The sequence below is a fragment of the Cryptomeria japonica genome, chromosome 5, assembly GCF_030272615.1.
Source record: "Cryptomeria japonica chromosome 5, Sugi_1.0, whole genome shotgun sequence".
Lineage (NCBI taxonomy): Eukaryota > Viridiplantae > Streptophyta > Pinopsida > Cupressales > Cupressaceae > Cryptomeria > Cryptomeria japonica.
Window position 1 is genome coordinate 656377062 of NC_081409.1, and position 72089 is coordinate 656449150.

At 35.9% G+C, this 72089-nt stretch overlaps 1 protein-coding gene across 1 annotated transcript; it reads right to left on the reverse strand.

Annotated features, from left to right (window-relative positions):
- Window positions 1-27748: 27748 nt before the first annotated feature.
- Window positions 27749-55050, reverse strand: LOC131037242 (enhancer of mRNA-decapping protein 4). Its single transcript, XM_057969313.2, has 12 exons — window positions 53795-55050; window positions 47782-47831; window positions 47543-47699; window positions 47138-47365; window positions 45392-45520; window positions 43574-45208; window positions 35976-36323; window positions 35189-35308; window positions 34906-35076; window positions 28987-29151; window positions 28739-28882; window positions 27749-28566 (listed from the first exon to the last, which is right to left on the reverse strand). The coding sequence occupies exons 1-12, from the start codon at window positions 54518-54520 to the stop codon at window positions 28264-28266; spliced, it is 4176 nt and encodes a 1391-aa protein (XP_057825296.2). The 5' UTR covers window positions 54521-55050; the 3' UTR covers window positions 27749-28263.
- Window positions 55051-72089: the final 17039 nt, after the last annotated feature.

Genomic DNA, 72089 nt, shown 5'->3' on the forward strand with positions numbered 1-72089 from the left:
TACACATGTTAGCACATCATATCATATGCATCCATACATGCATCATGATCCATGCATAAAAAACCATAAAATAAGTGTCATTCACATTGTGGGTCGAATCAGTCTCCATCATATCATAATCACATCATATAGCATAAGCATCATACATGCATGCATAAAAAAGCATAAAATAAGTGTCATGCACATTGTGGGTCGAATTAGTCTCCATTATATATATATATATATATATATATATATATATATATATATATATATATATATATATATATATATATATATATATATATATATATATATATATATATATACTCAAAGTTTTCATTTCAATGGTCTTGTTGGTTAGATTAGGAAGGTTTTAGCATGCAATTCTATTCTTCATGATTAGCTTAGATCAGTTGCATGTGTGTTTTAGTTTTCAAACTCACTAACCCACTTTCATGTGTCTACATCAAAATGAGATCATCAAAATGTGTCGAAAATAAATGAACAAGTGTGTTTGTGTATACATCATATGGTATAACAAATATAAAATAATAAAGTACATCACTTCATCATTGTGAATAAATGAATGGAGTGCATCACCCATGCTAAAAAAAATGCATGGTGCGTAAAAAATCAATAAAATCAATCTCATGTCCCATGTATGGTACATCAAAACCAGTCATCTACATCACCTATACAAACTTCTCTAGGGAGACTAGGCTAGTCCCTATTCCTGGTCCTGCCCCTAGGATTCCTCTATGGATCCTACTAGAGACCTTGTACTGTGACCACTCTGTTGTGACTAGGTCCTCCTATTAGATCCACCGATGCTCTAGGATATCCTCAAGTTTTCTCTTGATGACAATGGCCAGAGCTCCCTCTCCTCCTCCTCCTTCACCAGCTGACCGTTGTGCATCATCCCTCTCCCACTAGTATTGGGAGACCCTAGTCTCCTCTTTCCACTGTTGTGCTTGTTGCATGGTATCCCTCATAGCTAAGGTTGTGCCCCTCTCCTACTGCAACTTGTCCTTGTCAGCTTGTAGTCTATCCCGATCTCCTGCTAGTCCATCCCTCTCTTGTCTTAGGTTGTCCCTATAGATGCCTAAAATCAATTAAACCAATATTTAATTATTTTGGCCTTTTCACATAATTAATTACATTAATTGTGTCAATCCCTATTCTTAAAATTAATTAAATTATAATTAATTTTATCACCATAGCCTTAAAATTAATTTATTACAATTAATTATATTCCTTATTCTTCTAAAATCATTTCAATCTCCAATATTTCTTATAAATCCTAATTATCTAATTAATTCCAATTAATTAACTAATCCCTTGATTCCTACAAATCACCCTCTTAATTTTCATCATCTAGCCTAATTAATTCTAGTATAATTATTGTGATGCTAAAAATGTGGTATATAAAAAGGCATACACATATAATGAGACAATAAAACATAATGGAAAGCTTAATTGAAAACTAGATTAAAAATGCAAACCATAAGCCTTCTTGGAAATGTCCCGTTTTCCTCTATTCTTGAGGACTTTGAAGGTATTGGATCGATTGGCTCTCAGCGGAGCAATGACCTCCAAAGTGGCAACTCAAGAGTTGAGTAGCTACTTGATCATGATTGATTATGCAAATGATATAAAATGCAATGCTATGATTAATCCAAAATGTTAATTACTGGATGATTGAAATCAAAATCGCTTATAGTAATGATGCTATGAATATGAATGCAAGGGATCCTTATTGCTCCAAAATGGGGGATATTTATAGGAATTCCAAGGCCAAAGTTGAGGTGGCAAGAATCAACGGTCCAGATCTAATCTGAAGATATCAAGGGCCAAGATTGAGGAAGTTGGAGAAGAGGTTGCAGGAAGTGACATTTATCGTCTCTGTGGTGACAAGTGTTAAGGAGCCTTTCTCATGAGAGGGAAAGTGTCCAAGGGAGGAGACATGTGGCAGAAGTGCCATGTGTCTCATGGGGAAAATATCCACACCATGGGAGGTTAGGATGTGCAAGATAGGATAGGGTTAGGTTAGGTGGTTAAAAGTTAGGAGTCATGTGCTCATTTGAAATTAGAAATTCAAATAATTGGAAAATGATAATTAATCTCCACAAACTTGAGTTTGTTAATCTTAATTAGGGATTAGAAGAATTCATTTATATGGGGGGACATTAATTAATTTAAAATTAATTAATCGAAGGGGGATATAAAATGAACTATATAAATAAATCATGTAGATTTATTTACTAGTAGATGAATAGAGAAATTAATCAAATTGCTTGTGAATTTAATTAATTGGGAAGGGGAATTAATCAAAAAACTGTGTATTTAATTAACTATCTTCAGACCATTTTTAGGTGTGTACATTTTGCCCCTCTTTGAAGCGATGTGTGATGACACGTTGGTTCAAAGAAAACTTGATTGATGATGTTGTTGATATTGATTTCGATAGGATGCAGATTTGATCTTGATTTGATGCGGATCTGGTTTCGATATGATATTGATTCGATTTTGAGATGATAAATCTTGATATGATGCGGATTTGATGCAGTTTCAATCTTTGAGATGATAAATCTTGATATGATGCCCCAGACGTTGACTGATAGATATTGATGTGAGGATGCCCCCTCGGGAGATGAATCGGATAATTTTTTAATGTTTTTGAATTTTTCGCAATTTTTTTTTTTTTTGAAATTTTTCAAATTTTTACGATTTTTAGATTTTCAATGATTTTTCGATTTTTAGAGATATTCAAAGTCGATCCGATTCATTTCCCGATACGAAATTTGAAAACGTTGCCCTGCCAGGTTGATTAGTTGATTAGATGATTAAAAATTAGTGGAATAAAAATCCCACTTAAATGCCCCATTGTGAGTTTAAAAAGGTGAATTCTTTTTACCACTCTTCATTTGTGCACTCCAGTTTGTTTGAGAAAGTTGCTCTGGAGGAAGGAATGGCGATCTCGTACCACCAACATAGGCTCGAGTGATTTCGGCAACACGAGCGTCCTCCGGCCTACGGTCCACCAATACATACCTAGAGAAAACCCAACTTTGTGAATTTTTTAGTTGATTTTTGAAAAAATTAGCTATTTGTAGAAAAAATCATTTTTTAGGATTTTCGCCATGTGGGTTTGGAAAAAAATTACATTTTCGAGATGGTTTTTTTGAATTACAAAATGGGTTTATAGGATTTTCAAAAAAAAATCATCTGTCATCCCAGAAAAAAAAATTATTATACGTTTAATCATGTTTTTTGAAAAAAAAATTATTTCCATTTTTCAACCAAAAAAAAAGCCTTTTTGGAGGGCAGTGGCACCATGGCAGGGCCACCACAAGGGTGGCGACCGCCACCGTGGGCACTGCAGGCACCATCGGCGCCACCGCGGGCGCCACCGGCGCGAGGGAGTCCTGGCCCGAGAAAAAAATAATAATAATAATAATTATTAGTTTTTTATTTTTGGTTTTTGGTTTTTGGTTTTTTTTTACGATTTGTTGCGTTTATTGATGTTTTCGCGAATTTTTTATGTGTTTTTGATTTGTTGATGATTTGATCTGATTTTTGCGATTTTTTTATTATTTGATGATTTTTTTATTATTGAGAATTTTTGTGTTTTTTCGATTTGGGTGATTTTCCGATTATTGAGAATTTTTGCATTTTTTCAATTTGGGTGATTTTTCGATTATTGAGAATTTTTGCGTTTTTTCGATTTGAGTGATTTTCCGATTATTGAGAATTTTTGCATTTTTTTGATTTAGGTGATGTTTAGAAAATGATTTGATTTGTCGATTTTTGTCATTTATTGAATTTTGTGTTTATTGATATGTGATAAAGAGGTTGGATTTGTTGTCAATTCGATTTGATTTTTGATTTTGATAGGGTAAGATTTGATTAGCTATCTAATTGATAAAATTAGACACTCCTGATTGATGAAATTTGATGATCAGTTCTGATTATCTCGATGTACATGCGATATGAGATAAGATTGATAATGACCTCATGATAGATGAGCGTCATTGATAGGGGCCCAACGAGATTTGATAAAAATCTCAATTGAGCAAGATAGACTGATAGATAGATTGATTTGATAGATAGATAAATCAAGAGACTGATATGATGTGATGATTTGATTGCAGGAGCACTTTAGTGTCCTCCAGTCTCAGGAGCGCTTCCCAAAGACATGGATGTTGATACCCCACCTTAGCCAGGTGGAGTGAGACCACATTGATAGGTTTGGTTTATCTTCCCTTCTCGACATGCCCCGACCCTTGATAAACTGGGGATTACTGACAGCCTTAGTAGAGCGTTGGCATAGTGAGCACAACAATTTTTACTTACCTATGGGCGAGATGACGATGACACCCAAGGATGTATACCGGATACTGTGCATCCCTGTGATGGGCGAGCTAGTGTACTATGATCTCAGTGAGTGGGGTGGGATAGATGCACTTAGCCGAATGTTCGAGGATGATGAGATAGGCGGATATGACATTATGTGGCAGGAGATCCTAGAGCTAAGTTATGCCACATTACCCATTGTTCTCGTCGAATTCATTGGAGGTTTCCTTTGTCCTGATCATAGATCAAAGGGATTATCTGTTGGATGGGGTTGTCTTCTTGAGCAGATGGTGACACAGGGGACCCGATTTGCATGGGGGTCATGCATACTGGTGCACTTGTATCATGACCTGCACCGAGTTGTGTACTAGAGATCGGTTTCGTTATCAATAGGGGTGACCGTTCTTCAGATATGGGCCTGGGAGCACCTGCCTATCACATGACCATTGGCTGATAGAGATAGACCTATAGGCAGGCCTTATGTTGACGGGTATCTAGGCATCATTGTCCAACAAAAGTTGGGCAAATTGGAGTATTGGTGACGAACATTGGATGATCTGGATACTATGATATGGAGACCATACAGGGATTGTGAGATTCAGCTTGAGGATGCAGTGGAGATGTCGTATGTATTTGTGTCACAATACTTGATTGGATCGACACCCTATGTCATCGAGCTATTCCTTTGTATGAGGGTATTGAGACAGTATGGCAGGATACAGGGGATAACATAGGGTAAAGCGCATTATGCTCGCAGGAAACTAGATGTGGCTACTTGGAGGGCCTCTATTTCATACGATCAGGTGTGTGCAGATTATCGATCATTGGGGCCACTGGATTGGGATTATCTTTTAGGTGTGATGGATAGCGGGATGAAAAATGAGTATGTCGTGCATTGAACTATACACGGGTTTCCAAGGCTGACATGTCCGGATAAGCCCGAGCCATTTTTAGATGAGAATGATGAGACGCTACGACACAGATTTCCTAGATGACCAAGGGATTGTGGGGAGAGAGGAGGTAGGGGTGGAGATGATGGTAGAGATGGAGGGGATGATAGAGATTGATATGGAGGAGATGCAGGAGATCATGGTGTTGGAGATGATGATGGAGGAGATGATGACAGGGGAGATGGTCGAGTAGTGGCAAATAGGCACTATCTATCAAACCTGGCAAACAGGTGCTATCTATCAAGCAGTGGCAAACAGGCGCTATCTGTCAAACCTGGCAAACAGGCGCTATATGTCAGCTAGCTCTTCCATCTATTGGTTCATGAATCCTTCTGCTTGCATTCCTTTCCATCAGCATTGTTCATATCCATAATAAAGCCTTTGTACATACGCAAGCATCATAGGTGATTTCTTTTCATGGTTTGGATCATTGTATATATCATAATAAAGTTTGTTTCTAGACTAGGGGCAAAATCCTAAACCTAGCCGGGGGCAAAAAATTTCATCATTTTGAGCTTAATCGAACAAGTCAAACAACAGTTAGACAACACTTGTCAAGCGAAAAACCAAGACACATCTAATGTTGAACATAAGATCGCATTGGCAGCCATTAACTATCAAATATCAGTCTAAACATGACAAACACATATCAATGGATGATATATCTTGACTCATGATTTTAACACTTTGACAATAATGGTTCAACTATTTTATTTTTATTTTCGCTATCATGATTTTTGAGTGACTCTAGGATGTCTCTGACTAGAGTAACAAGGAAGGAACATGATATTTTTCTTGTCTACTGTCTGTAAATTAATCGTTAACATGTGCAAATTTGTCTCAGAACATGATCATCGAAGTATCATGGAAGACATTTCGGACTTGCATATGGAAATGGTTAATACTGCCTGTTTTACGCAAGCAACACTCAGGTCATCTTGGTTCAATTATACCTTGATGCTTGTGCTAACTTGCAATATCAAATCCCAGGAAAGTAGTGCTCAGGTCATCATGGTTCAATTATACTATTAATGTTTGCACTCACTTCCCACATTTTTAAAGGCTCAATGATGAAACAAAGCAATGACTCCATGACCGGTCTGATCACCTCATTGCATTTGCATTTTTAAGGTAGATTTGCATTTCATTTTGCATTTGTATTTTAAAAGTAGACTGGCATTTCATTTTGCATAGGATCACATCACTCATCTTTTCCATGGCCAAAGACTTCAACATGGTGTTATCTCTCTTATTATGTGATTGAGTACATTGGACAATAACAAAAATAATCAATTCATTCATCCTGTATGATAAGTAAGTTCATCTCATGTAACCAATGCATACTAAGACATCATTCATATAAAGCATCCAAACATTCATTCATTTAGTTAGATTATTGCATTACATCAATTTTATCTCAAATCAAATAAAGTAGCATCATTGCATTCCATTTATATAGTTCTTCAAACCATTTTTAGGTGTATACAATTATGATTATCATTTCCTTAAATTTTATATTCCTCCACTCATTCTCTCTCCTTGTGTCTCATCCTCCTAACTTTTCCACTTGCACTTTAATACCTCATTGACAAACCTAAGTTGTCCTCCTAATCATTTGCACATATATAATCACCTTAATCAGGGATGGGTCAACTCTTTGCCATAAATGGCCTTCCCATCTCACTTTCCAAACCTTAAATGTAGCAGCTTTGGTCCATTCAAGGAATGTCACATTCCTTGAATCTCCCCATGCCTCCTCTTCCCAAGGAATTTTAAATACCTTTCTCCATTTATTTTCCCCACACAACCTTTTATCTTGAAATTTGTAATTCATCTTGTCCTTCCCCAATGAATTTTATGTTCCTTCTTCTCTTCCCAATGTACTTGGATAACTCTTCCCCAAGTACTTGAGAAGTGTGGAGACAAGAAAGCCTTTATGGAAAATCTCTTGGATCTCCCACTTTGTTCTTGTCGGAATCAAGGAACACTGAGGGGGGGGTGAATCAGTGTTCTGCAACATTTGATATTATTAACTTGTTCCTTTAACCATTTAATGCATTTAATCAAAAAAAAGATGCAAGAACATAAAATGAACAACCACAGCACCATAACACAATCATTTTATATGTGGAAACCTTGTTAGGGGAAAAACCATAGTGGGGATGAACCCATGAAATGAGTATACTCAAATATAAGTTCTGCAATGGGAATGCACATGCATTCAGACACACTTCCTAGAGTTCACTGCTCAAACAAAGAAGGCTCACTACCTATGAAATAGTTACAATAGATTACTGAAGGTTTTGAACTAAGGAGTAGCATCTACAAATGCCCGATAATAGTTTCGGTTAAGCACAATAAGCACACGTTTCACACTTATCTCATTTTGCTTTGTTTTATTGTTTTATCACAAATTTGAACCATAGATCTTTGTCTTGTGCATGTGAAACTGAGCACAATCTAACACACAACCTAATCCATACATAAAATGATCAATTACATTGATCTTTTATATCCGCAAAATGAAATCATATTCATCGCTAGATGGCTCATCAAAACTTAACACGTTATTGAAACGTGTACACTTTGTAAGTTGAATTCGAACTCCAATGCTTATGCGGCCCAAAAACAATTATCCATGCACTTCCCTAAATGTAAAACAAACTTCCTAGAACATAAAATCAATCACCAAAACCACTCCATCAATTCCGCACAATGATCAACTACTCAAGTCAGCTTGATATTCATAGGTAGACCAAAAATCAATACTCAGAGGCTTCTAACTTACATACCAATTATCACCGGAGACCAAAACTCTGGAATAAGATGTTGCAGACATCCATCTACCTTCCTCTAGATCTACAACATAAAATGGTAACCAGAAAATAAATACCAACCAAAATAACAAACTCTGTTAGATTCTCTATTCTAGATTGTAACCAAATCACCAATCTGACTTCTGGTATATGCAATGTGGATGGGATTACTGACTTGGGTTGCCATTAATGACAACACCTGAATAGTTGTGTAGTGTCTCTTTCCAATATTCCTCTCAATCCTCTCCCACCTTTCAATCCTATCCTTTCATTCATCCTCAATCTTGACCCTCCATTTTGAGCCTCTCCAATCTATAAATTGGAGTCTCCATTCCTCACAAATAATCCACTTTCATTGCATGCTTATGTTCTCCATTTGAAATCAAAAATCACTCATCATATCCTCATAATGTCCAAATTTCATCACACTTAATCATCCAATCCAAACCCTTTTTGTTGTGTAGTGGAGAGCAATCCACAATACATCATCATAGGAGAAAATCAAGTGGAGCATTGGGCGCATTTCCACTTTTAGCTCAATTGGAGGAAGAAGAGAAGACAAGGTATAAAAGGTTATTTTCTTTATTTTGAATGCTTATTTGTGTTTCATGTTTTTATTTATGAAACTAACCTCTAACATGGTTTTTCCCCTCTTCAGTCCCTCTCTGCAGTGACCAGTCATATCCTCTCCTCCACTCTAGCTAATGCCTCATGTAGTGATTGTATCCAAGCTATTGGATCTGGCAGTGCTCCTGATCCCTCCCCCCTCTCCTCCCATCTCTATTGATGGGGATTCCCTTGTATCTAAGTCCCCTATCATTGCCTCTATGCATGTGCATGTGCCCTTGTAGCATGTGTAGGTGTTTGTGCACCCTCATCAATATCCATGGATTAGGCTCCCTCTCCATCCCCCTATCCCTACTCTTGTCCATGTCCTTGCCCTTCTCTGCTCTCTCCTGATGGGTGTTTATGGTACTATAGGAATCCCCCTCACTCTCCTAACCACTCATGTGCCTCTTGTCATTACACCTCTAATGGTGCCAATGTTGCCTTGTCAACTAATGCGAGCCTCATCTTGGCCCACCATGATATGTATGCATCCATGACACCTGGATATATCACTCTTGCTCATGGATCCCATGTCATGGGTGCTAATTGGGTCCACTCATCTGTGAGCCCTATCTTATCTAGCCTAGGATCAAACTCTACAGCCCTCTCTTTGGTGACCTGTCTAAATCGGTAAGTTGCCTCTGGTATTCCTAAACAAAACCAAACTAACATCTGACCCTATCAAGCTATATCTCTCTATAATTTACTCCCACATGTCAATAATATACATAGGGGCGATCACATATGGTATTTGTCGAGGATCCTTGAGCCAACCTATCATGCCCCATATATGGTCGCCATGTAATCTTCCCTACATCTAATCTATCAAAAATGACCCTCTGATGGTCTACATCCTTGGTCTCCTCACAATAGAGCCCATCACAATAGCTATATACAATAAGGAGATTTGTTGTCTTGTTTGTCCTCCTTGTTGGTCGTGTCATCGCTATATGCTCCCACGCCCAAACCTATAAACAATGTGACATATCCAAAATTGTGGCCCCAGTGATAGCATATGTTGTGCAGCTCTCTATACAACTTAGTCAAAAACAAGGTCTCCCAGGCCATGGGTCGACCTCCATCAACTACATCTATCACAACTTGTATCATGCCTAGCACAACTAATTGGCCACCTCTATTCGATAAAATAAAAAAATTGACCAATATGCATATTAAAACAAAATTGCCTATCGGTAGGTGCCTGCTCCAATGATAACTTCCCATGTTGAAACTCCACGCTAGCTCTAACCAACCTCTATATTGTTCCATCTGGAGGTGCCCTCTCCTCGATGACTTGCATCCTTCTAATAAGTAGTTTGAGGATCCAGTATACATCCTCGCCTATCTATGTGATCTTCCATGTAGGTAGATGGAAGGTGGTAGTGGCACTCTTCCACCTCTCTATTAGCACTATCAACATCACCATGAGGGATCTGATATGGGGCATCTGTGCTAGTTGTCCCAGTCTAATGGTGTCTATCTTACCCACTCTACAAGTTTGAGCTGATCTAACACTCACAAAATCGTTGATCACCTTTCCCAGCTCACTAGGATGTTCACACTCCACTGCACCCAAGCAAATCAACATGTTAGATCTTCTAACCTATCTTTTTTTTCTTCTTAGCCTTGTTCCCCCTTCCTTTTCCTCTATTTTTGGCATTCCCGCCATTTCTCTCTTTCATGGATCGTGAGAATTTGATTCCACCAATCTAAAAAATCACAGGTATGTGTTCCTACCATCATCAACCATGTTTTCATGAAGGTGAGAACGTGATCTCAATCCATTCCCCTTTTTGGCTCTACACTGACCGTAGGAATGCGATCTCATTAATCTCTAGACTATGGGAGCTCACTCTCTCTATTATCCTACATACCCCCACTATTGTGAGAATGTGCTCCCTATTCCCCTTATCCTAACCTAATCTACCCATCCTCATTCCTTGGCATGAGAAATGGCAACACATTCTCGCCACTTAGACAGGCATTATCGCAGGACACAAACCCATGAGAATGTTGTTTTCCCTACTTCTAAGACTCGTATATGCAAATAAAATGACATGGGAGGTCCCAATTTTTCGGACTCACCTAGCGATTCGATCATTAATGACACCTGACACTCATTGCCATATTTGCGCAGTGTCTTGGATCCTGCCTCGTCGTCATCTCATCTGCTACTCTCAAAGCCCTAGAATGCTCAAAGGAAATCTAAAGGCTCTCAATTCTCTCCTATTTCTCTCTCGCGTGTAGTCAAAGTGAATAGTAAATTTTCAAATTTGCTAATATAGGGTCCTTTAAAGCCTTATTTTTCATTGGCCTAGTCCCTTCAGGACCATTTGTCTCCCCAATTCTTCCTACGCTCTTCATTTTGAGTGTTATTTTCACCTATTCATTTTGTTTCTTGTCACCTTTCTTCTGGTCTACTGGGACAACCTTTCTTTCAAGATGCCTCTCAAGCCTATGTTTCTTGTGCACCCTCTCAAGGCGGCATGACTAAATCGTCCTCCAATTTTCATCAGTTCAGTCTAGGGCATCTTTTCACTTCCTTTCATGCCTATTTTCTTCCAATTGTGAGTGTCTTGTTTTCTTTGCATCAATGTTATTCTAGTGTCACCGCAAAGAGAGGCAAAATGTAGACACCTATATTTGATTCATCTAATTAATTGAATTTAGCTATCTTTATTGTTGTTAAATTAAATAATCATGCATTATTTAATTAATTAGTGTCCCCCCTCCCTTCTAGCTAACTAATTCCATTAATTTTCATATGGCCCCCTTTTAATTAATTACTTGAAAACCATAAATCATTTAACTGATTAAAATTGACCCCTTCTATTAAATAAATCAAATTCATAATTTGGTTATTTAATTCACCTTTTGTCCTTTTCCTTCTTTTTCCATTATGGGATTAATTAAATAGTTAATTTCATTTGCCCATGTGACTCCTAACTTTAACCCCTATCTAACCCTTCCTCCTAACCTAAGCCACCAACTAACCTTGGTTTTTCAACCAACCTTGTCCCTTTTAACTTCCCCTCTCACATGTGTGCACATTCATATTTTTCTTAATCATGGGAAAAGAATCTTCACATTTGGGTGTTTCCCCATCCACATGTCCTCTTTGGCTTAGCCACTTGTCCCATTTTGAGGATGAGTGTGGAATATTATTCTACTTGGCATGTTAGGGATTACCACTTATCCTCTTTAAGAACAAATGTCCCTTTCTAAGCTTCTTCTCCTCTCCATCCTTGCCTATTTAATCCTCCCACTTTTCTTCACAAATCATCCACTTTTCCGCAATCATATCATTGTAATGCCATTTTAGTTACTTGTATTACATCCATATGCATCCACCATTAGCTTAGCATCTTTCATTTTGAATAATCATGGAGCCTCTTCAAGCACCCTTAGAAGTGTAGATCGAACACACATCACATTGAAGGACAACCAAATCAAGGAAGATGGGAGAGTTTGCTATTTTATTGCTCATTAACTAGCTTTCTTGATTTCCCTTTCTAGCGTCCTAATCTTGAGTGTGGTTGAATTTTGTTCTTGCTTAGGTTGTTTATTGTCATTTCAATCATTTTATTTAGCACGCAATTTTCTACATACAGTACATATACGTGTGTGTGTGTGTGTGTGTGTGTGTGTGTGTGTGTGTGTGTGTGTGTGTGTGTGTGTGTGTGTGTGTGTGTGTGTGTGTGTGTGTGTGTGTGTTGTGTGTGTGTGTGTGTGTGTGTGTGTGTGTGTGTGTGTGTGTGTGTGTGTGTGTGTGTGTGTGTACTCATAGTATATATCTAAGATATGTATAAACAGTTGGTTGAAAGATAGCTCCATGAAACCCTTTACAACCAACTATATGTTACATTGAAATGCAACATAAATACTGTGTGTGTGTGTGTGTGTGTGTGTGTGTGTGTGTGTGTGTGTGTGTGTGTGTGTGTGTGTGTGTGTGTGTGTGTGTGTGTGTGTGTGTGTGTGTGTGTGTGTGTGTGTGTGTGTGTGTGTGTGTGTGTGTGTTCGCCAAATCAGTTGAAACCTAGGTGAATAAAACCCTCAACATTTGACTATGTGATATTATGAAATGTAATATGTATACCCACAAAACATTGAAATAAACAAGATTTACAAAAATCCCAATGTATATCTACAATATGTAAACATACTATATATAGTTGTATTAAATCCTAGACAAACATTTAAAAAATCGCTAATTCACATGTATCTGCAATACATATATGTAAAGTATATAGCTACATGAAATACTTAAAAGACTGCCACGAAACAAAATTTACAAAGTCATAGAAAATATTGTAAAACCAACTGAAATACACATACAATGGAGGATCATTAAAACCTTAAACAATCGAATTTATGATACCTTTGTGTATATATATATATATATATACAAAATTTATATAACCACAAAACATTTTGAAACTAATTGAAATACACATACAATAGAGGATCATTGTCATCATGAGGTTGAAAGACAACCTCACATGGGGTTTTGAAGTGTTTGGTTTTCCTTACAAGTTGAAAGTGTTGATAAACACTGGAATATATGAAAAATATATCACCAATAGTGGTTTTGAACCTCTTAACTATCGATCCTAAAGTACACCACCACTAGTCCGTCAGCGGACACTATCATGTTCCTCTACAAAGAGTAAATGTTCTTGCAAAAAATATTCAAGAAACCTTGGTTCCTAAAAATTGTGCCAATGGCTATAAAAAGGTCAACGATGTACAATAATGAGGAAGTAAATGTGCATTAATTGTGCTTTAATTTTTGACAAGATCATCCCAGAAGACCTTGGACTAGACCTATTGTCATAAGCATGTGGACTCTTTGTGAGCCTTGTGAAGCTTATGGAGTTGGTTATGTGATGAATCTGAGACCAAACAACACTCTGATAAGCTTGCACCTATTTGCACCATAATTTAGGCCCTCTTCAAGTACCCAAAGCTTGTGCACAAACTGGGAAGCTGATGCAAATCACTTTTAATATTAAGTAATATTTAAAAACTTCAAGAGACATAAGAGATCATCAATAGTACCTAGGGAGTAGTAGTAAGGAGAAGGTAGATCTGAAAGACTTCTATTTAATATTTCATTGTAATAAGCCCATGGCGGCCTGTGCACTTGCATATGGAGCCAATGGGTCAAATGTAATAAGCATGTAAAAGCCTACAAGCATGTACTCATTCTATTTTCATCAATAAAAGTTATAAGTTATTTTTCACATTCAAATCCTTTTGTTTTTCTATGTGTTTGGTTGCAAGGCTAGATAGCCCATTCTGGACTCTCCAACCTTGACTACGTCAAGTTTGCAGTGTATCATATGTCTAGTTTTGGTCAATGATATACGTTTTGCCTCCAAAAAGGATGTTTTTGGAAACCGTCTGATTTAACTTAAAAAAACATGTGTGAATTTGGCAAGGTTTCATTTTTTTGAGTTGCCAATTGGACCTTCTAGGATGTGGCATTTTTAGTTTTGGTTGATGTTTCCATACTCGCATGGACCCCTCACACAACATAACCGACTTGTCCTCTACTGATATGGACCCTTGCATAACATAGCCCTCGCCATCATCAAGCCCTCTCCCTTAACAAACAACATAAAATAAATGTTCTACTATAACCCAACCCATGAGCATCTCATTTCTTGGAAGCACCATTGATGTCTATACTTTGGTGGAAATCTATTTTAAGTAATGTTCCTTCATTCTTTGTATATAAAAAAGCTTTTGTAATGTAGTTTCTTCAAACATTTTGTGTTTTTTTGGTGGTGTAGTTAGTTGTAACCGTGCTTAGTTCTCTTTATATAGTGTCGTATGCCAATACCCATATACCATAACCGACTTGTCCTCTGCTGATATGCACAACATAGCCCTCACCACCATTGAACCCTCTCCCTTAAGAAACAACATCAAATCAATGTCCTCCTATAACCCAACCCATGAGCATCTTATTTTTTGGAAGCATCATTGGTGTCTGTACTTTGGAGAAAGATTTTTTAACCAATGTTCCTACTGTGTGCTAGAATTTGTAGTGATCAGAATATTAACATTGAGATCAAAGGACCAACATACCAATGAGACTTTTGAGTATAAAGATTTACTAACTTGAACTAGTTAACTTCCCAAGATGTGTCTCATTTTTCTCTATCTCATAGGATCCCTAAAGCCAATATTTTTCTCTCAGATCATTGAGCAAATGATTTAGGAATGACAACTCCAAGAACGAGTAATATTGTGATCTATATGATATGTTCAAGCTATGATACTAAGCTAGAATGAAGATAGTGATATAATAAAGATATTGACAAACTATCCTAACACGATATACTAACATGGATATGCTATTATATGAAATGCTCCTAAATGCTACAATGTTATTCTAACAAAGAGAGGCTAAAATGCTTGATATAATTAGGCTATAATGTAGATGCATAAAACTTGGATATGGAGAATGAAGAAAGTGAGCTCTATTTATAGAGGAAATAGGGCAATGGATGGTTAAGATTCAATAATCTCAACAATGGCTAGGATTGAAAGTTACTCAATCCATTTTTACAATTTATTTAATTAAAGGTTAGAAAGGGGAAGGATGAATTTAATGCCTCTTGCATCTCCAAAGTATAGGCATTGAGAGGAGATGAATTTGATATCTATATTCCATTGAGAGGAGATGCAAGAGGCATTAAATGTTTGAGAAGACATGAAGGTCACCTTAGGAGGTTGGGTTATGGTTAGGTTAGGGTCATCCATTGGATAAATCTTTTACCCAAGGGGTAAACTCTTATGCAAGGATTAGATGGGATAACTAGGGTCAAAGCCATGAATGCTTCATGACAATCCTAAGTTAGATGAGGGTTAAGTTAGAGAGAAAGTATCTAACCATGAGGGGAGGTTGGATTAACCATTAATGGTTAACAGGACTTTAGGGACAAATTTGTAAGAGTCCTTACAAATTTGGAGAACTCAACAAGTTAACTTGTTGAAAAAATAGTCTTTATTGCATTTAGAAGACTTTCTTTCAAACTTGAGAAGTGACCTCTCCAAATTTAGGGATGTAATATGATTGGAAGAGTTAAGACTAAATAATTGGGATTAGGTAGGTTCTAGAAGAATGATTAGAAGGCAAGTGGGAAATGTAGGAAGGAGCAAGTGGGAGAAATGGGATTTTAATTAAAATAAAAAATGTTTTATTTCAACCAAAATAGATGTAACTTACATTTTGTAGAAAAATGAAGTGGGAGGGTTTATAAATAAATTTGACTTATTTATATGCAAAGATGAATTTAATTAAATGTAAATTTAATTAACATGGTGAAAGGAGATTTAATTAAATAAAAAGATTAATTTAATTAAAGGTTAAAAAGGGCAAGGATGAATTTAATTAAATAAATTGAATAATTCATTTAATCAAATAGATGAAAAATGAAGAAACTAATTAAATAAGATTTGATTAATAGAGGAATGTGGCTTAAATAAATATTAAGTGGCCAGATTTATATGTCTACATCAACCCTTCTTTGTACATAAGAAACCCTTTGTAATGTAGGTTCGACATTTTATATTTTCTTTGTGGGTGTAGTTGGTTTTAGCAGTGCTTAGTATACTCTTTATACAGTGTCATGTGCCAATACCCATTAGAATGAGCCACTTCACTAGCATTTGAACTAAACAAACTCTGCCCCTCAACCTAACAAATAAGTAGTTGCTTGCCTTGGTGTTAATACACCCAAAAAAAGTATAAATACAAATCTAACACAATGGAGAAAGAAGCAGAAGGAACTGAGAAAGGCATGCACAATAAAGAGAAGACTTAAGGGTTTGGTAGCAAAAGTGAAGTATGGACGGGTCGCATCCTTTGCAACTGGGAGCTCATTTAGGTCAGATTTGGAAGATGCTAAGGAAGGACAGGGGGATTATGTTACCCTAGACTTTGATGTTTTTGAGTGGGCAGTGCAGGATAAAGACTCTTGTTGCTCACCTTAAATTTTTCTATGGAGAATTAGATGGAAGAGCGCAAGCTCCTCTTGGATATCCTCCCAAAAGATCGTCTGAAGCAGAAAGGGCAACCTGAGGAGACATTTGCTTAAGTGGATGTTCCATTCTATAGTCTGTGGGAAGGGTTTTCCTCTTTCTTTAAGGTCGTCGCCCCCTATTATAATTCATAATATTGTGGATCACTTATTGCCATTATCTTCTGACCTGTGTAAGTTGGATTCTACAAGTGATGTTGTTTTTTACAACTTGAGCTTGATCATAAGCGTTTTCGTTCGATAGATAGTGTTTTGAAGGATGTTCTTATTCTAAACCCTAGGGTTTCAGAGGAACCTTGCGTTGTTGGAAGCTCTAGTATTGGAATTCTTTTGAGATTATTAAGGGGGGACAGATTGAAACTGATATTCATGATTCTCTTCTTGTGGGATCATCTACTTGACTTGGGTGTTCACTTGCGAGTAGATTTTGTGGTCATCGTCGCCATATTGATATAGTTAGAAGATAGATTCTTCGGATTTGGAATCTTCAAGGATAGGTTAAAGTAATTGCTATGGTGAATATTTTTTCTCTTTCCTTTTAAAATAAGGACTACTCTGGGATTCTTCATGAGAGCCCCTAGTTTTTGGGGAGGAATGATTGGTTACTTTAAGTTTAACCCTATGAATGATTCAATCTTTAAATTCCATGTTTAGATTAGTCTGCCTAGGTTGCCATTTGCAGTTTTGGGATGAAGAGATTTTTAAGATCATTGTCAATTCTTTTGGGCAATTTAGTGTCTCTAATTTGATAATAAAATTTAAAAAACGTTTTGTTGTTTGTTTGATTTTGTGTGATTGTGGAAAAGGACAAAGTGCTCCCTGCTTGGATTACTTTATCTTCTAAATTTTGTATTTAGGAGCAACGAATTGAATTTGAAGATTGATCCATTATTTTTTGTGCTTGTAGTAAAGTGGGACATGCTTCTGCTACTTGCTTAAGAAAACTGAACAACCAACTTTTTTGGAGGAAGAAGGAAAATATGCTTATTACTGTAGATGAGTCTCACTCTTCTCTTGTTTCTTTTCAGAGGGTTGATAATAGGGGAAATCTATTGTTGCTTGTTTGTATTTTGACACCCCTATAATATTTTGGGCTTAGATGTGGTGTAGACACCTAAAAATGTCTTGTTAATTCTACACTAATTATTCATCTATTTAATTAAGTAATTCTTTAATTATTTGATTAAACTAACTATTTCTTATAGTCATCGCCCTTCAACACTTCTAATTATTATATTTCTATTCGCAAATCATTTTAATCAGTTAACCATATCTCGATTATTTAATTAATTACAACATTTTCCTTAATTAAATAATATTTATTAGTTAATTAATTCAATCTCCTAAGTTTAAATAATTTCATTTAAATTATTTAAATTAATTAATTAAATTCCTCCAATTTCCCAAATTATAATTCCAATTAATTCCATCTAATTTCATTTCATTTCTCCCAAATTTGAATTTCATATCATTTCATCTAATTTCATATTTTCAAATTCACATTTCACCAAATCTGAATTTCAGTTAATTTTATGTGCATTTCAGCATTTGAATGACCAAATTCAAATCCAAATTGAAAATGAAAATCAAATTCAATTTCGAATTCCTACAACACATGCTAAATCAGTTGTCAAATCAGTTAACTCATCAATCATCTTTTTTAACTCAAAAACAGTTTTTTATGACTAATCCATCAATTCAGTCATCTCTCTAGTCTATTAAGTTTACTGATCAATCAAATGAGTTCACTCTCCAATCAATCCTGTTAACAAATCAATCAAATGAGTTAACAAATCAATCATGACTAGTTCACTGATCAATCAATTTCAATTATATATCAATCAATGCTTGAGTTCTGTTTCTCACCCCCTTTGTGTTGAAAATCTATAAATTCAACATCATTTTCTCAATTCAATATAGCATTCTAGAATCATAGAATCAGAATCTTCAAAGTATTTGTATGCAAGAAATTGGTGCAATACCTGAGAGCCACCAACCACTCAAATTGGAGAAGAACAATGGAAGCAAAGATGCGGAATGAGGGAGTCTTTATTTGAATTTATTTCTCATATGTTGTATTGATTTTCATTAATTATGTTTGATGTTTGTTAATTAGTTAAGAATTGGTGATTTGTTCTTACTTCTGAATTAGCTTAATAACAAATGACATTCAGGCGTAGAAATAATGGTGAACCCGACGTGAATTAACAACATTTTGAAATTTTGTGTATGCCTGCAGGTTTCCATTTTTGGCAGGTTTCCATTTCTGGAAAGTTTCCATTTTTGTAGGTTTCCATTTCTAGAAATTTTTCGTTTTTGGAAAGTTTATGTTTTTTGGCAGGTTTCCATTTCTTGAAATTTTTCATTTTTGGCATGTTTCCGTTTTAGGAAAGTTTCCATTTTTGCAGGTTTCCATTTCTGGAAAGTTTCTATTTTGGCAGGTTTCCATTTTTGGAAATTTTCCATTTCTGGAAAGTTTCCATTTTTACAGGGTTCCACTTATGGAAACTTTCCATTTTTGGCAAGTTTCCATTTCTGGAAAGTTTCCATTTTTAGCATGTTTCCATTTTTGGAAAGTTTTCCTTTTGGCAGGTTTCCATTTCTAGAAAGTTTCCATTTTGGCAAGTTTCCATTTCTGGAAAGTTTCCATTTTTGGCAGGTTTCCATTTTTTCAAAGTTTCAATTTTTGGCAGGTTTCAGTTTTTGAAAAGTTTCTATTTTGGTAGTTTCCATTTTTAGAAAGTTCCTCATGTAAAATTAAAACAAAAAAAAAACCTCTCTATTCTTTTATTTTTCTTAAATTCTAATCTTTTAGTGTTCTGTTTTATAACAGATCATTGATAAACACTAAAGCAGATTTTTGTAACCAAACGAAGGAAATTAGGTTGGATAGCCCACCATGTGTCTACTAACGTTATTTTCTCTGCAGAGTTAGAGTGGAGAACTTCTTTTGGTGCTTTTAAAAAGAACAAAATCAAATTATTTCTTGTTCTTTCACAAATTGCTATGAAGGTTAAAAATGAACACCATGTCTGTGTGGAGCAACATCTCCACTTCTCCACTTAGAATAGAAAATCATTGCAATGGAAAGATAAATATAAATTTTGTTTTTCATATCTTCGAAGGGATAGGTATTATGCTCTCCCCTTCAATGGATGATTAGAAAACCAAACTCTCTTCTTTCATGCTTTCATTTATTTATTGCAATTAAATCCTTTAGAAGGCCTGCCCTCCCGAGTTGCCCTCTGCCCTCCCAAGTTTCCCTTAGGGCACCATTAAGGTCAGTGAGAGGGGAACGACCTAAGTGGCAACAGCTAAAGCCAAGTAATCCAAGCCACTATAAATAAATGTGTATGTGATGAAAATCATATGCGATGAGTGTTACATGTTGTCACAACGGCGTTATGTCTCCCTCAGTGCCTATACAGTACATTAAATTCTATAGAGCGTAACATTTACAGACTAGGAGACCTCCCTCAACACAGTGTAAAACATTGTTGATTGTGACCACTCGAATGGAACCCTTTCTAAACACCTTAGAAATCACAGTGCAAGGGTGGGGAAGAATCTGCCCCCAAGACACTCACCATATATCTCCCAGGATAACTGGCCAATTGAGGAGCAATCTTCTTTAGTCTAATTTTTGGAAAAAAGGCAAAAAATGAGTGCACCTTAGGGTGTGACAGGGTTGTTTGAGCTGACGGAGTATCAAGATGTGGGTTGCGATAATACTTGTGACCTTCGGACCTTAGGAGAGTCTGCTTGATGTGATATTGAATTGCCCAAATACAACGAAAACAAAATGGGGTCTTGAAAAAGACTCCAACATTCATGGGAACCTGAAAAAAGTTCCTTAAACAAGTATCATTTTCATGGTTTTATTTTTTTTTGTGTCTGTTGTGTCCTTTGCTACATTTCATCAAGTTCAAACATTTTAGAAAAATCAAAAACAAAGTGGAATCTCAACCAATTTTTTGTCAAAAACATCAACAAGATCAAATCCCTCAACAAAGTCGTTTCAATATCAACAAGATCAAAACCCTACAGCAAACAAGCTTGTCAACATCAACATCAAATCGAACTTTTGCAACACTCTAGAAATGAAGAAAACATCTTACAAATTGTGATCTTAGGTTCAAACCAATCAAGCAAACATCATGGATTGGTGTTATGCATTTCGTAGGGAAGGTGAAGAATTCATCTCTTCCATTCCTATTCCATCGCCATCCATAGAAACATTAGCTCAACAAATCAATACTTTGCAACAACAAATGAGAGACATGACTAGTCCTAGCAACCATAAGGGTTGGTTAGAAAATATGATGAGGGAGGTGATAACCATGAGGGAATCATTATCAGGCCAACCTTCTTCTTCTTGTGAGACCATTCAAACATGTCAACCTTCATTCTTCAACAAAATCATTCCTACCTCAGTTCAACCAACATTAGAGTCATGTCAACCTTCTTTCAACCCAACATATCAAACATACCAATCACATCAACCCAACATTCAACCTTCTTTCAACCTAACATATCAAACATACCAATCACATCAACCCAACATTCAAACTCCTTTCAACCAAAACCAAAACTCTTTCAACCCAGACCAAACCTTTTTCAACCAAAATCAAACCTCTTTCAACCAAAATCATACTCCTTTCAACCAAAACCAAATTCCTTTCAACCAAAGTTCAAATCAACCATATTTATCCACCATTTTGTCATCCCCTAAAGTTACACAAGACCAATCCACGCTATCTTCATCCAATAGCACAATCTCCCAAGGGCTATCCATAGCACAAATCCAATCTAATCCAAGTCATGATTCAGAGAGTCTCGTTCAAGATCCTTTCTCATCAAGTCAAAAGGTTGAAACCTTCCAAGAATCTCCCATGAATATTCAAACTCCTTCCCTATGTCAAGAGGACAATCCAAAATCAAAAGAAATCAGTCATAAAATAAATCAAGATCAAAAACAAACCTTTTCATCCTACCCAGTTTTTTATGAAGACTCCACCTATCAAGAATCTTATGATGATTCCCTCATTCTTTTCTATTCCACTCATAATAACACCCTTGTTTTGCAAGAGCAAGATGTTCTTTCAAGTACCATCCAACATCCACCTCCTAAACAAGATCCCATTATCATTTCTCCTAGTCTCTCTCATGATTTCAATACACAAATTGTTCATGAACCCCTCATCAATGGAATCACCAATCCAGATCATACTACACATGACAACTTATCAACAATGGTATGTGCACCATCATCAAATGCCAATGTCGTGACAGAAACAAGCATAACACCAACTAATGAAATCAACACCCATATTGTTACATCATCTTCTTCAAGCACAAGTATAACACTAGCTAATGAGATCAACACCTAGTTGGTTTCATCATCTTCTTCAAGTGCATCAATAAAAACAAGCATAGCACCCACTCATGTCACAACTTCGAAACCAAAATCTATTTTCCTCATACACCCACACTTGAAAGGTTGGGGGCAAGAAGGTCTATCACAGCTGGATTGGTTTGAAAATAAGGAGGCTATAGCAGACACTATACATGAAAGACTCCCAGCCACATATCCTATTGAAAAAGACAGGTTCATCCAACTCTTCAAACAAAGACCAATGAATTATCTACACAAAGTTCATACCAACTCGATAACAACATGTACCTAAAAAGATATTACGTCTAAGGGTGGGTTCATTTCAATTTTTAAGTAGTGCATTTGCATATTTATTTAGTGCATTGCATATCTCCATTTTAGAGTGCATCATAGTTGTTTGCATATCACCATTGCACAACATATAGTTGCATATCATTATTGTTGTCTCATATAGTTGCACCAATAAAAACATGATGATTGTATGAGTTATTCATCTGTCTGCACTGAAAGGAACGAAGGTTGTCTCATTTCCTAGATACTTGTTCATGAAGTCTTTAGGAGGCCTTTAGTCATTCATCTTCATTGTCACATTGTGATTAAGCTTTATCCTTAGTGATAGTTTCACTATCAAGTCTTGTTACCCAAAATCTATCAATTGTTATATCTCACACATAAATCAAAAGCTCTAAGTCATTACAGATACCTAGTTGGTCATGTGGCTAATGAAAAATCCAATATTTTGCTTCAGCATCACTGTAATTCTCATGCCCAAGTAGGTTTCATTACTTACAAGTCAAGGCAAGAAAATAAAAGAAAAAAGTGTTATGTCAATCTCAAGGCAAAACAAAAAAAAACGATATATTACTGAAATATCACACATACAAGTGCAACAAAGCTTGACTATGGGAATATGCAAGTAACTCCATTAGGGTTATAGACGCTTACTAGCAATGGAGCAATATTCGAGAGATTACAGTGTATAACCTCGTCGGAGCCCTAAAAGCTTGCTGGCAGTGAGGCTCTATCCAGATTGCTTTTGAAGTCAAAATAACTCGTGTAGCTAGCCACATAGGATTCCAAGGGTCTTTGATGGTTATAAGAGTCAAAATAAACTCAATTGCACACACATGGGAAAAATAAGATCAAAGTTTCAAGAATTGATGGAGAAGTTTTTCGCGCCTCCATTCATAAATCTTGGTTACATCATGTGTTAGGTTGGATGGTCTAAGTCTTTTGAGAATGGATTGAACTCCTATCTCTGAAACATTTCGCACCTTTAATCCAATTAGTGCATTTCAGAATGAAAGACACACACACTCATCCTTGTTCGAATAGGAACTCCATTTTTGTCATGCATCCTGCATTAGCATAACTCATATCAAAAATTCATTGCCTCCACCACATTATGCATCGTCATGTTATCATCATAGGTTTGCATACTTGGGGGCATAACTGAAAAAATTCTAAAAATCATATAAAGTCTTGAAAAAATCAATCAAAAAAAAATCAGATAAAGTCGTGAAAAAATCAAAAAATCACAAATGTCTTGAAAAAGGCCATAAAAATTGAAAATTAAACAACAAGTATGAAAATCAAAGCAAGAAAGCATGGGCCATCCATCAAATAAAATCAACAAACAAACTCCCAAAATTTACAATCAAACTGATTACATGTCTTGTTAATCAATCTATCGATCAAACTCTATCAAACATCAACATGTCTTATACAAGGAAGGATATACTCAAAACTAGACAAATCGGTCTTATACGGGGTACTCACTATTTGAAACCAGACATTCCTATCAATGATCACACAAATCAAAACAATGACATAGATTAGTATGATTGTTGGACTTTAGTCTCATCTTTATCAATTAATGGCAGGTCATGTTTCATCAATACCAAAAACATTCGAAAATTTCAAAAATACCAAAATATAAAAAAATAAAAAACATCGAAAAACTCAAAATCAAATACAAAAACATCGACAAATTCAAAAATCAAAAGCATCAAAAAACATCAAAAATACAAAAGCATTGAAAAAATCAATTGAAAACTTGCAATAACACTTCACACAAAGTTAAACAAAGGATACAATTGTCTAATCTATCGAATCACTATCAAACTATCAACGTCATCAACATCTTGTCTTAAACAGAATCGATACACTCAAAACCAGACAAGTCAGTCTTAAACGGGGTCCAAAACTTCTGAAACCAAACATTATCAAAATCACATCAAGCAATCACACGAAGACACAAATTAGTATAGTTGTTGCATTTTGTTCTAGTTGGTTTTATCTTTTATCAAATTGGCGAAGATCATGTTTCTAGCTACTCAAGGATGTCTGAAAAGTGACTAGAGGAGTCATGATGAGCATGATCCTTTTTCTTTGTTTGTTGTTTGTGGTTTGAACCAATGAAGTTCTAGGGCAATAGTTCCAGTTGGTGTCTGTGATTGGTACGTTCATTTGGCAAGTGTCCCATGAAGGATAATTATGCTTATGACTACCGCACATACCTCGACCCCTGTTGTTATTCCCATAATGGAGCGTTCATCCCTTGTTTGCTATGTGTTTGTTTCTTTGCAATGAGATATCTATGCATCTTGGTTCCTTATACCCTGGTGTACAAAGCTTCATTGTTACATAAGAAGGCTCAATGATGAAAAAGTTTTGCACTATGAATAAAGACAAGAAGACTATTCACCATCAATCAAATCATTATCATATCATTTCAATTCATACCAATTATTTCTGATCTCATCATGTTGATTGTCTCTTCAGATCATTCTTTCATCAAGCATTTTTCTTCTTGAATCAACCTTGTCAATTCTTTTCAATCATTCATTTTGTTTAATAACATCTCCCTCATCACTTAATTTCAATCTTTTCATCTATAATTCTGTCATTTTCTCATATCAACTATTCTATCTATCAATCAATTATTTTGCATTATTTATCATATTTTGATCTATCATTTGTCTTATACAGGATTAGTCCTTCCTAAAACCAGACACAATCATCTATCATTTGTCTTATACAGGATGTATCATTCCTGAAACCAGACATTTTGATCATTTTTGTCTTATACATTTGTGTCTTTCCTGAAACCAGACTTTATCTTCATCAAATCAATCCTATCAATCTTATCTACAAATCATTCTAACCATTTCTTTTCTCTAATCAAACTCATTCATTCTTCTTCTTTCGAGAGATCATTCATGCCTTCAATGCACAAACAATCTCTCGAGGGAGCATTATATCCTAGTGTCATCAAGGCATACTGGGGCATAAATTTCCATTTTCTTTCAAAGAGGGGCAAATATAGACACCTAAAAATGTCTCGTTAATTCTACACTAATTATTCGTCTATTTAATTAAGTAATTATTTAATTATTTGATTAAACTAACTATTTCTTCTAATCATCGCCCTTCAACACTTCTAATTATTCTATTTCTATTCTCAAATCATTTTAATCAGTTAACCATATCTCAATTATTAATTAAATATCAATTATTTAATTAATTACAACATTTTCCTTAGTTAAATCATCTTTATTATTTAATTAATTCAATCTCCTAAGTTTAAATAATTTCATTTAAATTATTTAAATTAATTAATTAAATTCCTCCAATTCCCCAAATTATAATTTCATCTAATTTCATTTCATTTCTCCCAAATTCGAATTTCATCTAATTTCATATTTTCAAATTCACATTTCACCAAATCTGAATTTCAGTTAATTTCATGTGCATTTCAACATTCGAATGACCAAATTCAAATCTAAATTGAAAATGAAAATCAAATTCAATTTCAAATTCCTACAACACATGCTAAATCAGAATTGATTGATCAAATCAATTGTCTAATCAGTTAACTCATCAATCATCTTTTTTAACTCAAAATCAATTTTTTATCAACTGATTTGATCAATCAGTTGATAAAAAATTTATTTAAATTATTTAATCAATAAGTTTAAATAATTTCATTTAAATAATGAAATTATTTAAATTAATTAATTAAATTCCTCCAATTCCCCAAATTATAATTTCATCTAATTTCATTTCTCTCAAATTCGAATTTCATATCATTTCATCTAATTTTGTATTTTCAAATTCACATTTCACCAAATTTGAATTTCAATTAATTTCATGTGCATTTCAATATTCGAATGACCAAATTCAAATCCAAATTAAAAATGAAAATCAAATTCAATTTCAAATTCCTACAACACATGTTAAATCAGAACTGATTGATCAAATCAGTTGTCTAATCAATTAACACATCAATCATCTTTTTTAACTCAAAATCATTTGTTTATGGCTAATCCATCAATTCAATCATCTCCCTAGTCTATTCAGTTTACTGATCAATCAAATGAGTTCACTCTCCAATCAATCATGTTAACAGATCAATCAAATGAGTTAGCAAATCAATCATGACTAATTCACTGATCAATCAATTTCAATTATCTATCAATCAACACTTCAATTCTATTTCTCACCCCCTTTGTGTTGAAAATCTATAAATTCAACATCATTTTCTCAATTCAATATAGCATTCTAGAATCACAGAATCAGAATCTTCAAAGTATTTGTATGTAAGAAATTGGTGCAATACTTGAGTCACCAACCACTCAAATTGGAGGACAATGGAAGCAAAGATGCAAAATGAGGGAATCTTTATTTGAATTTATTTCTCATTTATTGTATTCACTTTCATTGATTATGTTTGATGTTTGTTAATTAATTAAAAATTGGTGATTCGTTCTTACTTCTGAATTAGCTTAATAAAAAATGACATTCAAGCGTAAAAACATGTGGATCCTCCTGTTACAATGAAAAGAATTATCAAGGAGAAGGATCCTTGTGTTGAATTAAAACATCCTTGTCTTGGAATACTTCTTCAAACCACCCCAACTCTGGGCAGCCTGCCTCTCTTGTAGTTTTGTAATTGTTTTGTGGTGGTTTTTTGGTGTCATGCTAGGCATTTTTGTTCTCTTTGTAAAAGGGTCAGGGCCTTTTCAAAATCCTTGCTTACCTAATAAAAATAAAAATAGGTTAAGTTAGTGCACAGGATCCATTACAATGATAAACATAAACTAGACCCTTGATTCACAATCTAATAAGGAAACATGCTTGTGAAAAACAGGATGCTATCAAATTCAGCAAAAACAAATGGTAACTATTTAAAAGAAGCAAAGATTCAACTTGAAATTTGTTACTTCCTATCTCTAAAATATAGAACATCAGTGGCAAGAATGTAACGAATCACCAAAACTCAACTTAGAGATCTTCATTAATGCTTATTCAAACATAGAGACATGTCCAGTGTTCTTAAATGTAACAGAAAGGGCACAAACTATCTTCCCAATAAGTGCAAAAACTAATCTGTCATTATAATGAAATGCATAAACATTTCCTATATTAATATTAATGTTAAATAATCATCTTGCTAAAAGTAAGTTTTCAGTACAAATTCTTTGCAACAAATTTTATTTAGTCTATCAAAAACAAATTAAACTGTTACTACCAACAACGGTATAACTAAACGAGAACTAAATATAAAGTTGCTGTTAAAAGCAATAAGGCTAGCTCAAAATTCCACCTTTTAATTGAATTAACAGGTACCATTTACACGATAAGAACCATGCCCCGTAAGAGCAACTGCCAGTTAAACAAAAATGCTTACCACGGCATTATAATCAGAACTGGTAGAGGGGTGACTTATTATTTTGTTTTTTTCCCTTGATATGTTATACAGATAAATATCTATTTGAAGTACTACATATACAAATACTGTTTTTCGCTAGCATCAATATAAACTCTGAGGCCTGACATAAATAGATTAAGAAGATTCTCCATCATGACCTGAAAAAAAGAAGCCTTGAACCTTCATTATATCCTCCATGAAAAATACCTTGGCAATCAACGTGCTTTTAACATATGTTCCCAGAAGTAATTGTTTTGAACCTTTCATATTAAGGGAACTCCATCCATGAAATTGTTTTGCATTTGCCAAGAAGAATTTTCAATTTTTGGCATATGATCACCTAAATTGTGCCTTCCTACCACTAATTCCATTTACATTAAGTACAGCTCTTGCATCACTTGCATGTTGACAACAAAGAGTTAAAAACATGAAGCACTAGGCGCAGAGTGCTTGCTTCTGCTCCTGAACTATTCAGCATCTTCTGATGCAAGTTTGGATAAACTTGTGTAAGAATTGGCCGCATATGTGGAGCTAGTAACGGATCACTTGGGTTCAATACAGTGCATGCCTCCTTTATCCACACAAGTTTGCGCCCAAAATCTTTTTCAAGGTCATAGCCAAGTTGCTGAACAAGTGCCAAGAGCACGCCTTGGCTCAAGGGCAAAGGGACCATTGTGAACAAGGTCTGAGGATCAACCTGCTTGAAGACAATTAAAAGCTGTTCATTACCACCATTTCCAAACAGAACGTAGCACTTGAGAATTACCCAAAAAAGCTTCATTTCTTTGGTCATAAAGGGTCCTAGAGCAGCAAAATTTATCAAAAAGAAACATAAATCACCTAAAACAACCCTGCTTACAGAAGCATACCTGAGAGCATAGCCAAGAAACTAAAGGGACGTCATTCATTTTAAGTGCTTTGTTAAATGCCTCCTCAAACTTGCACTCAGAAACCAATCTTGAAAGTTCCTTAGTTGGGTCAAGTGATTCTTCTAGATGCTCAAGAGAAATTGCCTGCAAATTAGATGAAGTCATAAATAGCCAGAATTCCAGAATCCATGTTATGCCATAGGACCCAATGAACTAAAGACGTAGTTTTTTATCATAATAATTCATACCTTGTCAGGCAACCCAAGACTGCCATTGCTTTTGGCCGTAATTAAAGTGCCCACACGAGAAGAACTTGCTCCTGCACTTTCTGCAAGCGCTAGAAGTTTGCGTTGCCCATCAGCTAACTCTGCTTTAAGAGATTGAGCAAGAGATGATGCAGATGCTACAGTGTCCTGTAATATCAAGCAAAAGGCCAATCAGTAGACTCGATTCCAGAGTACACATATAAAGAACATGTGCCACAAGTCTGTATCAGAAAATGAGTATCCATTTATAAATAAGCATCCAATAAAAAGAATTCCTTCAAATTCAAAAATGGACAGAAATGTGGCCAACTAGTATCCAAGGAAATAAGAGGCTTGATTCAAAATTAAATAACACAAAGTTTGAGCATTTAAGCTTCACGAGTGTTGCTTCTAGATATATATTGCACAAGAATACCTATAAAATCATCCATTGGTCTATTAAAAGCTTGCTATTTTAGTTGCACAAAAGCTTAATCATTCACAGCTGCTGTTTCAAATGAGAAAGCTTGATATGCAACAATAATTATAGAGGTACTTGAATATGGCATGGATATTTTAAAAACTATGTTCTCTATATTTTTGCCAAGATAATAGTGTGAAGTATATTTTAAGACTGCCATCTTATGTTCTAACTTCTAATTAATATGATTTTGAGAACATAAAGTATATTTTAGGACTGCCATCTCATGTTCTAACTTCTTATTAATATGATTTTGAGAACACTTGGATTCGTATATAACGCTCAGTTTCCAAGTTCTCCATATTTTGTCAATAAAAAGAATTATAGTGGATTTTAATGCTGGAAACGATTCATCGGAAACATTGATTTTTTTAAGCAGGTAAAGACATGTTGAATAGACCAAACCACACCATGCCCTGTATTGCTTTCTTCTCTTCCATTCTCACTAAAGTGGACACCTCCTCCATCACATTTTCTCCTTACAACCTCAATTTGAATGCTCTTTGATTTGCATCGTATTGAGCAAAGGTTTCACTGGCTGGTAGAAAGGTGACCCTCATATAGTTAACGAAAGTTTTAACACAAGATCATAATGTTCTTTGTATTTGTAATAACCTTTTTTTTCCTACAAAGCAACATGTGTTCTTCCAAGATGCACTCAATGCCAAACTACTTAAGCCAGAAAAATAATATTTGCAGTGTTTAGGGGGCAAGCTTAACTAATGCCAAACATTAATTAACGACACATAATTTGGGATAAATATGTACATAAATATCTTTTGTCATGTCTAACAGTGTCTATCGACTAAGATTCAAGAAAGGTTTACTGCACATCTCCTAAAGGGTTCACCAAAGATTCATTGGAACTCCAACAGAAATTAATCATGTAAGATTTAAGCAAAGTATAAATGACTAAGAAAGGCTTCTGGAAAAAATTGTGTTTCACATCAATGTTTTTGAATCAGTCTATGATCCATCATCAGGATGAGCAAGAATGCCGTGTCAGATGTGTTCTAACTTCCAGATATTTTTTCAGTTCAGTGGTTAATTTGATGTCAATTTGATGTACTAAAGTGATCCACGATACCTAGTCATCGCCCTTATCAGCCAACTATAAATTTGAGAAATCACTAATGACGGTGGCATTTTTTTGGGAACAGCAATGGAATACTCAAAAAGGGGCAGTACTAGTGATAAATTATAACTTTGAAGCCAGAACCACTTTACAGTTTGCAATCATAATCAAAATCTCAATTAGCAGGCTCTCAGTTATTGGTGATAGGACAACTGGCAGAAATCATCAAGAAAAGGATAGAAAAAACAAGAAGAATATCTAAGTAAGAGTAGTGGTTAGGATTCCATAATGTTATCTCCTGATCTTATTCTCTAGCTTGCCAGATAGAGACTGGATTTTTGAAAATAGCCTGCAGATGATAGAATATTCAAAATTGAGAAGCACTTGTGTTAAACCATGTAGCCCAAACCACTTTACAAACATAGTTAACTCTCAATTAGCTGGCTCTCAGTTAGTGGTAAAAGGACTACTGGCAAAGTCATCAAGAAATATGATGGAAAAACACAGGAAGAATATGGATGGCGCAGTCACAGTTATGCTTCCATAATGGTATCTCATTGGTCATGTTCTCCAGCTTGCTGGATATAGAACGAGTATTTGAAAATAATCACTGGATGATAAGAATGGTTGTTCTACTCATGAACCATGAATTATAAGGAGCAATCCTCTAGAGAAACCCCTCCAGCAACAGCTTAATAATGCTTCCCAGACAATCTGCTAAGCTCTAGTATAAGTAGGTACTAGAAAAAACCATGGAATTCTTAAAAAATTTATCTTTGTCTATCCACACTCTAGAAGGAAGCTTAGTCTCAACTACATAACAATCAGCGTACACAATGATTTGAGGAATCCCTTTCCTGCAAAAATCAAATTGCAGTTGACGGACAGCATCTAGAAGCAATGAGAAGATTACAAGACCTGCCCTTCAAATGCAGATCCTGTTTTGAGAACCAAGGACTGGGGGACATTATCGTTCAAAAAACTCCTAGAAGGTTAGTCCAGAATATAAGGAGGAGAAAATATTTACCCGTTAATAGGCAATAATCAAGACATTTAACAGAGAATGGAACTACAAGAAATACTAAAAATGCCTCTAAAACTGCAAAACAACCAAACACAATGTGAAATTTTACTTCAAATCTCTTTCAAGATCTCAACTCAGAAGATAAGCTAATATATTTTCTCAAAAGAGCAGTCATCACCAAATAAAGGGGTAGCGGAATCTGTTAAAATAATATTAATATCTTCTATAATGGTCATCTTCTATTTTTATCAGTCATCTTAGTTGTCGACTTATTTAGCTTGTTAAGTTAGCTTTTTATTATGTAATTAGCTTTTAAGCTTAATTTAGCTTTTACGCTTAATTTAGCGTTTAGCTCTTTAATCTTTTGCGTTAACATTATGTTCTAATTATAGAACATCATCTTGTAACCTCTTTATATACGTGTATATCATTCAATGTAATCATCCAATTTAGTTGTTCAATCAATTTTTCATGGTATCAGAGCAGGTCGATGGGATATTTTAGAGTTTGGCAAATTTTTTTAAAATTTGCAGAACTCTTTCTGGAACTTTTTTCCAGGACTTCCATTCCTGCATGTTTGAGGGTTTGAGTGAAGAGTCGTGGGTCGTTTTTTTGCTCACGCGGGCTGAGGTTTCTGTATACAGATTCACGGTTTTTTCTTGTAACCTCTAAAAATCAAGGGGATTTTCGTCAGCTTTCTGCAAATCGTAGGCAAGTTCGTATTTTTACTTTGTGCGAAAGTTTGTTTCTTTTTTGCAATTTCTGGGTCGCGATTTCCTGCCCACGATTTCCTCTACTGCATGTCTGTGTTTTCCTGAGCAGTGATTTTCATTTTTTGCCCACATTTTTTCAGGATTTCGCGTAAGGACGACGTGATTTTATTTTTTTCGGTTGCATTGAAGAAGGGTTTTTTGTGCGCTATCAAGAAAAATTCCGGCGAGGCACTTCTGTGTTTTCCTGAGCGACAATTTTCATTTTTTGCCCATATTTTTTCGAGATTTCGCATAAGGATGATGCGATTTTTTTCAGTCGCATTGAAAAAGGGTTTTTTGTGCGCTATCAAGAAAAATTTCGGCGATGTTTTTATCAGATGGCGAGGGTTTCTATCTTTCGCGATTCTCTGCACGTATTTTGCACGATTTATTCTCCATGGCGGCCTTTTCAGCATCGTTCCATACTTTACAATGCGCGAATTAGATTTTTTTGCGGATTTCGTGAGGATTTTCCGGGTTTTCTGTTCTGTGGGCAGTGACGCAATTTTCTGGCAGGGTTTTATTTTTTTCAAAAATCGGGATTCTATGTTTTGGCAGCCAAGAATCATGTTTGTTTTTTCTAATTTTTTTCTCATAAAAAAATTAATTCTGGATTTTTAATTTTTTTTTTCCTTAAAAAAAATATTCCAGGTTTTTAATCTTTTCCCCTTAAAAAAATTATTCTAGATTTTAATATTTTTTGGCCTTAAAAGAAAAATATTATTTTTCTGCAGATTATTATTTTCTGATTTTTTTTTCAGAAAATTTTTAGGGTTCAGATTTGCAGGAAATTTTAATTTCTAGGTTTTTCGACAAACCTTGAAATTCATGCATTGGGATTCGTGCTTCGAATTCCACTCCAGGGTTTCAGATTTTTGTGAAGCTGCTTCTATTCTAATTTTTTAATCAGATTCTTCTGTCTCGTACCTTCACTAGGTTGACCTCATTCAACCTCGGTTTTTGTGATGGCATCTTTGACCAACATCATGTTGGAACACAATCAAAAATTCAACAGTTGCCATATCACCTGGGAACAGCACATGTTCACGATATCTGAATATCGTTGCCTTGATTTGATTGATTTAGGCCAGACCTCGTCCTACAAGTCCCAGGCTTTTCATGATTTTTTCCTGAAAAATTGTTTGCAAGGTTTATAATTTTTTCCTTAAAAATTCTCATCTGTAATCCGCAAAGTTTGCATGGCATTTCTAGGTTTTCATAATTTTTTCTTCAAAAATTGTTTGATGGTTTTTACAATTTTTTCCTCAAAAATCATCTGTAATACATGAAGCTCATGTGGGGTTTGTGATTCCGGAAGTTTTCTGGTTTTGATCGATTTTTCTCCTCAAAAATCGTGCTTTGTTGCAGTCAGTTTGGGTCGCACCTGCCAGGGCGAACAGCTGCAACCGTGGTATCTTGCAGCCAATTTTGGAGTTGATACTTCTTCTACAAAAGGGTTTGCTGATTTTTTCCTCAAAATCATGGTTTTAGGCTTCAGTAATTCGCGTGTACCAGATCTCTAATTCGCATGTGAGGGCTACATTAGCTTGAATGGCTTTTGGTACTCTTGGTCATTTATATTCTGCAGATCCTGGGAGGGTCTTCGTAGTAACAGATGGTCTTTGCATTTGTGATCATAACACCTGCAATGTCTTCTGTAGGGTATCGAGTACGATGACTATTAGGGAGGGTGTTAAAATAATATTAATATCTTCTATAATGGTCATCTTCTATTTTTAGCAGTCATCTTAGTTGTCGATTTATTTAGCTATTTAGCTTTTTAGTTGACTTATTTAACTTGTTAAGTTAGTTTTTTGTTATGTAATTAGCTTTTAAGCTTAATTTAGCTTTTAAGCTTAATTTAGCTTTTACGCTTAATTTAGCTTTTACGCTTAGCTTTTTATTATGTAATTAGCTTTTAAGCTTAATTTAGCTTTTACGCTTAATTTAGCATTTAACTTAGCTTTTTATTATGTAATTAGCTTTTAAGCTTAATTTAGCTTTTAAGCTTAATTTAGCTTTTAAGCTTTAATTTAATCTTTTACTTTAACGTTATGTTCTAATTATAGAACATCGTCTTGTAACCTCTTTATATGCGTGTGTATATCATTCAATGTAATCATCCAATTTAGTTGTTCAATCAATTTTTCAGAATCAAGGAGGTGCGCCTATCGGCAAGACCCACACACAAGAAACATGTATCCAAGATTATACTTAACCTTGTCCAGGACAAACAAGGACCACAGTGAGATGTAACAAGAGAAGCCAGGAATCCTATTAGCAAAAAGAAAATAGAGAACAATCCGTAATAAAAAAGATTCAGTTCAAGAACCACCTACAAAAAAAAGGAGAAAAAAGGTGGATACATTCAATGGACGTGTACTTATGTGTTGGACAATGAAGCCAGCCCTAGATCATAAATAGATTTGGAAAGAGTAGTTTCATATATGACCTTTAGCCTGCCAACCTCTGGATGCTTGTCAAGCTTGCATCTATAATATGAAGCTTAGCTGGTATTTGTTCCTATTATAGTTCAATTTAAATAGAAGACACATGTTTCACCTACCAAGAAAAATCTAGGGAGTCATACCTGGAGAGTAGATGCAAGTGCAGAATGCGAGACAGAAAATTGCTGCTGTGCAGCAGTTGTATGCTCAGACATTCCTTTCCGAAATGCAGTGTCTACTTGCTCAAACATGGCTTTACAAGAATTTTCAAATGCCGGAATTACTGAACCCTCAAAGCAAATCCGCAAGGCATCCTGCACATAAAAATTGGCTCCCAATTCATGCCCATTGTCACAACATATAAAATTACAACTTGTAAGAGTCATACAAGAAACTGAAAGCTCTCAAACCAATCTAATTTATTACCTGCATGATTTGCTTCCCGGAAGATTGGAACTGAGTTTGGATCTGCCGCAATACAGCTGACTCAAGTTTTGCACCAAGTGACTTTTCCAACATTGATAATGCCTTATCATTTACCCCTTTCTGCCAGTTATATATTCTCAAAATATTAGTGTTAAAATAAGAAAAATGTTAATGTGAGTTAATGCTCACAAACCAAAGAAAGAAAGAGCTACCATTCAAAAGAGTAACAATACCACAACTACAAGAGACCTTCCTTAGAAACCAAAGATAAAAAATATATCAAACTTGCTTTTGAGAATTTTAGTTGCTCAAATAGTGATTGCAGTGTTGTCCTACAGAAGGTATGACAGGAACAAAAATATGCTTTGTACAGACAATCACATAAAACAATCCTACCAAGTATCTGAAAGAAAGAAAGACTGACATTATATTAATGTCACCAAAAAGCTGGTACAAAAACCAATAAAGATACCACCTGAAAGAGGGTGGTCTGAGAAAAAGAAACATATCATTTATGAACAGAGAAAATAAGCACACTTTTAAAAATAGAAGTTAACCCAAAAAAACCTAAAGACAAAGCACTTAAAGAAAACAGCATAACATAATTGAAGCTAAAAAAGCCATAAAGCAGGTATAAAATAACCATTCATCTAAAAACTATATAAACAGTAACAATAGATTAAACTTTTGGCATGCTTCAAACAGACATGCTATAAAAACTTTCAAAATGCCACACCTAACAAAATCTAAAAATTCAAAATAGATATATATGTGATATGGAAAAAACCTGAAATGCGTCACTAATTGAAGTTGAAATAGCTTTCTCCAAGTTTGGTGTAATCAGTCGTGCTATAGAGGTACCTAGACTGCTGACCTCCTTCTTTAAAATGCGATCTATTGTAGCAGGCAGTTCTTTATTTAAAATGTTAGTTAACAGAGCTGTCAATTGGCGTTCAGACCTCTCCCGTTTCAAATTTTCCTCTTGAATTCTTGTCCACAGAGAATCCATTTGAGCTTTCAGAAACTTTTCCATGCGTTGGCTAATGGCTGCCTCAACTCTTTTTCCCTCTTTTGTAACAGGAGTTGAAATTGCACTTGCCATCTGTTTTGGCAGCTCTTTCTGCATTGTCACCAACTGTAGCAAAACAGACAAAGAAACACAAATACTAACTGATAAATACAAAGACCAACATGAATCCAGCAAAAACATATTAAAAAAAAATCTGGGCCAGCACTGCAACATAGCCTAACATTGAAATGTTTTTATATGAAGCACAAAAGCAATGAAATCTAAATCGCAAAAATGAACTGTTATTCCCAAAAATACTTATAAAAGCAATGCATGTACAGAAGCCAGAAACATATGAAATTAATAGGATAAGAAACTAACTTTGAGGTTGCTAGTGGTGATTGTTTTCTGTGTGGCTATATTTCTTAAAGCCTTGATTATGGGAGAGAAAAACTTTTGAGGCAATGTATCCACCATAGATGGACTACTCGGCGAGTAGCAAAAACTCGCCGATTTTTTTGGGCCAGGCGAGTAGTTACGACTTCTACTCGCCAAGTTTTTGCCAAAAACTCGGTCGTGCCAGCACATAACTAGAAAGCGTCAAAAGCTCATTGCATTTTATTTTTTGAGCTGGGTTTTTTGGTGAGAAGGGGGAAGAGTGACCAGCAAGGAGATTTCAAACTATTCTTGCTTATTTCAAGAGGATTTAAAGGGGATTTGAAGTGATCTTTCAAGGAAAATCAGATTCCCAGGTTAGTTTTTTTTTTTCTATGCTTTTTTAAAACAACTTGTTTATTTTTTGTTGCATTTAGATGAATTAGAAAAGATTCTTAGGTAGTCTAGATCCTTTCTAAATTATTTGCACAAGATTTAACACTAGATTTGACAAGTTTTGTTGAATTTTTCACAGTTTTTTTGAAGAATCTCTAGTTTTCAAAAAAAAAATTCAAACCCTGATATTTTTTTTTTTAAACTTTGAATGATGTCTAAATTTATTAAAACTAATGTAGATAGTTTGTAAATTGTTTAACTAAAATGTTACCTCTTTTTTTCACTTTGTATGTGTAGGTTAAGTAAGTATTAATCATAGCAAGGGAGGAATGGCCACTAGATCCATACCCATCTGGATATATAAGCACCCGTCCTAAAGGTGCTAGAGATGGGGCATGGAGGTATGCCTATGAGGGACCCGATCCTAGGTCAGTTATATGCATAAAGTGTGAGAAAATACTTTGAGAAAATACTTCATGGAGGCATCAACCACCTCAAATACCACCTTGCAGGAATAGACAGGCATGATGCTAGAGCATGCCCTGGGACCAATGAAGAAATAAAAAGACAAATGAATGCCCTACTTGCAGCTGGGGAAGAGAAGAAATTGCAAAGGGAGAGGGCAAAGCTAGCCATGAGATCAGCCATAGCTGAATCTCAAGGTGTTTCCGTTGACATTGAACAGGAACAAGAAGCACTTGAGGGCATAGTGGGCTCTCGGCGTGGCCGACGTATCCGCAAATCCACCACCACCTCGCCCATCGCTTCGACCATCATCACGATCAGGGTCCATAGGTGATTATTTTGTGCCCAGGAACACACCTGGAGCACAACCATCATTAGAGGCCACTGAATGGAATAGGGAGGTACATGAGAAAACTGACATTGTAGCAACTGATTTTTGGTACTTCAACAACATTCCATTCAATGTGGCGGACAATCCTTATTGGCTGAATTTGGTGACTGCTATGACAGTTTTAGGAAAGGAATACAAGGCCCCTTTTCGCAAGGATTTGAGTGGAAGGTTAGTAAATTACTACATGGTCCACTTGATTTCATTTTTAATTATTTTTTAGATTTCTTGTTTATTAAATCAAAATTGTGTACTAAGACCTAATTTCACTTTGCTCTTACAGATTGCTCACAAATGCAGTTGCTAGGGCAAGAGAAGTGATGGAGGAACAAAAAATTGAATGGGCAAATTATGGCTGCACCATTCTCTCTGATGGGTGGACAAATGGCAAGAACCGCACCATCATCAATTTTTTGGTTGCTTGCAAGGACAATGTAGTGTTCTTGAAATCTATTGATGCCTCCAACAAGGTGAAAAATGCAGAAACATTGGTTGGAATGTTGGAACATGTCGTCATGGAGGTAGGGGTAGAGAATGTGGTGCAAATCATCACAGATAATGCAGCAGCATATGTGTCAGCAGGTAGAATCCTTTTGAATTATCACCTTAAGCATTAGCAATATTTTCATTTGTTGTGGCTTTGTTTTACTTGGTTGCATCTTTCTTAAGAATTAAATCTTCTTTTGCAAGAAGAATCCTCCAAGAGAGGCACCCCACTCTTTTTTGGACACCTTGTGCAGCACATGTCCTTGACCTTCTTTTGGAGGACATGGGAAAACTTGAGTGGGTGACTCCAGTTGTGGAAGATGTAAGGAGGATCACCAAATATATTTACAATCACCCTTGGGTCCTAAATTTGATGAGACAGCACACCCAAGGGAAAGATTTGGTGAGAGCTGGTGTCACAAAGTTTGCAACGATTTTCTTGACGTTGCAAAGCCTTCTTGCTGCATTGACTTCTTTGAAACAAATGTTTGTGAGTGGAGAATGGCTTAACTCACCTTATTCAAAGAAGCCTGAAGGAGAGGTTGTCGCATGCATAGTCTTCGACAGCCAATTTGCACAAAGGGCTGCAGAGATTGTGAAGGTAACTTCAAAACTTTAATTTTTAAATTTTAATTATTCTTGATTCAAGTCTCTCATTACTAATTTGTAACTTCATTATTTAATCTTTTTGTAATTTTTATTTTTCAATTGTAGGTGTCAGAGCCCTTGGTTAGAGTTCTTCACTTGGTGGATGGGGATAAAACGCCAATGGGATATCTTTATGAGGCCATGGATAGGGCCAAGGAGTCTATCAAAAATTACTACAAGGGGAATAGACTCAAATTTGATCCCATTTGGGAAATTGTTGATAGGAGGTGGAACAATCAGCTCCACCAACCCATTCATGCAACAGGGTACTTCCTCAACCTCATTTTATGTTCGGGGGTTCTTACTCAGATCCGAATGGAGAGGTCATGGAGGGCCTCAGTACATGCATTGAGAGGATGGTACCCGATGTTGAGGAGAGAGACCTCATTGTGAGTGAGCTCCAAAATTATGAGGGAGTAAGGGGTAAGCTATTCTCTTCAGAGCTGGCTAGGAGAGGAAGAACCACTCAATCCCCAGGTATAACATTTGCCATTTGGATTTTGGGATCTAAAATGATTGATAAATTATGTTCTCTTTTCTCTTTGTTTTCTAACTTTTCCATTTTATTTATTTTGCAGATGCTTGGTGGCAAAATCGGAGTGGAAACACCCCACATCTCAAAAAATTTGCCCTCAGAGTCTTATGTCAGTCTTGCAGTTCATCCAATTGTGAGCGCAATTGAAGCTTGTTTGAAGCAATCCACACGAAGAAGAGGAGCAAGTTAGCGCAGAAACGCCTCAATGACCTTGTCTTCGTGCAATATAATCTTCGATTGCGCATAAGGAAGGTAGAGGAACTAGAAGGTGGTCCAATTGACTTAGATGATATAGATCCTTACAGTGATTGGACATCACAAGAGCAGCCTCCATTGTTTTCCGACATTGCCATCACTAATTTGGAGAGGCAAGCTATGGAGGAGGAGGGGGGTGGATTTAGACTAGATGGCATTGATGAGGAAGTGGAAGAGGATGAGGATGAGAATTCATTGCCAGTGCCAGAAGCAGGTGGAGACATAGCTTCATCCAGGATGGAGGATGAGCCAGCTATACCGAGCGAGGAGGCACAACCAGCCCACTGCAGACTTATAGGACTAGACCCTCTAGTTCTACCTCTCCCCAAGTTTTTGCTAGAGCTGGGAAGAGGAAGTTGTAATTGTAATTTGTAATGATGTATTTACTTTTGGTTTTACAAAAACTATTTACTATATTGCTTGCAGGCTTCCAGCCATCAACATTTCTCATGAGGATGCGATTTTGTAGACACTTTGCATTTAAATATATCTAGAATCAACTTGTTTCTTTTGTGTTATCATTTATTGACTCATTGGATGCATCTTCTCATTAAATTTTGCAAAAAAATGCATTTTTTATTAAATTTAAGCGTGTTTTTAAGTTGCCGAGTTTTTCCAAGTTTTTCCCAAGTTTTTTTCCCAGGGGCTTGGCGAGTCGAGAGTATAGTCCAACTATGGTATCCACCATAGATGCTTTGACACATATTAAAAAAAAGGGAAAGAAAAAAGCATTGCAATCCTAGAAGCTGGTCTGTTAGATTCAATAACAATATATGCAAACTGCAGCCCCATATTGAGCTAAATAGGGGAGATGCATGTAAGTTGATTTGACGAGAAAGAATTTCATAACTTTGGAAGCTCACACAAATTGCAAAATGAATCGATGAAATTACTAACAAGTAAAATTAGTCAGATTTATAATGTGAATTCAGTGTAGCAACCAACAGCAAGAAGAAAATTACCAAATTCAGTCCAATTTGGGCGTGCGCACACACACACACAATTGACTTTCACTGGCTGTTCAAGAGATCTTTGTTGTAACCTACACCTTTCTTCTAAAAGGCTAAGAACCATTCTAGGTATGTGAGAAGTGTTGGCATAACTAATGGTGTTGGCACAACCGGTTCATCAGTTACTATTGTCATTGATGACTAACACTTACCGATGAATAAGGCCAAGTTTATAGGCAAGGAAGCGTTGGCATAACCAATGGTTTACTCATGGCTGCAACCAGTATGGAGGATTCAGTGCTTCCCTAATATGCATTAAGCAGTATGTTGGTAGAAGACTAATCGGTTGAAGGATAAACAGAGTATCGGACCGGTCAGTCAAGCACCCAATAGGTGTTGAGATCAATTTCTTAAAACTGGCAGTTGAAATGTTGATGCGATCACAAGAGGTGACTCAAAATGCAGTTTAGTAGTCTTATGTATGACCGGAACACTCTGGACAGACAGGTGATCAGTCTGCTTGATGATTAGTGACCGGTGGCAAAAGATGAAGAGTTACATCGGTGAACCGGTGACACAGGTTGAAGAATGCTATCCACCGAAAATCTCAGAGCAATGACCGGTAAGCTGGATGCGATGACCAAAGGTGAGTCGGTCATGGTCAGATATTATCAAAACAAACTGCTAGTGAAGTCTACAGCGGTTAACAACCAGTTAAGGTGAGATTTGTGCGGATTTTCCGATTTGCATTAAAAAGACAGAACACGACCCAGAGGTTGGTGAAATTATGAGTTGCGGAGGCAGACAAGGACGAGTTGCTGGCGAGATTGATGGAGAGTGCGCAGAGAAAGTGCAAGAAGATTTGGGAAGATTTGAATTTCAAATCTACAGAGTGTTAGGTGTAAACTCATTGAGGAATCATCGGGTATGTGTTGGCAAAATATGGTATAAAGGTTTTTGGCGAAAACCAAAAAGTTTGATCATAAAAATTGCTAAGTGCAATTTTGAAGAGAGGCGATCCAGCAAGGTGAGAAGAGGGCAGAACTACTAAGTGAATAGCAAAGTGGTGAAGAGAGTGTGCAAAGCTTGAATAGTGTGAAGAGTAGAGAAAGAATGCAGAGCAACAGTAGAGTGAAGAGCAAGTGAGATGCAGAGCACCAGTAGAGCGCAGAGCAAGTGTAACCGGTGGTCAAACCGAAGAGCTTTATTTGGATCTGATTAAGCTAAGAGTAGCTATTACAGCAGACCATTCTCTCTGTTGTTTTCTATTAACTACAACAGTAAAATCCCTTAATCAGGTGGACTTTAACAAGTTCCTTTGTAAAATCCCTTAACCGGGTGGACTTTAACAAGTTCCTTTGTAAAATCCACTAACCGGGTAGACTTTAACAAGTGCTTTTGTAAAATCCCTTAACCGGGTGACATCTTAATTGATGATCCTAAGTCCTTTAACAAGTCTACCTCTAACAGGGTAAAGGTTCTAACAGGCCTTAAAGAAAAGGCCTTAATCGAATGGCACCTAACAGTGTCTTTGTAATCTCCTAACAGAGATGGCTCCTCACCGAGCGTACTCCAGAAGAGTGCAGATTTTGTGAGTTTCTACTCACACCGTGGTTTTCTCCCATTTGGGTTTCCACGTGATAAATCTTGGTAGTCATGCGTGTTTGATTTTATGTGTGCATGTTTCTTATTAATGCTGCTTATACTGATAAGTGATAAGTTTGAATAGAAATTTTGATTAAGGTTAAATCTGGTAAAACCGGTATAGTGCTGATTCACCCCTCCCCTCTCAGCACCGGTTGGGACTAACAAGAAGACCTAGGATTTTCTTAGCGTAATTGTTCAGCAATTGAGCTAGTCAATGCCCTGTCAATTAATGTTGCTCTCACTTATAAACATTTGTGCTTTCATTCTACACTATCTTACAATTCCAAAATAATTTCAAGTTTGTAAGGTAGAGATGGCTTATGGCTTTTGTTTAATTTCTGCCATGTAAGAGAATGACCTCCATTAAGGTGGAGCTTTCAGAGAATCTTTTTTATTATCAGATTTTACATTAGATTGTTTAAGCTATATGTTGGTTTGGTATATCATCCTGTCCGTATTAAAATGTTTGTTTGCAGATCAATTTGAAGATCTAGAAAGGTTCAGAAAGATGTTTATGTTGACAGACACAAAAACTAACAAAAGAGTAGTAATTCATATTCTGTGTTCAAAAGAGATTAGAAGGATGACATTGGCAAAGAGCAGGTATTTCCGCACATCAAGGCCATCAAGTCCTATACCAGACTTATTGTGGCTGAGTTAGAACACCAAGAGAAGAATTGGAAGAAGTTAGTACAGTCAGAATGCCTCCAAGTGATGGAAGATTGGTTAATAAATGTATACTGAATATCATTTTTCATCTCCAGACAGTTTTAGTTAAAGAATGTGTGCCATCAGTTATAATATTGAAAATATTTTAGGACTCTCTTCCAGTAGTAGTTAGTCCAACCATGGTGTTTGTGTATATTTGTAAGGTTCAACTTTTCTCTTGTTTCAAGTTTTAGCATAAACAAAATATGGAATACCATTTGACAATATATTCTCCTCAATTATATGTCCACCAATAATTGTTTAAATCAAACTCCTTAAACCTTCTTGCAGTAGCACAAATGTTTCAGCTAATTGCAGAGTGGTCTTTGATTCCTGTACATATGACCTTGGAAATTTTAATAATAATAGAAATAAACTACAAGAGAAGTCCGCGAAAATTAAATAACATGGACCCAAATAAATGAATATGGCACTGAAATAGCACACTATTAATTTTCTTGCATAGAAGAAACAAATATTAATGTTTCTTGATGAAATCAAACAACTACAATGCTTTAAGTACCTGACTTAGTGTCTCTTGCATAGCAACAACTTGTGCAGCTAAGTTTTCTGGGGATGGAATAATCATACTGTTGCTTGGTTCACCGTCCGAAGAACCTACTGAAGTAAACGGAGTTCCAGAGGGCGATGAAGGTAATGTTGGTATATTTTTATTTTTGTTTTTTCTCCGCCTGTTCCCTGATGAAGACTGAGAAGTTGCAGATGTTGAGGGAACTACGGGCATCTTGCAAGATATATCCTTTATGTTTTCTTGACTTTCTTCTATACTCACATTCGGAGAGTGCTCCCTGTCCTCAAATACTTCATTGTCACCTTCAGGTTGGACTTCCTCCACAGTCACTTCATTTTTAGGCAAAGAACTAATCTCTCTGGATATTTTATTACTTGGCTCTGAAGCTTGAGAATCTATTTGAATGGATACTTTTCCTGTTCCCTTCTCTGAATGAGCTCTCTCCACATTACTCGGACTACTTTTATCTACCTTTTTTTTCACAACCTTTGGATTTTCATTCTCCCTTTTAGCACCAGTTTCTTCAATTTCATTATTTATATCTGATCCTTTATCAGAATCAGAAGGCAAAACCATAGACATGAGTTGAGAAGGAGTTATCAAGTATGATTGACTGGAGCCCGCTTCGCAATCATCTGCAATTGTAGAACTCAAACACTGACTACCTTGCACTTCTCTTTCCTTGGCACCGAACCTGTCATCTCCTTTGCATGTACTAATAACATCCACAGAAGCCATATCAGAAATAGTAGTCATAACAGCATCAGATTTCCTTTCAATGGGATGCTCTTGAACTGTTTGACTATCAGATGGATCTCCAGAACTTATTGGAGAGATGTCCTGTTTAAAAATCTGCACCGGACTCTTTGTTCCAGATAATCTTCTGGACAATCTTGGACTCAAAGGAACGGGAACTTGAGAAGACAAAGGTGCATTATCAGTAGGAATATTTGAAGGTGTTGAAAGGCCAAATGTAGTATCCCCACATGACACTGCAAGGTGGCCATGAGCATGAGGAGTCGAGGGGTAAACAGGGCTCTGACTTATAGAAGCCTCAGGTATATTGATTGGCCTTGGTGACTTCATTCCAGAACTACCTATCATCTCTCCTAAATCATTACCATGACAAGAATCTGATCTCACAAAAGTAGACGAAGTTGATCTCTCAAAAACACGTGATACAGCATCCTCTTCTGAAGATGCAAGCTCTATTGGGGGTGGAAAGCATTGTGACATTTCCAGAGCATACTGTTGAATGGCCTGTGTTTGAACGCAATATATCTGAACAGTCCCTTCACCATCAGCAACATTCTCAATTGTAGCTGTAAAGCTCAAAATTGGCATTGCTACAGAAAATTCTGCCAGGTAGTCCATGCGGGTGGCCGCAGGCTTGGAATTACATTCAACGTGTACTGCATAAATTGCATTCCTTTTTGCATTTGCCAGTAAAATCACACTGGCACGGGCCACAACTAAGACTTGATTAAAAAATGCATCTTCATTCCTTGTCTCTGATGAGCTCTTAAGTTCAAGGGTCTGGATACAATGCCACTTTCCAGAACTGGGAGAAAACCGACCTTCCGGATTCGCAGAAACCCACAGTTTCAATTCTTGATTCAGAGGGCCCTGTATAAGAAAAGATTTTAGCTGGTATATTATATGACACAACACTTGAGACAACAAAAGTCAAGACTGATAAATTCTAAAAAAGCTCATACTGCAGTGACCACATCAGGAACTGCCTAAATTGATCTACACAACCATGAAGACTCTCAAACTTCAATCAAACTGCATATTTCAGGTCCATACCGCAGTGAAAAGGACTATATTATCTGGAGAATTTGGTATATCAAGAAATCCAACAGCACCAACAGCTCGCCCATTGTGTGGCTTTAGTGCTGCAAGTGGAACCATCTTCTTATCTCCCCATATTTTCACCTAACAAATGATATTGAGACAACCCAGTTAGAACGATGATTCAGAAATCACATGAAAATAACAGCATAAGGAACTAGCTTCCGGTATCTGAACTACAAATTATGATAGTCTATAGCTGCAGAAAAGTAATGTCAATTTCAACCGAATTTCATTCAAGAAAAAGGGCAGAAGTAGAAACTACTTTCTAAACAAGTTGAAATACCAGTTAAACATTCTATATTATCAAACTCTAAGTTGTAATTACTTGTCAACATAAAACGTATACATAATAACTTTCAGCATTTATATAGGAACTGCTTATAGCCCTTATTGTTTCCTGTTATAGAAATTTAGAAATGGAAACTTGTGACACTTAAAATCAAATCAAAATCAGCTTTAATAATATATCAAATCTGAACTGCAATTTTAACATCAATAATTGCACTATATATTACTGAGACGTGAACCATCAATAATGAAGAATAATATAGCAATCATCTTCTCCTCATCAAATTCCTCTCTTTGTACGTCTTATCATCTATGGACCCTTAATGATAAGTGCACAAATTGCCTGATTTTGAGAGCACCTACACAACTATGAATGAACTGTCATAAGAACAAGAAAGCTGCAACAATACAATACTTACTTGGTTATAGCAAACTATATGTGGGAAAGAGTTTTGAGGATGGCCAGAGAATGACCCCCAATATCCAAAGGTCAGGCACTAGAACTATGAAGATGGATTTTCCAATAAACAAGATACATAATCACATAAAAAACATTTAAGACAAACTATATAGGATATTCATTCATTTTCTCATTAGAGAAAGAAACAAAATAAAGGAAAATCCAAACTAGTTAGAAATTAATTCAATAAAGGTTGGATTTGAAATGTCTCAAGGTGCAACTGCCTGTTATCTTAATGGCTTCTTAAAGGTCCAAGGACCTAGATAATCATCCACTCCTTTCCAGTCAAGTGCTCTGTCTCCAATATAACTTTGTCTGCCATAATGGGCATGTCCCCATCTTCTCTGAATGAAAACTTATATTGCAAAATAATTTCAAATTTCCAACCTTTAACTACTAGTGTATAATTTCAAAGTCAATCTATACTCATGAGCACTGTAGAAATTTTCATTCCAGCAAACAATACGAAGATGCAACTTAAAACAGCTATTATCAAGCTAGACCTTCAACATCCAAGAAGTATATATTGTTATAAGCCAAGCTATAACTTTCTACCAACTGCTGCAAAGCATAGACCATAAATCCAATAGATGAAGGGAATTTTGAATAAACATTGCAGAAAAGCAAATTCTGGAAATTTTAAAATTCTCTTATATAACTTTTTCTTGCATTTTCTCCCTGCTTAATTTGAAGTAGCTAAGTTTCATCGAGTCGTATATAGGTTAAGGTTGCTGCAGTGGCAAACAGATGCCAATGCATCCCTTGAGCACTAAACAAACAAATTCAATTGTTCCAGCATTAAATAATTTTGAGGACTTAACCTAATGTTTGAAATTTTGAATACAATCCGCATGTTATTTGTCCCAGAGTAAGGTGAGGGATTACACAAAAGCTTGACCTCAAACACAAAAAATAAAAACTGCCAATAAACATAAACTAACATTTCATACCATTCCATCCTTCGATGCTGAGGCTAAACAGGTCACACTCCAGTGACATATGGACAAATCCGTAACATCATCCTCATGTTTTCCAATGCAATAAACACCTTCAATTAGACTTTCTATTTGGAATTTAAGAGGATCCTCAGTTGAAAACCCACCCCCGGGTGAAGCAGATCTTGTTTTCGCAACATCAATTTTCAGCACATAATTGCCGACTCCCACAAACAAAACATCCTGCATGCATCAATTAATAAACTTATTTCCCAACATTAACAATAATCATTATAACAGAAAGAAAGAATCAAAACATGTTTCAAAGAATCTATGAAATGTACCCAAGTCTTCCTTTGGGAATGATAATGTAATGTTATAACCATTGAAACATAAATATAACCATTACCAGAGAATTACCTGCTGCTGAGGATGCCAACAGACACGAGGATAGACAGATTCCCATTCCCCAAGGATCTGGATGCCCAAAACAATTTTTTCTGTTATTTGATGTTTATCATCATCTCCTACCCCTTCCTCAATTTTCCGTATGAAAATTCTTCCATCTGAACTTGAACTGTTAAGCATAAGGAATTCAAATATGTATCACGCAGAATTGAAAAAAACTTTGCAATTAATAGAATTAATTTCATTAATACCTGACTAAGAGATGCACATCACTGGAAAAGAAGGCCATATCAATCACCCTCTGCCACAATAGAACTCCAAAAATTTCAAAACATTTTATATGAGAACTTTCTAAAGAACTCAAATTAATGCAGTGCAAAAAGCCCAAAGTAGCAACAGAAAGCACCAACACAAAGTATTCAATTGTCTTTTCCAAAGAAAGCTCTAAAACAATTTACCATAGTCAAGTCAGTTAACTGATATATAATCTTCTCTAAAACATCTACACAGAAACAAAATGACGAAGAGAAATCATGCATAATCCACTTTAAATGCAAAACAGGTAATGAAAAGCAAAGCCCCAGCTTGCAAAGTAAATCTTTGTATAGTCTTCTCATTTTGATATTAAATACTAGATTTACATGTACTGAAAGAGAGAAAATAAGAACAGACCCAAAATTTGCAACTGCGCGAAAAACTAGGCAACTTAAAAAATTGCTTAAATTTATTTAAAAACACTTTTTTTATGCAAAATTCAAAGACAAAATATTTCCAATGAGTAAAAAAATGCTTTCTATTAAATTTGATTCATTTGAATAAAAATTGAGTACAAAATCACATCATCATGTGAGATCTTGGTACAACAGTTAGCTGGCAACTATTATGAATTTATGATGATTGCCTTTGAAAATCATCATAATAATTCATAAATTGCATATTACATTTGACCAAAGCTGCATGGACACAGATACAGATACGGATACAAATACAGATACAGTATCGGAAATGGATACGGCCATTTTTTAAGGCCCCCCATTATGGATACAGCTGGATACAGCATTCCTAAAAATCACATATACATATATCTAACACAATTTTCTGATTTATTAGAGGAGATTTTCATTACTTCCAATGCAATTTGGACACATAATTGCTACATAAATAAACATAAGTTGATTTAACAATTTACAATATGCAAAAATAGTAGAGTTGCACTGGAAAATAACCCAAAAAAATGGGTTGCTGAAATAAAAAAGCATTTCATTTGTCTTTCTCATTTGGTGTAGGTTTTGCGTGTACCAATTTATTTTTTGAAAAATTGCATGAATGAAGTTTCTTTAAATTAAATTTCAGAAGATTTACATCAAATTTTGAAAAAATCAAATCACATAGTATTTGGCACGATTGGAAATCAAGGTTTTTTGGGCATGCATGGGTACAGTATCCAACGTGTATCTGGTCTGTATCAGATACATATCCGGTTTGGATACAGGGATACGCGTGCCCAAGGCTGGACATAGGAGTTTCCGACTACTTTGCTTTTGACACCTTCCTCTGTCCTAGTCTAGTGAAATCTTGAAGAGAGGTTCTAATCTTTGCAACTGTTGTAGCTCCTTGCTCGACATTGGAGGATGTTTTTGTGGCTCTGATTTGACCTAATCAATGAGCTCCTCTGATTCACTTGTCTACCTTTCTTGTGCAAGGCAAAAGGTTGTACTGTACTTTATAATAATAATGGCACTTGAATTTTTGATACTCATAGTATGATACTTCATCATTGATCAGTGATATTATGATAGTGATAGAGATAACTACCTGAGTTACTGACTCTGCTCTCCACTCTCAAATCCCCTCATTGTAATCAAATTATTATATGAGAAGAGATCCCAATCAAAGTCTGAAAACTACGACTCCGCACTAACTTGGCAGCCCAAAATAGGACTCGGACTCAGGAGTCGGCACACAGACTCGACAAACAGCTAGGACTTAGCAAAAACAGAAAACAGTAGTTTTACCATAAAAAATTAAAATTAAAATTAATTCATTGAGGAGCTAAGTCACTGATTCGAGTACGGGTATGGCAAAAATATTCCTTGCATACAGGTACAGGTACACCTGTCTGTGTGTGTGTGTGTGTGTGTGTATCAAAAGATACAATATTTTGATACCTCATTCATTATTTGCAAAAATGATAAAACTCAAATCTCAAAATGTCATTACACAATGAAAATTCAAATTAGAATCAATTTTAATATTCATGTTCTTCATCAGAAGCATCAAGGTCAATATCAACATTTGAACCACAATCAATTGGATTGCCACCACCACTAGCTGTGTCAAGTGCAGAAGCTGGTTCGATTTCATTTTTCAAACATTTGACAAAATGACAAATCATTAACAACACAAGGAAAGTGATTTCACGAAACATAAGCAAACAACTGCTATATATGCATAATGTGAATCAACTGAAATCAATCTCAGTAATGCTGATATAAAGTTTACTAACCAAGTTCATATTTATAGCTCACAAATGCAACTGAAATGATATTTAATTGCTTGCTTGCTAGTATATTCTGATAAAAATGATGACACAAAGTTATGAGAGTGAAACTGAGGTTTTAATTTATGAAACTATGCTTGGGTACGGCCCTGGGTTCTACCTAGGTGCCTGGGTTCTCTGTGGGTCCTTCATAGGACCCATGGAGAACCCAGGCATGCAGGAAGACCCAAGCTGTACCCAAGCCATACCCGAACCGTACCCATACCTGAAAAGTACTTGTACCATTACCCAGGCTAAAAAAAAGAACCCAGTATCTTAGATTTAGAGAACATGAAAGCCTAATTTGATTATCAATTTGTCATAATTCAAACATGACACATGTCATAATATGATCTTCAAACACCCAATATTTGAAATTTCATAATTCATACTCGTAGTTTCAAACTTTCAAATGTATGACAGCATCAAAAATTTATGAATGTTTGCATATAAATGATATGTCACAATGAAAAAAACAATCAAATACACTCTACATTTGCCTCTTTCCCCTTCTAATGTAAATTTGTCATGCATCGAACTAAAAGGTGCTACAATATAAAAATGATGATGAATTGTTTCTTCAACATTCTCTTTTTGGATCTCAAATGCTCCTCCTCTCCTTTCCCAATTTGGTGTTCCGCCCTGTTTTGGTCAAGATTGGACAAAAAAAACGTGAAGGAAAGTCACCTTTTTATTTATTTATTTTTTAACGCCCTAGCGGCACCCAAGTAGACCCTAAGCGTCCATGCGCAAAACTCGGGAATTTGAGTTTGGGACTCAGAGAAACATGGGGGGAGACTCAGACGAGCACTCCCCAAAACTCTTTTGGACTCACCTCAGGAGTCAATGGCAAGTTCAGAGAGATTTGGAGAGTCCTCAAACTATGATCCTAATAACCAGTGGGGGTCTAGGGCTAGAGATCCCAATGGGGTGAGGGGCAGTGCCCCTTGTCGAGATAGGGGGGCAATGACCCCAATGGGATCGAGGGGCAACAATCCTCATGTGGGTCTATGGGCAACACCCCCAACAAGGTCAAGGAGTAGCGCCCTCACAAATCCAAGGGCAATCTTGTTTCACTATAGGGCAGGATCAAGGAGCAATGCCCCCACCAGCAAGCCCAAATTAAGGCATTTGAAACCACACAAAACTTCTTGTCGCGCGCCAATGTCACAATTTTATCACTTAAGGGAGAAATTAGGTACTTGACAAATTTTAATGGAGAGTATTGCTCTCCAACTGCTATGTAAGAAAGAGGTGTTCATGCATTTATAGGGCAAAATCATGACTTTTAACTATTTTTTCTGGTTTTTGCCCTTTTTTCGTGCTGATTTTTAATGTGTCTGGCAAGTTTTTTCTTAAACTTGATGAGTTTCTTTGGCAAGTAAACATGGGAAAAACTCATTTTGCAAAGAACTCTGCAAGTTTTTAGTGATTCAACAAGTACTAGCCAAAACTACGAACTGTGATTCAAACCATTGCAATTTATTAATGATTATTCCAACATATCAGATAGCAAAACTCATGATAAAGGGAAGAGGACAGCCAATTCTACCATAAGAGAGAAAAATACATCAATAGAGTTCTTGAATTTGCAAAGACATAACCAAACTAATGATTCAATGAACAATTTTTTTTGCCCATGCCATCATCACCATTTCATTTGGCAAGGCCTCCCTATTTCAAAGGCATGTTGAGAGATGCAAAGGTAGAGGGACCTCTTTTGTTCCCCTTAGAGAACACAAATTGTGTACTTCTCTCCTCGACAAACAATATTCAAAGGCGAACATATTGATGAAGGTAATGAGACATACATGGATTAGAAGTGTTTGTTCCATTGTCATGGATGGGTGGACTAATATTTGACATTGACCACTCATTAATATCATTGTTACATGTCCCTTCTTAGAGCTATTGATTGCTCTAGAAAATGTAAGGATGTTTATAACCAATTTGGCCTTTCGAAGGAGGCCTCAGAGAAGGATGGGTCTTCTAATGTTGTGCAAGTTGTGACAAATTCAACTTGTGTTTGTAAGTTAGTTCGTTTGATGGTTAAAAGTGCTTACAAATATATTTCTGGACTCCATGTTGTGTACATGCTTTGAATAATACTTGGACAAACATTGGCAAAATAGATTGAGCAATGACAGCAATGGCCAAAGCTAAAGACATACAAATGTTTGTATGTACCCATCACACTTCATTTGCACTATTTTGTTCTTATTCAAAGAAAGAATCCCTCAAACAAGTTCAGACTATGTATGCTAGCTATATTATTTATTTTATTGTTTTAATTTTATTTTTTTTAATTTAAATATTTAATATTGCTAATGTCTTATAATTTTTTAAATGTAGTTTGTAGAAATGTTTAATTTATCAAATCACTTGTTGCATGGCAATCAGGTCTATAAATACGAACCCTCCTAGTCTTCAAGTGATTTATGAGACTTTTGATTGCAAGCTTGATCAAATGACGCAAGCAACTTGTGGCGAGGGTCTTGGCTTACAACTCTATCAGGAGCATATCAAGCCTATTGTCACAAAAAGGTGGAACACAATGAACAACCCTCTTGATATAGTTGCCTATGCTCTTAATCATATGGAGCCAACGATTTCTATTACGTTGTCATCCACTACAAACTTCCAATTACACTTTGAATTGCAATATACATTCAATCTGTAGTTCCTACTCTGGTATATCATGTTTTGCCCTTAAAAAACCATTATTTCAATTTGTGATTATAATTCTTTTCCTGCTTTTAATCGTGTATTGAGGCTGTAGGAATTAACATGAAAATATTTCTATGAGTTCAATTGCTCAATAATATAATTTTATCACTTCAGAATTGGTATGTCAGAGTAGTTTCCAAGCTGTCAATAACAAGACAAATAATCACTTGAAAGACTATGAAGCAATGTTATACTTCTAAACGAAAAGTGTTCTTCCATTAGTCTATTGCAACTACATTTTCCTTTTCAATTGCAAATGGAAATGAACAATTATAGTATTGAAACTCAGCAATCTCATTTCCTTTGACTCAGTTAATAATGGAAAATTCATCTTCCATCAGCCTACTGCAGCTACATTTCTTCTACAGTCCCAGATGCAGGCAAAAAATAAAGCTACTAAAACCTTAAAGTCTAAGAAACCTTCTTTTCTTGAAGTTGGAATCTAAGCTTTATTTTTTTAATTAAAAATAGAAAAAGGAGGACTTTCCCCCCTTCTATAAAAAGAAGGGAAAAAGGGAAACAAAGAGATCATATTCAGCCATATACAAATAACGCCCCTTTAGATCAGTTGGGCTTTCAAGGTTTGGAAATTAATTTACCAGTACAGAATAGTTATCCCGTTAAAAAAAAAATTATAAGTACTATAGACTAATATTTGAAGAGAAAACATTATACTCACTAATGATATTTGCTAACTTCAAAAATTATCATAGACTTTTTTAAAAAATTGTAGACTTTTAACAATACATTTAGCTAATTACTAGGGTTATTTTACATTTATATATAAATTGTTCCTAAAAGACCAAACCCAATTATGTGAGCCTCTTTAAGTGAGGCGCGTATTTTCATTAGAGTTCATTGTAGCAGAGGTTAATTAGTATTCAATCAAAAAAATGCCTTTCTCCAGGCTAAAAATAGCACATAAAATTTTCCCCACCTTACAAAAGTTCAAAATAACTACAATACTTCAGTCAGCAGTCAATCCAATAGTAGCATACCGGTGAGTGTCCTCGAAGCAATGCCCTGAGTGCAGTGTTTATGTTAAGAACCCGAATAGTACCAGTTCGTAGGCCATAGCAAATGTAGTTCCTGTTAACAGCAATCTGACGCCCTCCCACCAGATCAGGGTCTGAACCATAAACAGTAATGGGTGAAACTTCAAGCTGAGGTTGTGCTTCACCAGGCAAGCGAAGATCGATATCATACACAACATGGTCTCCGTGGAGATGCCTCCCTCTGGGCAGCTTAGTACTCAATAGCCTGCTTGGGGTACGCTGAGGAGAAGCCAGATTGACGGGAGGGGCTGTTGGTGCAAAAGCCTGGGGAAATGGCGGCTCCGATGAGGAAGCGGAGGACGATGTCGATGATGTGAGAGCCGGAGTAGATAATTCCATGGAGCTTGGCGAAGAGTGGTTATTACCGATCAAAGACATTAGTCTTGCAGCGTCGGAAGGACTGGGATGGTTTAACCTGAATTGCGTGGGAGCCTGGGAATAATTCATATAAGAAGGATTATTATTGTTTTGATACATGGAAGGAGGAAAAGGGAACGGTGCACTAGAAGGTGCTGGAGTTTGATAGGGAAAATTACTAGGGTTACCGTAAGCGTGAAGGAATGGGTACTGAATTTGTGCAGGAGGTGCTAAATTGACGGGGTTTCCTGGTTTGAAAAGGTTTTGCATGTCATAGCCTCCTGGATTGTTGTTATTTGCCGCAGAACCCATCAAAATGGTAGCAGCATGGATTTACAACAGCTGTTTAACAAAATATCTAAATCTAAAACAAAAAGACGCACAAAGGGTTTTACAGCAAGGAAGCGCTACAACTGTTAAAAAAAAATGTCTAAGCCAGAATTGAAAAAGGGTTTTTACAGCATGGATGCAAGAAGACTGTTTGGAAAATTGTCTACACCAACTTAAAGAAAGGGTTTTACAGGATGGATGCACGGGAACCGTTTCACAAAATGTTTGAGCCAAAAGCACAACAAAAAAAACAAGGGCTCTTGCAAGGCTCTAAAAAAAAAATTGCTTCCTAATTTTGCAGGCTACGCTCGCAGGAAAGAAAAGCAAAGCCGGCGGACTTTTGAATGAATCTTTCGGACAATAAAAAGACGCCCAAAGAAGGTATTCAGCAGAAAATTTGCAGAGAGTTACCGCCAGAATCAGAAGGAAAGGTCGCGGGTTCAAATTTACTGAACAGGCCTGAGCCCTGGAGCTTCGTTGAAAATTTTGTTATATTAAAATGTGCGGTAGTTTATATATTTATGAGAGAATGCGAAAAGAGAGAAATAATATTTAAAAAAAGAAAAGAAACAGGCGAAAAGTGAGAGAATCCTGCTTTGCGTAACGTCAACTGGGGCTCACTTTTTTTTCGTTTTTTAATAAGTGGTAGTTCGGGTTTTTTTAATAATAATTGTCGTGTTTTCTACTTGGGACAATAAAAAAGTAAAAATATATTTTTGCCCTTTAATAATTGAGTAAAGTAAACTTTCCCTAAGTTTAATTCATTCTAATCCAATTAGAATGCATAAGTATAAATCATTTATATATAAAATTAAATTTTATTTTAGAAAAATTAATGTCTCATCAAATCTATTTAATACTAGGTTCGATAAAGAATAATATAGTTGCAATTTTAGAATATAGATTGTTTCGAGATTAGAAATAAAATTCTTTATATTGTCAAATTGCAAGCATAAATTTTCTTCTAAGTCAATCCTTAGAAATGATGAGTTTTTTAGTCATGCAAAGGATTCATAGGCAACAAGCAATCATGTAAATGTCTTGGATAATATTGTTAAGGTAAATGTTATTCATTTTTAGTGCACAAAAAGAAATGTTCTTCTAATTATTGCTCCTTAAATGCTCAAATGATGTGGGATGAGAGGATGTGAAGTGAACTCATTTTAGTACAACTACGTAGCAATGGATCATATAAACATGTTCAACTCATTATAGCTAGTGAAATGGCCAAGAGTCAACTAAATTTTAATTTTAATTTTAAAAATTTAGAGGTTAGATGCACATGGACATGAGATCAATCTCACACCCATGAGGATGGCCTAGTGTAATGGAATAGTGAAGTATCTACAAGGAATAATTGTTTAATTATGGAGGGTGTAATAATTGTGGGTTATATGGAAATGTATGTACAAATGGATAAGTTGCAGATAAATGTATGACAATGTGTGTGAATAGAGATAGGTGAAGGCTAAAGAATAAACCCAACTTCAAACAATATTGCATTATTTGTTGATATGTAATTGTGTCAATGTATTATATCAAAATAAGCACAAAAGTAAGAAAGAATTGACATTTATTTGCATATTCCACCATTACATTTGTTTAGAGCACCCAAGAGAATAATTTGTACACCAAAATAAACCTCCACGATGCAAAGAGAATGAATAGGAAAGATGATATTTCACCAAGAGTGAAAAAATTGGATTGAGATGTTACACAATGTACAGGCATTCTGAATATAAACAGAGATGTGGTGAGGTGTGAGACAACTACCAACAACTACCTCAACTAAAATAAATAAATGCACTAAACATGACCAACTAATATCTAATAACGTAAAAATGTTGGTAGCCTAAGTAAACTTAAGCCTACACCAACAACCCCCCTCAAGTGCAACTTAGGGAGATTATTATGCAAGATGAGTCCCAACAACAAAGTCATGTTAGGTACCCATGTACAACTACAATGCAATGCTATCAAATCTCTCACAACCAAAGAAAAGGAAAAAACACATATAGGAGAAAACTCCTCTTTAAAAGAGAGAATTGAAAATGCTCAAAAGCAAAAAGTGAAAGGAAGGAGGACTCCTCAATACCCCCCAAGGACAACTTCCTTCACCCCTAACATTGATTGCAACAAAAGATAGTGAGGAGATGCCAAAGGTTTAATGAATATGTCTACAACTTGTTTCTCTATATGCAAATACTCCAAAGCAAGAACACCATCCTAAATGAGCTACCAAAAAAAGTGTGTGTGTATCTCAATATTCTTAGTACATTGATGCTCCACTAAGTTGCAAGAAATATGAATGGCATTATAATTGTCACACCAAAGAGTAGTGGGATGATCAAAAGGAAAGCCAAACTCAACCATCAACAATCAAAGACAAAGAACCTCCTGACTAGCCAAAATTGCTTCTCGATACTTAGCCTCAGTCGATGATAATATAAATAGTATTTTACTTCTTACAAGGCCATGCATCTTGACAAAAAACAAAGCCAAAAGTAGACTTTTGATCATCAACATCACCAACCTAATTAGAGATAATGAAGCCCACAACCTAAGTAGCTCTTGATGTGCACTGAATGCCAAATTGGTTAGTGCCCTGATGTATCACAAGATATGTTTGGTTGCCTTCCAATAACTCTCATGAGGATCTTGAGATAAACGGGAGACAAGACCAACTGCAAAGGAAATATCAAGATGACTATGTGTTGAGTACAAAATCTTGCCAACCAACTGCTGATATAGGGTAGCATCAATTGATGGAGTAGTGCAACTGGTAGACAACACAACACTTGATTGAAAAGGAGTAAGATTTGGCTTGCAATCAGCTATCCCAAATCTTTGAAGCAAATCAAGAGCATACTTCTATTAAAATATAGAAATACCTATAGAAGACTATTAAACCTAGAGACCCACGAAGTAATGTAACAAACCAAGGTCGATCATATAAAAATGATCCACCAAAGCTCTCTGGGTATCCTCAATCATGGTAGGAGAACTCCCTATGAGAATCAAATCATCCAAATAAACAACAATAATGAGAAGATCCCCTTATGACTAAATATAAATTGTAGGATCAAAGTGACATCTAGTGAACCCAAAAGCATTAAAAAAACTATCCATCTTTCATACCAATCATTGGGGGCTTGTTTGATACCATACAATGAATGCCAAATCTTATAAATAACTGAAGGGTTCTACACAAAGACCTGTGATTGCTCCATATAAATCTCATCTTGAAGATCGCCATGCAAGAAACCATTCTTCACATCTATCTGCTACACTAACCAACCTTGATATGCAACAATAGAATGTACAAGATGAATAGAATCCATCTTGGTCATGGGAGCAAAGGTCTTGGAATAGTAAATACCCTCAATTTGAAAACCCCTTATCTACAAGATGAGCCTTGTACTTGTCAATAGAGCCATCAACTGCGAACTCGATACATTACACCCACTTGCACCAAACCAACTTTATTTTCTTAGGAAGAGGACAAGATCTCAAGTATCATTCTTCATCAAATAAGAATGATCCTTATCCATAGCACTATCCCACTTTGGAACACCTAAAGCATCTGAGAACTTTTAAGGATAAATAGAAATTGCATGACTCAAAATATTGATACCTGAAATTTGGGAACGAGTGCAACAAGTAGTTATGGGATCACTAGCAAAGGGAACCATCCTCCTCAAGAAGTGTACGAGCCTAAAGAGGTTAAGTAGGTGGTGGAGGAGGAGGTAGAGAAACCTCACCAGCAAAATCATGACTATCAATAGAAGCAACATCATTATCATCATCGTCGTCTACAAGAAGCAAAACATCTTTTGAAGAAGAACTAGGAAGAAGGAGGAAGAGGCTTATGATGGAGAATTCCTCGGAGTGAATGACTCATCAAAATTGTAGCATCGTAAATTGTACACCCTTAATTAGGGTTGTCTAATTCCACGCTTAGGTTGGCACCCGCCTTAGTGGGTCTCATTTCATTTTGCATTTTCAAGGTTCCTTTATGCATTTAATTATTAATTTAATTAAATCTAAAGTCCTCTCTCAATAATTCACATATTATAAAATTGGGCCCTTAACCTTAAGTGTGTCCCTTTTTATTTCATTTTAATTAATCTTGATAAAGCCCTAATTTCAATCTTCAAAGCATATTTTTGCACATCTAAACACCTTCTATTAACCCACCGAGCTAGAGTTGACTTTGTAATCACAATATCTTGCATCCCTAGAAATTTGAAAAACAGTTAGTCGAACCATAGCGATCGTCACTACGGTCCTGAATTTCTCTCCTCCAATTTTGAGAGATTAATTTGGTGGTGTTATAATGTTCAAATCTCGCTTTGTGTGAAATTTCATCAATTCTAGGTCGGCCTATGATCAAAATTAAAGTTAGGGTTTCATATATATAACCTTTTCTTTCCTCATTTGAAGGATCCATTTCACTAGCAATTGAAGGAGCCTCTTATGAAGTGAAAGTGCAAGTTTTATGTGGAGTCTACAATCAAAAAATTCATCATTCATTAAGTCTTCATCAACTCTTTTCACCATAAATGGAATCTTAGGAGATGTTGAAGAATAATAAGGAGGTCACCAAATGTTGGTTGGCTTGTTACTCTCCCTTAAGGTTTGGTATGGTTTCATATTATTTTCATGTGATTTTTTAGATCTACATATCATTCTTTTTAAATTTTACATAATTTCTCTAGCTCTACATTGCATTTGTGATTTAAAACATTTACATTATGTTCATTTAAGGTTTTTACTCCAAACATAGGGTAGAACTCTAGTTTGCATCTTAGCATAGGATCTTAGAAACACATGAGGTTCTAGGGAACACACACTTTTCAATAATTTATTGGCTATTTGTGGAGGTGGAAATAACCAAAACAAGGGGTTTTACTAAGGTAAAACACGATATAGCCACAAACACACCATTTTCTAGCTTGCAAGCATAGGTACAAGTTTTTGTCAAAGAGGGTAATTTCTGGGAGATCTCAACAATCTGTCACAAACCTATTTCCAGAATCTTGCCTCGGATCTCAGGGACCAGAGCACCCAATGCCATGGTCTTCCTCAATCAGGTGCAAATTTTGGAATTTTTAATCTAGAGCACTTCAATCTGTAGATTTCCAATTTTTGGCTCAATACAGTCTCTGGGACCAGAGCGCCCAATGCCCTGATCCTGTCAAATCAGACCTAAATTTCAGTGTTAGGTGCACATCAAAATTCCCTTTTCAAATTTTTACTTGGTGTGTCAGTTTCATCTATGTATCAAGCTATTAGTTATTCTCTTCTAGTTGATTTTGTTCGTCTTATTAGCATAGTTTTGTATTCTCCTACAATGAGCACATTTCCTTTCATATCAATGAAGGAATAGAAACCCTAAAAGTATTCCTTGACTCTCTTTCACAAGAGAGTCAAAGTGAATCACTTCCTTAGGCCCTTTCGTATTCCAATGTATGGATGAAAGTGGGATTAGGCCCTATTTTAACCAATTCCATTTTTCACCATCACAAAAATGAACAACATGATGGAAATGTACCTCTCAAATGATAGGGTCAGACAAATGATAAAACTTTGCATCCTCATGATAGCCAACAAAAAACAATTGTTGAATCTTCTTCTCCATTTCTTTGCACATACCATGTGGAATGAATGTGCATGCATCAAGACCAAATACTCTAAAAGGATACCTTAGGCTTGATACGAGACCAAGCCTCCTCGAAAGTTGAGGCACATGATTTAGATTAAAGTTGGCACAATTGATAGCCTCTGCCCCAAATGTTGGAGCCATAGACCTAAATTGAAGCATACAATTGGCTATCTCCCCACAAATTCTTACTCTTCCACTCAGCCACACAATTCCATTGAGATTGTATGGGACTATGTGTTGATGAAGAATACCACAATCACTACAAAAGTCCCGAAATGTCTAATTGACATATTCCCCCTCATTATTTGTGTGAATCTTCTGGAGAGAAAGACCTGACTACTTCTCCTGAAACGCAACTAAGGTCATGAAAAATCGAAGAATCTTGAATCCTTATACTTCAAAAAATACACCATGTGCACCATGAGAAGACACCAATAAAAGTGAGAACATACTTAGCCCCTAAAAATGAATGAGTTGAAAATGACATGAGGTCACTATGTTTTAACTCAAGAGACATTGAAGCATATGTGGCCATGCCCTTAGGAAAGGTATCCCTATGATGTTTGCCAAGTACATAACCTTAACAAACTCCCTCTAAACAATCTAGATCTAAGGTAGACCAATCACAAAGTTTTGTGTGCTCATTTGCTTAAGATATCTATAATTCAAGTGCCCACACTTGTCCCAAAGCTTGCTTAATGAATCTACATGAGTAATAAAGAATAATCTCGATGAAGACTCAAATTCATCAAACCTATATGAAAAGGCCACATGATCAACTGTGCTTGTAGATGTTAGAAAGTTTAAATAACCGGAAGACAACTGAGAGGGGGGGGGGAGGGGGTGGTGAATCAGTTGTCACATATTATCAGAACTATTAGCAATTTAAACTTTAATATCGAAACCCAAAACATTAATACTGGAGTAGCAGTTAAACCAATTAAGCATAAACAATAATCACATAGTAAATACAATCCACATGACACCAAGATTTGTACGTGGAAAACCTGGTAAAGGGAAAAACCATGGTGGGAAGCCTACCCATAGTCAGATAATACTTCTGCAGCAAGTATGTGAATTACAATTGAGGGGCTTGCACTTGCAAGAAGGCCAACAGCCTAGAGCGCCCTACTCATAACAAAAGGAACCTCACTGACTACATAGAAATCCATACTACAATCCAAAGAAGTATTGAACTGCAAAAGGTAACATCTCCTATGCCTAAGTGCAGTTCTGGTTAAGCTCAATACCGGAGGACCAAATCCTCTTACATAAACCCAATTCGATCTCCAATTATCAACCAACTCCTCTTCCTAAATGATATTACATTATTCACACATTACATTCCTTTGACCATGACCTCTAACATAACCATAATGATCTACAATGAAATCTTACATCTATATATACAAACCCTCGACCATAAACAATTAGGTCAGCCACCAGATAATAAAGCAATTACATAATTACATACCATGTCGGCCTTAGACCAAACAAATAAAATCCAACAAATAAGACATCCTGAAAAATGCATCGAGAGGTCTAATCCATACGTTACATTAAAGTCGGTCCATAATCTAGATCAATCGAGACCCAGTATAGGTCCACACGCTACAATAATGATCTTCATCTGCCAAGTCTCGAACATGATTACCAACAACATCCTGAAACTCTGCCATAAGTTGCACCAACACCACTTATGCAATTCATCAAAGATCTTTATCAAAAGCTCTACCGGTGAAACCCTCCCCAGAACCCGAAACCAAGCTTCCAAGCAAACAAGATAGCATCTGATCACCAAACCAAAACCAACTGACCAAATATAAGCATGAGTATCATGAACAAGCCAATTCCATCACCAAACTATACCGGAGCCTACCGGATCATGTCGGATCCAAATCAACCAGAAACCACTCAACCTACCGGGACCAGAAGGGTGTCGGTAAAGCATCCAAATAGCTAGTGTTGGCATCAATGACAAAACATCAATACAACACATAATCAATTCCACCAAATGGCCAACAATAGAAACAACCTTATTAGGATCCTAGAACCTCCAAATAGTCACATCACTCGGCAAGAATTTAATAAGCCTCCCACCACCACGATTAAAAATATGATAAATAAAAAAATAGATTCTATAAAATATTAGGAACAAGAACATCATCAATGCAACCATCCGACATCTTAATTGAGCCTATCCCAAGTACTAGAATTTGTGAATTCCCACCAACAATATGAGAGGAGTTACTATCACAAAGAGAGTCGAGAAGATCCACAACATGAGTCATATGATGTGAAGCACCATAATCAAGAATCCAACTATAAGTGGTAGAGGAAAAATCTCTACTTGAAAGAGCTTGCCCATTTTCCAAGGAAGGATACTCGAGCATGACAATATTGTGTTTCCCCATAGCTTCCTCCAATGTTTCTAGCCTCGCAAAACAATGTACAACATTAGGCCCTGATTTTCCACAAAAGGAATAATTTTCCTTCTTCTTCTTTAACTTAGAGGATGACTCCCTAGAGTTAGAAGGAGGATGAGGTGGAGGATTATTCTTCTGGTCATACTTCATCTCAGGCTTAGAGAGAGGTTCACCACCTAAGAACCCATCTTAGGCTTATTCTTATTTCTTTCCCTTTCCCTTGGAATATTGAACCATCAAAAGCATTAGTTTGAGGAAGAGTACCCATATTGAAGCCTACTCCCTTGTTAGGTTATCAAAAAATACCTCAAAAGAAGGCATCTTATGATCTTCTCCCATAGCATCCACAGTACAATGAAAAGAAGAGGTAAAGACTTAAAATACACCTCTTAGCTTAGACATGATCAAGAAGATACATGCCTTATCATTTTTGGCATGACCACATCCTTTCAAGTGTGACAAAATCAACTTAAACCATGCAAGAACATCCTAAATAGTGGGAAATACATCTAGAGAAAGAGAAGTGGGATTTTCTCTAAGTTGCAAGATTGTAAACTAATTGAACTTTCCATATAAGTTATCAAGAGTGCCCCACACCTCTTTAAGTGTTTTACACAATATGAAACAATAAATTATCAAAAATATGGAGACCTATGAGTCATTTCACCTCATCCATTTTGTTTCAACGAACAAATTGCTTAAATGCCTTAGTAAACTTGGGTTGGTCTTCATCCAATATTTGCCAAAGACCTCAAGATTGTAGCAACTATGACATCTCAAGATTCCATGTGTGATGATTGTGTATTCAATCCTTGGTTCCAATATAATGAGCAAGTGAACACAAAAGGACCAATATGTTGTTTATACCCCCCCCACAGTGGATAAAGCCAAAATTTGCGATCCCCAACACAAATTTTTCCAAATGACAATAGATAGAAGCAACAAAAAAATGTGCAAATTCGAGATATTAAAACTATTATTAAAAAATGATAAAATATCCAAAAAAATACCTAGTCCGCAACAAATTTCATTGAAGTAGCTTTTCAACTATATCTAGTTTGTTGAAAACTGCCTCCATTTGCAAAAGTTGTGTAGGAAAGAAAAAAAATGGCTATTTTAAGCACTTTTGGAGTCCATGCAAGTTTGTGGTCCTACCATGTGACTTCATCAACCATGAGCACTAAAAAAATAGGTCCTATAGAGCCAATTGTCAATATGTCGACGGGTAAACGATGCCAAATCTCCACACACCAAGTTTGAGCTTCAAACACCACAAGCCTCATCATAACCAATACATAGACATTAACAAGGCAACATTCACGATGCATCTACATGCACAAGAAAGGGTATTGCATGAGTTGTGCAATCCTTTTCTCACACTATGAGAATAGGTGTGTGGCCATAAAAGGCCCAAAAACCTCTCCCACACAATGCATATGGGACTAAAGTTCTCGGTGAAATACTCACACCAAACCTGTGAAAGAGCCCTATTGACATGGATGGATATCATATTAGATTCTACGAGAAGCAAGAACTGAGCCAGGATTTGATGTTGGTCATAGATCACATGCAACTTCAAGAAACAAATAATTGAAGATCAAAATAGTTGAATGAAGAGAAATTTGAAATGAGAGAAAATAGAGACAAAGAAGAGAATTTTGAGAAGACTCTCATCGAGCTATCACTGAACTAGTGAAGGTGAGAGTATAGTGATTAGTATATAGAAAAATAATAACATAAACATCCAAAACCCAACTACCCCAACTACCCCATAACCCACTTAGGAAATGACAAAATAGTGGTTATGTGAGGTGGCACAACAAGCCAAAAGAGGGTGTGTAACTCAACTACCCATGAGTAGGTGGGAGTTACACACGTAGCTAAAATATTTTTCCATATGTCCACATATTAACTACTCTTAACAATCTAAGCATTTAACTTAAATAATATGCATAGGAAAATAAATATCCCCTAACATAAGGAAAAATAAAAACCTACATTAACACCCACCCTTAAGTGTAGCTTAGTTGGGTGAAAGATAGGTCTCAACAATTAAGATCGTGTTAGGTACCCATGTACATATAAATTCCCCCCAAAAGAAGCCCCCCTGTAGGTGGAATAGCCCCCCTAAATGGATAGAAAAAAATGAATAAATAAGAAGTCCCTCCTAAAGTAGACACCTATCACATCCCAAGAAAAGCTCACAAATGAAGGAACATAAAAAGTGGGAGGTTTTACCTACTTGGTAAATGTCAAAGCATGTGGCACGACCTCCTTACATGAAAATAAACAAGGAGTTAAAAAGGTGGCACATAAAATCGAAAGAGGGTGAGAAACCTAACTACCTCACAACCCTCTTAGGGAATGAGAAAATAGTGGTCGTGTGAAGTGACACAACAAGTCAAAAGAAGGTGTGTAACTCAACTATCCATGAGTAGGTGATAGTTACACATGTAGCTGAAGTATCTTGCCATGTGTGCTCATATTAACCGCTCCTAATAAACTAAGCAAGCTTAAATAATATGTTTGGGAAAATAAATACCCCCTAACATAAGGGAAAATAAAAACCTACACTAACATATCACACTTAAAACTAAATAGAATTTTTGACAATAAAACCTATCTTACTTGGAATATTAGTGAATTTCTAATCTTAAGGCCTAAGACAATCAAGTAATGACCTGTTGAGGTCACTCAAGGTTCATTGTTCTAATATTGTTTTCATAAAGGGCACTAATAAATTTCTTCTAAACTTATTATACTAACAAACTAATTTACAAGTTTATCACATATGTTTGATATCAAAATACTAGATACTTGAATTTCAAGAATTATTAAAAAAATTCACAAGATTGTATATAATAAAAATATTATTTCTATTGCTAATATTCTAGAGTTCACAATATGCAAATCGTGATAACATAGACATTCAAAAAGAAACAAACTTGCATTTAGCAGAAAGTAACTCATAGTTGTACACAGATTTGTCCCATCTTCAGGGTAATATATATTAACAATAGAATTAACAAAGCACACAAGTATTGGCTTGCACAATAATTTGCATTCCAAAAATCAATAGAAGTGCAATGTCTAAGATGATTGCATTTAATGATCAAATGCTTTCCAATTCATACATCATGTAAAGGATAAGCAAATCAAGTTCTATATGTGAAAAGAAACCAAGAAAATTGAACTTAGAAGCAAAGAAGCTTTCTAGTTCAACAAAATTATACAATTTTTAATCTATGAAAATTATATGTTCTTATCCTTTTATCGACATAAGGCTTGCCAAAAATTTACAAAATGACAAAAGTTACAATTGACAAGAAGAATATTCTAGACATGATATGAAAGTTTGACTAAGTCAACAAAGTCTTCCATATGCATTGAGTGGAATCATTTGTAACTATCTGCTCAAAAATTCCTCAAATTATGGTGATACTAATGCTTTTTAATTTCATCTAACACCATTAGTAATGATGCTTGACTTATTGGTTCAAGTTGCTCCTAACATATGACTCCTCACAAGGAGTGATTTGTTGCATCTCTAGTTTATGATTAGGGAAGTGTTTTTATTGGTGATAACAACACAAAGAATATTATTGGTAAGGGAGAGGTAAAGTTGCATTTCAATGATGGAAGGATTAAAACCCTTGATTTTTTTTGTTGCATATTTCAATAATTGCAAGAAATTTACTTTTTGTATCAAAGTTAATTGATTTAGAATGCTCGTGACATTTTACAAGTATGTTTGCAAGTTGATAAGAGGGAGTTTGGTGATTCCTAAAGTATCTTGGATAGGGGGGCTTTATATATGTTGAACACGCTATAATACTAAGAGGGGGGTGAATCTTAAACATCAAATCATATTTGTCAAAAAGAATAATTGAAACCAGCACCACAACATTCCACACAAGGATGCCAAGATTTTTAAGTGGAAAACCCAACAAGGGAAAAACCACAGTGAGAGTTATCTCCCAATATATGAACAAGTATTACAATATTGTTTTAAGGTTCACTACCTAAGGAAGAATATTGCTCCTTGAAGGACTTGTTGAGGAGGTTCACTACCTCAGAGCAGGATACAAAGACCTACTGAAGAGTTCATTATCTCAGAGTAGGAAACATGAAAATTCAAATCATAATAAACTTGAATTGTCATAATAAATGCATCGGTCATATGTAGATGTTGTAGTCCCTTTTACACACGCTCACTCAATTTGGTTGAATTTGCACCATTATAGAATGATTTCAACTTCTATATTTATCCTCTATATCATCTCAAAACTCCAACTAGGTCAGCTCCAAGACAACTTTTAATCAAAAGTATATAACATTCCATAATTTATCCTCAAACATGTACATTATAAAATATAATGAGTTGTGGATCAACCCAAAGCATAAATGGGACCAAAAACATTACAACACATTCTCCAAAGCACTTGTCATCAATCAAGATCAAATTGCAAGTGAAGGAAAGAAGACTGTTAGGCAGACAACGACTTCACTAAAAATTGTCCACTGTACACCTTTGTGCCATCGAGGAGAGACCAAGAACACCATCCAGATTAATATATGAGCATTATAGTCCATTCATAGTATCCCTACAACCTTCTTCCAAAAAATATAATCATATGCTAGTGCAAGGAGAGAAACACATTGAACTAATGAAAATAGAGCATCTTAGATTGACAATATCACTTCAATACTTGAGATGTTGCATTTGTTGGCATATGTGCAAAAGTATGATGACATGATGATATTGTATGTTGTCATTGATGTCAATATGATGAAGAGTGAACCGGTTATTGTTATTGATGTCAATATGTTGTGAAGTGAACTGGTATATTGAAGTTAATTGAAGTTAAGCAACCGACATAGAGAACTGGTATGATGGTATAAACCAGTATATGAGCAATAGGTGAAACGGTATGTTTGTCCAAGTGAGCCGACATGATGAAATGTGAACCGGTACATGAATGTGGTAGGACTATCGGTTGGTAGTCTTAGCTTCAGAGTTTTCGGTTGAGGTGTTCCAAGCCTGTGTAATTCAACTGATGACATCGTGTGATGAGTTAGCATTGTAACAGAGATCGGATCATGTTGCCACATTAGCCTTGTGCGCGTGAAGGATCTTGCATGAAGGAGATTGATCCTATCTACCTCAAGAATGTGCGAAGTCCCTGTAAATAGTAGAGAACGCGTGATGGGTTATCGCCTCCATGAAGCAGTGAAGAAGGAACGATGGAGAATGTCTTGAGATCTGTTCAAGACCATTGTATTCAAATGCAAAGTGTTCAATGGTCAGGATTGAATCGCCTAAATTGCTTAACCTAAGTGTTTAGGGTTTAGGGCTTATGTTGCCAACCTATCTGTTTCCCATAAGGTCAATGTTGTGTTTCATATTGAGGTTGCTGGCAAATGGTGTGTGTGTATCTAAGTGAAAAGATACGTAATTCTTGCCAGACCAGATAAGAGGAATGATACCTACATAGTATGTGTGTAGAAAGAAGGAACTAAAGTGGATTTGCATTGGCATTGAGTGCTACTACCAGATCATTCTAATACCTGTTGATCTTTAACCACTTCAACAGTTGGAAAATCCCTTAACCGGGTAGCTTTAACTGACTTGTTGTAATTCCTTTAACAAAGTGACTCAAAGCCATTGAGTTCATGAAGTCCTCTAATAAGGTAACCTCTGACAGGGTTTAACCCTTAACCGGGTATTCTAGCCATCCCTTAACCAGGTGATCCCTAATAGGATCGGTTCTTAACAGAACCTGTTGTAACAATCTTTAACTGGACTAGGCTCCTAACAGAGCGGACTTCTAAAGAGTTCAAAAATAGCTTGTGGGTATTCATCCCCACCGTGGTTTTTCCCAGTTGGGTTTCCACATGAAAATATGTGTGTTATGTGTGGTGTTTTTCATGTGATGGTTTAAGTGATTTGTGTCTGAAGGCAAATCATGCTAAAGTAGTTGTTATTATATTTCTGATGATAGACTACCTGTTCATGCATAAGGGTGAAATGGAAGTGTAGTATTAAGTTGAGTGGAAAGCTAAGTGATTAACTAGTTAATGCTTGTCATAGTCATTATTAGCTTTTCCAGTTATACTTTGTTTTCAGACTGGTGTTACTATTTTCCAGTCATTTGCAGTGTTTGTTGTCTAACCAGTTTTAGGAAAGTGTTTTTGATTGTACTGATTCACCCCCCCCTCTTAGTACCGGTTTGGTACTTACCGTTCATCATTGAGTTATCAACATTGTGGTACACCAAATCATTTGAAACCTATATGAATGAAGCCTTATACCTCTCTGTTCATGTCCCCAAGTCTACACAAACATATCTATCAATCTAAAGGAATACAGAGTATTCTAGTGAGCTTCTGAGACATTTAACTCTGTTATAGTGAAATTTGAAGAATAGTCAATCCTTTTAATGTATAAGATGTTATGACATGAAAATCTGGAAATAACCTCCTTGTTGACTAACAAGTTTTGACTCAAAAATTGCAAGACCAAATCTTTCAATATAGAGGAGTGTAGACCAAATGTAGATACGTTGTCTTTAGGAAATGAATTGTTTATGCCTTAGACCAATTTTTTCACATACACAAGTATGAATAAAGACTTAATGATAAACTCCTTGAGACATGTATAACTAATCCAGGTGAAACATATGTGATTGCATTCCTTATTCAAAGTGTGAACAATGTGCAACTAACTTAACCATGGCGTAGTAGATACATACCATACTTTCAAACAAACTTATTGTCATCTTATGTCATGACTACATCTGCATCAAACCATCTCTCTCAAACATGTTGGTCTCAAACTATTTCTCTACCTCTTCAACTACACCAATCCATCCTTGTACAAGTATGATAGGTTGACGCCAATGGTGAGTTGACATCAATGACCACATATTGCACATATTGCCAACAATTTAAGATTAATGTCTCCACTTTTTATAACTTAGCCAATGCGGCTGACAATGAAATTGTATGTATGTTGTGGCAACATAGATTGGATCACACAAGTGAACAAGGTCTTAGGAATATTCTTAATTGAAAGTTGGTTGATGGTATTTTTTATTATTTTGTTGGTAACAATGATTTCTTTGAGCATTGTGTATTTGGAAAACATAATAGATCATCATTTTCTAATAGAATAATAAGGATAAGATATTACTGGAGATCAATTATTTGGATGTATTTGGACTAGTGGATGTTAACTATTTTGGAAATTATCATTATTATGTTACTTTCATTGATGATGTCTCAAGCTACGCTTGGATTTATTTATGCATACAAAATATGGTTTTTTCACTAAATTTAAATTCTTAATTGAGAAACAAATAGATCATACAATAAGGGTGTTGAGATCTAAAAATAGTGGTGAATATTATTCTAGGGAATTTGATAAGTTTTTTAAGTGTGTATATATTGTTTGAAAAAAGACTACTCCTTATCTGCTTCATGTTGTCCGCAGAGTTCTTTGATTCATCCAACTCTTGTCCCTTGATATCACCCCGATTCCTGGTGTTGGCCCTAGTTCTCTTCTCATGACCCTTTTTCTCCATCCGGTCCTTGTCGCCCTCCTTGTCTTTAATGTTATCAAATATGTTAATCAGAATATTCATATTATCCACATAAGCCTTAAGAATCTAGAAATTATGTTCGACAATCCTCTTCACAGTTAATTCCATCTTGTCGACTCTGTTGACTAGATTGTTCATGGTAGTTTCCAGCCCATTTGCCTCTCTATTCCCTTCCATTTCCTTAACCTTCTTTTTAGTTTCAAGAATTTTACCGACCATGGCCTCAATAGCTTCAACATTTTTGATAGCAACCACTAATTCTTTAACATTTTCAAAAAGAGGCTTCTCGCCTATCATAACATTTTTTATAACTTTAATGTCATTCTTTAGGTTGCTGATATCTTTCACAATTTTGTTGATAGTTTCACAAAATCCCTTAATACTATCATTATCCCCATGACAGTCACTAGGATTTCCCGTTTTATTCTCTTGGCCCTCATTCTGCAATCCTTGAGTACTCATGTCCTCACCACGATCCACATCCGAAATCTCATCCTCCTCCTTACCCTTCAGATTGTCATTTTTTTCCTCCTCTTCATCCTCATCAGAAGCTATTAATATCTACTTTTTTACCATGTTAGCCCCCCTACTGGTATTCTTGTTCCTCTGGGTTTGTTTTCCCATTCCCTTTCCTTTCTTGCTTTTGATAAATTTCTCCTCAAAGGACTCATCCTCGGAGTCTGAGAGGTCAGAATCAACAACAATCCTCTTTCTTTTCCCCTTAGTCCTCCCCTTTTTGATGAGATCCTCCGACTCCCCTTTAGTTTCAGAGTCGAAGTTGAAACCACTATACTCACTTTCTGTGTCATCATCCCTGGTATTTTTACCTCTAATGGGTTTCTCAATGGATTTCCCTTTCAACAATTTGTAAACTAAAACCATGAGACCCTGATGAAGAGCATGGTCACCCTGAAGGTCTTTCTACATTTCTTTGATGGTATGAACCATATAACAAGCTAAATAATAAGGCGAGCTTACCTTTTCACCATGGTGGAAGTGGTTGAGCAGCACGAAATGGTGCCCGTAAGCCCTCGTAAATCTTCCATCCAGAGTAATATAGGTTATGGTAATAAACAACATGAACCTCCATGACCTACAAATATGCTTGGGGGAGTGGTAGGAGAATGTTAAGTGGTGCTAATATTGATAGATGATTTTGCGTAGTAGTTGTAAACATTACTTGGTATTTAATTAACAAATTTCCTTATTCAACTCTTGTTGATAAAACTCCTTATGAAGCATGGATAGTTAGAAAGCCTTCCACTCAATTAAGGGTATTTGGTTATGAGGATTTTGTTCATGTTCCTTAAGAGAAGTGATTTAAACTTGGATCCAAAATATCAAAAATGGATCTTCATTGGTTATGATGATGTGAATGTAAAAGGCTATAAGCTTTGAAATCCTCTAATCTGAAAAAATAATTTTTTTAAGAGATGTGATTTTCAAGGAGTTTAGAGCTTATTAAGGTGAAGAATAAATAAAAGAGAAAGATGAGACTAAAATTTAGTGCACTTCAAGATGAAGATAAAAAACAAGAAGATGCATGTGGAAGAAAAATTACATAGATTAGAGGATGCAGAAGAAGAAGAGAGTTTAAAGAGTACATATGATGTACAAGAGACACATATAGAAGAAAAAGAACATGTAGAGCCCCTTAATACTACCTTGAGAAGGTACATAAGACAATAAAATCTAGTCGATGGGTATAGACCACTAGATATTTGTTATGTACTTTATTTGTTAAATACTGGCGATGAGCCTAAATACTATAGGGAGGCTCTCTCTTCAGCAAAAAGTGAGTCTTGGACGTGGGCCATTCAAGAGGATAGTTGTGACACCTAGGTTATTGTTAGTTTTCC

What these genes read in the sequence shown, in the direction of transcription:
- LOC131037242 (XM_057969313.2), bottom strand. Translation starts at nt 54,520, where the DNA reads ATGGGTTCTGCGGCAAATAACAACAATCCAGGAGGCTATGACATGCAA. An exon ending in CAGCATCGAAGGATGGAATG is followed by an intron (nt 45,521 to 47,137) that starts GTATGAAATGTT and finishes ATCATTTGTTAG; the next exon opens with GTGAAAATATGGGGAGATAA. An exon ending in TTTCTTGGCTATGCTCTCAG is followed by an intron (nt 28,567 to 28,738) that starts GTATGCTTCTGT and finishes GTCTTCAAGCAG; the next exon opens with GTTGATCCTCAGACCTTGTT.